The sequence below is a fragment of the Cyphomyrmex costatus genome, unplaced genomic scaffold (genome assembly GCF_001594065.2).
Source record: "Cyphomyrmex costatus isolate MS0001 unplaced genomic scaffold, Ccosl1.0 scaffold306, whole genome shotgun sequence".
NCBI classification, from domain to species: domain Eukaryota; kingdom Metazoa; phylum Arthropoda; class Insecta; order Hymenoptera; family Formicidae; genus Cyphomyrmex; species Cyphomyrmex costatus.
The window spans coordinates 1-72089 of record NW_017277190.1 but is presented as its reverse complement, the minus strand read 5'-3'; the positions used below and the strand labels follow the sequence as shown (position 1 = coordinate 72089).

General features: G+C 32.7%; 5 protein-coding genes and 1 non-coding gene across 18 annotated transcripts in view; 4 read left to right on the top strand and 2 right to left on the bottom strand.

Moving 5' to 3' along the window:
• The window catches only part of wupA (troponin wings up A), a 31562-nt gene extending 18171 nt beyond the window's left edge, over positions 1–13391 (bottom strand). For 2 of the 13 annotated variants that reach the window (XM_018542144.1, XM_018542145.1), the window contains exons 1-6: positions 13266–13391; positions 9266–9309; positions 5540–5557; positions 4807–4935; positions 3331–3454; positions 2553–2653 (exon numbers count right to left, since the gene is read on the bottom strand). In XM_018542144.1, the coding sequence (XP_018397646.1) occupies positions 2553–2653; positions 3331–3454; positions 4807–4935; positions 5540–5557; positions 9266–9280 (387 nt within the window). In that variant the 5' untranslated portion in view covers positions 9281–9309; positions 13266–13391. Of the gene's footprint in view, positions 1–777; positions 879–2552; positions 2654–3330; positions 3455–4806; positions 4936–5539; positions 5558–9265; positions 9310–13265 lie in introns of all 13 variants that reach the window. The other 11 variants (XM_018542146.1, XM_018542147.1, XM_018542154.1 and 8 more) reach the window with 11 other exon arrangements.
• Positions 13392–48981: 35590 nt separating this feature from the next.
• LOC108775693 (tetratricopeptide repeat protein 17) lies at positions 48982–55684 on the bottom strand. Its single transcript, XM_018542125.1, has 16 exons — positions 55417–55684; positions 54967–55223; positions 54274–54385; positions 53982–54208; positions 53596–53883; positions 53188–53525; positions 52904–53117; positions 52596–52839; positions 52283–52507; positions 51962–52142; positions 50941–51102; positions 50341–50507; positions 50039–50196; positions 49607–49832; positions 49254–49517; positions 48982–49175 (listed from the first exon to the last, which is right to left on the bottom strand). Exons 1-16 carry the CDS (start codon positions 55552–55554, stop codon positions 49020–49022), a joined length of 3357 nt encoding a protein of 1118 aa, XP_018397627.1. The 5' UTR covers positions 55555–55684; the 3' UTR covers positions 48982–49019.
• A 2072-nt stretch (positions 55685–57756) lies between these two features.
• On the top strand, positions 57757–61807 carry Fer3HCH (Ferritin 3 heavy chain homolog). The gene is made up of 3 exons (XM_018542124.1): positions 57757–57855; positions 59501–59725; positions 60765–61807. Exons 1-3 carry the CDS (start codon positions 57757–57759, stop codon positions 60948–60950), a joined length of 510 nt encoding a protein of 169 aa, XP_018397626.1. The 3' UTR covers positions 60951–61807.
• Positions 60154–60225, top strand: TRNAA-CGC (transfer RNA alanine (anticodon CGC)). The gene has a single exon. It is a non-coding gene; the product is annotated as a tRNA-Ala (tRNA).
• A 947-nt stretch (positions 61808–62754) lies between the features above and the next one.
• On the top strand, positions 62755–65177 carry EMC10 (ER membrane protein complex subunit 10). The gene is made up of 4 exons (XM_018542134.1): positions 62755–62989; positions 63075–63338; positions 64562–64828; positions 64907–65177. The coding sequence occupies exons 1-4, from the start codon at positions 62930–62932 to the stop codon at positions 64991–64993; spliced, it is 678 nt and encodes a 225-aa protein (XP_018397636.1). The 5' UTR covers positions 62755–62929; the 3' UTR covers positions 64994–65177.
• Positions 65178–65722: 545 nt separating this feature from the next.
• On the top strand, positions 65723–70126 carry LOC108775698 (Bardet-Biedl syndrome 2 protein homolog). Its single transcript, XM_018542131.1, has 11 exons — positions 65723–66112; positions 66256–66375; positions 66443–66631; positions 66902–67084; positions 67733–67955; positions 68040–68251; positions 68456–68626; positions 69017–69121; positions 69212–69524; positions 69621–69875; positions 69943–70126. Exons 1-11 carry the CDS (start codon positions 65888–65890, stop codon positions 70035–70037), a joined length of 2091 nt encoding a protein of 696 aa, XP_018397633.1. The 5' UTR covers positions 65723–65887; the 3' UTR covers positions 70038–70126.
• The last annotated feature ends 1963 nt before the right edge of the window (positions 70127–72089 follow it).

The window sequence follows — 72089 nt, the reverse complement described above, 5'->3', positions numbered from 1 at the left end:
ATGCGGGAATTAAAATAACAACTACGGCACTACATAAAGATATAAAATTATAACGGCTGTTATTCAATTCATTGATATCAATAAATTTCTCCGTCGTTAAAATTTTTTTTTTAAAACTTTCTGATGTTAAAAAATGTGATGAAAAATAATGCATGTGACGACCCGCGGTTTTCTCTGCGATGATTTATATTTATTATACTACAGAGAGGATTATTATTATGAAAAGGAATGTAATTATCATGGGGAGAATAGAAAAGAAGATGAGTCTTTCGCGTTGGAAGCGAGAAGCACGAAGCTGACAATTGCGTGATCATTAACCTATCACGGAATGCAAGTGTGGGAGATGAGAGAAATTCGACGAAAGGAAATCAGCGGGGGTGAGAAATACAGGAATTGTGGAAAGAAGGGCGTGAGTCTAGTAGTGCGGAGACTCGCAAGTATAAAGTGAAGAAAGTTCTTTTTCTAGTAGAAAGTTTCTACTCATTGCGAGAAATCAACGTTACTGAGACAGATCTACGTTGAGCGATTCTACGAGTCGCGAGGGGTGCTACGTTAGGAGCTGCTGCTAAGAGAAAATACCATTCGATGTCTACGCTTAATAATATTATTACGGACAGCTTATGAGTATGCAAATCGGAACAATCGCTATAGAAATAGTGAGATGTGCTTCGCGCGTGGAAAAAAGTAAGAAGAAGAAAGAATTTTAAAAGAGGATAAAAAGAGTATTGGCATTAATCGCAGCTCATCTTGTTTGTAAAAAAAAAAAACTTTTTCGACCTCCAAATCCTTCCTGGCGACTTCGTACTCAAGGTCGTACTTCTCCCCCTCGAGAACGTTGATCCTCTTATGATACTGGGTCAGAATGGACTTCACAGTAGCTGTTAAAATTTAAGTCACTTCTTGAAAACAATGCTCGCGACTTAACCGTTTACGTCGTAGATATCGATTGTAAATATCGCTACTTATATATCAGAAATGTATTAGAAGTTATATTTCGTGTGTATGACTCGAATGAACGACGGTGAAGGTGGGAAGCGTGATTTTGAGGGAGGGAGTGAGACACCGATAGTGTGAAAGCTAAGTCGAAATGTTATAAACTGTCGCTGTTTCGCAGTGGTGTGAAGACTGTCTCAAGTTTCCAGCGAACGAAATGAAGCGAGCTCTTAAACCGTCTTCCAAAAACGACTTTCGAGTGCAGACATCACTACGAAATTTGAAACAATCTTGTCGTCAAGGAGCGATGATACAGATGCACATAGATATTCGCGCATAGATCGAAAATAACGGTAACATGGAAACGGTGAATATACAATACTTCGCAAAATGAGTAAAGCATCAGTTTTTTTTTTGTAAATAATTAATTTTTTTGTAAATAATCAATCAGTAGAAAATATTATGGTGCGTGTTGTATGAAAATAAAGTAAGTGAGACAAGCCGTATTAATACAATAATCAAGATGCGGATAATCCGTAATGTGTACTTAAATTGCCATTAAATTTGCCAGAGATTCATGAACAAAGGATTAAACGAAGAGAGCAGAGAGAGAAAGAGAGAGAGACAGAAGACAATATGAGAAATCGCGCGCATATTAATGCGAAGAAAAAAACAGATGCGGACAGAATCAAAAGAAATCGACGACAGTTTTGTGTTACGTAACTTAAGAAATAGAACAAAAAGAAAAGAAAAGTGTGAATGGAAAAACGGTGCGACGAAAGAATGCGAAGCTCGTGTCTCTTGCCCGGTTGCAGAACGAAAGTTACGACGAAAGATTCAAGTTTCAGTAAAGAGCCGTTAATCATTCACGAAGTTGCTCGATAACGATTATTCATTGCTGATGAAAGTAACCGCGACGCATAAACCGAAGCGACAAATCCCATTAAAATGAATACGAAAGCTTTTCAATGCGTTTTGTAATAATAGTAAATATTTAAATAAATATAGTAGCAATATCGTACAATCTTGAACAAAAGTATTAAGCAACATACATACATTTCTTCATTCATCTAGAATTTCTTACTCTAGATATTCTATATATTGTTTCCTATTGATTAGCAGCGTTATACATAATAAAGTTTAAAGAGTCTCGAAATGAGAAGAATAATTTTTACAACAAATACTATAAATCAATTTAAAAAAATGCTTAATACTTTTGGTCGGGACTGTAGCCAAAATAATATTTCGATTTTATTATTTCTATTTTAAAAGTCTCTGAATTGCTTCATTTTTTTTTCTTCTTAAGAATCTATAATAAATTGCTCTATTTTTTTTTTATCGTTCGTCGTCATTTACTTCGGTATGTGTTATTTTTAGCGCGTGTGGCTAAATGTAGTCGATGTTGCATAAAATTGTGCAATCGGTAATCTCATGGCGGTGGTCTCTTTGCCAAAACTCTAATTACATTTTGTCGTCGCTTTTCGTAAATGTGCAACGGGGCGGAGATCGGTGCGTTACACAAGTGCAACAACATTGAACATCGTTATTACTGTATCGTGAGTGCCGCGTTATCATATATCGCGTGAACGTTCTCGCAACTGTTGCTCTCTCAAAAGTACCTCAAAGTCCTTCTTCTTAACAACATATTCGATGTCAAATTTTTTATCCTCCAATGCCGAGATCCTATTGTGGTAGTCGCGCAGCACGCGCTTTATGGTCTCTGTGTAGTTTATCAGAAACAAAATAATGTAAAACAAAATAAAGACGCGCATGTAAAACATCGCGCAAATCGCGTATTCGTCTGAAATGTGTCTCGGTTATTGTACTTTTTCACACTTCTTTTTCTATTAAAATTGAACAATTGTTTTTTAAGAAATTTTTAGTGATGTGATAATTAAATCTGGAAAATCTTATACCAATTACTATACTTTCAATCGCATGCGCTATATTTTCGAAAAGAAATTTACTAACAAATTGTAAAAATGATTGATGATTGAAGCACGATGGGAAATGTGATAAGATAAAATTTTGACCTGTGAAACTGAAGATAAACACTGCATATCATTAATTATTGTGACTTGATCAAAAATTTCATATTTTTTATATATAATTTTGCCAGAATAAAGACTATTGCAGAGATCGTATCTAAGAAATAATATTTATTGTTAAAAATAAAATTCGTAAAAATTATTTCTGTAGTTCACGCAAGTGTCGGTATTGTATTTCAAATTCTTGTTCTGTGCAATGATTCTTCCTGCTAATTGAATAATTAAGATAAACGTATAGTTTTATTCAGGGCAACGCGAACTTTGTATTCGAATACAGAAAATATCTCTGCTAAATATGAATGCATTATAAATATAGTATTTCGTAGGATTACGTAACAAAGCAAAGTACCTTCGTTGGCTTCGTCGACGATCTTCGGCTTTCCGCAGCGTTCCTCGATTATGCGTCTCCTTTCGGCCGCTTTTCTCTCCTGCTCTTTCTTCAATTCCTCGGCGGCTTTCTTACGTAACAGCAACTGTAAATATATGAAAAATTCGTCAAGTTCGGCTCAATAGGAGGAAAAAATATTTCGTAAGTAAATGAGAGGGAAGTTTTTTCAGAAAAATGTACTCTGAAATATTTACAGGATTCACCAACGAATCGATTTTTAGTTGCATGAAATTGACATGATTTAAATGGAAATTAAATTTGCATATTCAGTAATAGACTATATAAATCGTATGAACGATTTCAGCTATATGCAATGAAGTGGATTATTATTACATTTATTTAATGAATATGCCCTATATATATATACACTTCAATTATCGGTTAATTATATATTAAAATGATTATTAAGACGAATAGATTTAAGTGCAACGAGATATAATTATAATCTTTGCGTCTATATAGTGCCGAGGCACTACCGTGTCTCCGGATATGCGTTGTACAATAACAAAGGTGAAACGGAAGTAAATTCATACGTGCTAAGCTCACAATGCTCGAGAGAAACATTACTATTCGTGGTTTACTTACGAAATAATTTAAGCTCGCAGCTAATGCCTTTCTCTCCTTTGGTCAACGAGATAACGTTGGTTGGAATTCGGCGGGGTAGCAAATATTGACGCAGCGAAAGTAAGGAAGGAAGGAAGGAGGATTTACGAGAAAATAACATGCCGGCGGGGCTAGCAGACGCAAAAAGATTTTCCAAGAGGTAATCTACATACACACGCGGAAACTTTACGTACTGCGACTACGAATGTTTGCGACGGTGCATGAAAAGAAACGTGGAGGGAGAGATACATGGATGTTCTGTAGGATGTAGCACGACGATGGATATAGAATGGCGAACGTAAGGCGGGACCATAAAGTAAAGGTAAAGAGGCGAGATAAAACTTGAGGAAGTTTCGAACGTTTCCGCGCGCTGTTGGGAAACAGAACATTGAAATATGAAAAGTGAGGGAAGCGCGGGAAGAATAAGAGAAAGTAACAGAGAAATGGATGTGTTACGAAAAATATAATATTTACAAAGAGAGTGCAGGGATGATTACCTATCGCGATGCAGGAGAAGATTGTGGCGTGCGATGAGGCAATCGGGTTAAATCGAGAACGCGAGGAAAGGTTAGTTGCGAGGGGGTAACCACATTATCTGAAATACTGTCCCACGGAGAGATTACATGATTTCATTTAATTTTATATAATTTTCTTTGATGACAAATAGAGTTTTCCTCACTATATATATGCGATCATTTAATAAAATGAACGATAAAAAAATGACGAAAAATTCAAAGTGACTTACCGCGAGTTTTTAAAGAGGATATAACCTGGGAGAACGCACTTGGTCGTACGAACGAGATTCAAAAGAGAAGAAACAAAAAACGAACTTACCCTAAGCTTCTTCTTCCTGTCGGGGGTCATAAAACCCTTCTTCGCCTTCTTGGCTTTGGAAGCCTCTTCGAGGCGGGCGCGGACCTCCGCCCTCTTCCTCTCGGTCTCCGCCTGTTTCCTCTTCTTTTCCTGCATTTTTCGTGCGAAACTCCCTTAAAACATCTCATCTGAGAAAGCCCCGAAGCGTCTCGTGGAACGCGAATTCGAAAAGTATTGCGCAATACGAACTCTAACATTTTTCGCACCCCTATCTCTCTGCCTTTCGAGGTTGACTTTCTCAAGTCTTAAATGAAAGAGCTAGTTACAAAATTTATAATTACTGCAGTACAAATTTTCGGAAATAAGTTATATTAGAAAATTATTATTAATATATAATTTATACCTCTTAGTAAAAAATATATATTAGAAGAAAAATAATAACTTTTCTAAACACTAGAATTCTGTCATTATTACATCTAGGGCTATCGATTAAACTCTATCAGTGAACATTAAAGTTTTTTGTTGTATAAAAGACATAAACATATATTTCAAATTTATTTCAAGGAACGTTTTACGCCATGGTTTCTAATTATTTTCACAAAATTAATTTGAAATATTTGCAATGAGTTTTATTTTTATAATAAAACGAGCGTAAGCCCTGTTTCGATGAAAGAATTTCTTTCATCCGCTTGGTAAGTGGTCGTCCTTTAAGAGGCGACCCTACGTTTCATAGCTAGTTTCTTCTCTTACGTACATCCTCGATGCGCTTTCTCTGCAAAAAAAGAGAAAAAAGAACATTCCTCGTTAGTATATTTTCTGTGTCATGGGTCGCACGTACGGCGATATCTGAAACACTTTTTGCAGAGCGCGATCCTTTCGACTGTGAAAAAGGAGATTTTTCAAGGAGACGTTGAAAGAGCGACAGAACGCGAGAGAATTAGAGAGGAAGTAAAGATTACTGCGTTCGCAGTGTTCCAGATTTCGCCATCAACGAATACCTTACAAAGCATTAGCGTAGCGACCGTGTTTTCGCGTGTTTCATGGCGATGCAGAGCTAATGGAGTCTGTCCTAAGTGATATAACTTTGTCGTTGTTAAGCGCTACAACACGGCGTACCCAGCGAGCATCTTGTAATATCGTTTTGCGCAAACTGCCGCGTTTTCGCTTATGACATTACGCGCGGCACTTTCGGCCGACCATTAGCTCTACCTTCTACAAGCTGTGCGCGGATCTTACCACCAACTGACGCAGTGTGTCATTGGATCAAAAGTAAATCGTACAAGAAAAGAATAGTGTTTTGCTCAAGTATTTAAAAAATTAGCTAAAGACTAATTTGAAACTAACTCTGATCCATTAAAATAATTATGTAAGACACTCAAGATGATTATTAGAGTATCAATTTTTTGCAGCATCATTCATTACATTTAAAGTTATCAAGTAAACGTTTATGTAGAAAAAAGGTGACTAGCTAAGCATCCTACATAATTATTTTCAGCTTTGTATTCAGGTAAATTTTTCAATTCTTCAACAAAATATTTTGTAGTTGCATATAACAGAGAAGCGATAACATGCAAATTTTGTAACACGACTGTACACGACTTAACATTTCGAAAAGACGTTATAATAACACCGCGACGTGTACTACTCTTAAAAATAATTGACGATTATATGATGCGAATAAAAATGTAACGATTTTTCTTTTCTTCCTTTATGCATTTTTATTCAAATTTCTTCAATATAAAGTGCCGATTTAAATTTTATATAGGTACTGTTATATACGGTGCGTGCTGCGCATAAACTCCGTGGTGATATTAGATGTATCACATACTTATACATTTATAATGAAAGAAAAATGAAGCATTAGAGAGACGTATAGCACTATAAAGAAGAGCCTGAAGACAACAATCACTCCACATGCGATTTATACACATTACATATCTACTTTACCCCAGATTTGTTTGATCATTTTATGTTTGGATGGTGCGCGTTCTCGAAAGTTTTATATTTTACTTTTATTATATAACAGCTTCCCAATTAATTTCAATCGAAGAAAAAGCAAAGACACTGTTTATGAAAAAGATACTGTGAATTTGCTCACAATGGCACAGCAAAGAACAAGAATCATTTATAACGCATAGTTTTAATTATTATATAGGAATTTGTAACATTCTGTACACCGTTAAACAACGGTGAAACTGAAATAACTTTAATTGTACATTTGATGTAGTGTCTGTACGATACAAGCTTCGTAATTATCAATAGAAAGTTTGTGTAAGACAGACGTTTCCTGCATTGACTTGTTAAATTATCGCTCGTGACTCTAAATAAATGAACCGTCTACAAAACTGCGTTTATATAACAGTTTTAATCAGTAAATGGAAGTTCTACCGATCTCTTCGGTAGACGTTTTGTTATTCATTGAGTACATTGAATTTGCTTCGTGATATATGTATTGGTACTGACAAATATCAAATATTTTCTCATTTTGAAGACAAAATTTCGTCTTCTTCGTGTCATCGTGAGCGGAAGGAATGAAAACGTGACAAGTGGATGAATCGTTTTATAAGTATAATCTAAGAAAGAAACAGAGGACAGAAACGGTAAATCGATTTGGAAAGGTATATATATATATATATATAGAGGGTGATAAAAGTAGAATAAAATACGATTATTACAATACACGAAGATCAATGAATCAAGATCACAGATCTTCTTGGACTGAAATTCACAATTGAAAATCTGGAAAGACTGTTTCCGTAAGGATAACGCGAATGACAAATAGCTTGCTCGGGTAGCAGAAAGAAGAGATATAAAGTAAGACAAAGAGATTCGGAACGTAGTCCAAATCCGCGTTAAATAATGTCGAAATAAGGGCGAGAGTGTAACGATAAATCAGAAAAAAAAGTCGGGGCATAGAGCATATAACGGAGACAACGGACATGTCGGTCGTAATAGTCGACTAGTCCCATTTCCCATTTCCTACAGAGCGGAAATTTTACGGTGAAATTTACGGAATATATGTTCCCTACTCCGCACTGGTCCAAAAACCTTCATTAACTTTTACATTTGCGCCGCGCAAATTGGCTTCATTATACGAAAGAAAACCACTATCCCACTGCACAAACGAAGAATTGTCGTCCACGAGGTGGTCATTACGTAGGAATGATGTCACTATCATCAAGGTAAAGAGCGTGGGGAATGAATTGCTTATTATTTATAAGAATGCAGAAAAGTCACCAAACTGGTGGAAAATTTCCGTTCAAGAATCTTCCAAGATCTCTTTCTTCGAGATAGAAAAATGAAATATTAAGAATGAAAAGAATACCAAACTAGAAATAAATGAAAAATAAAGGTACAACAGGGGATGAAACGACCGAGGAATATTGGGGGATCGTAGAAAGTTTCTTGCAAAGGGAAAAAGAAGAGCGAAGGATATAATCACGACGAGAAGCGAGCTTCCGTGATCGCCTCGTCATTCTACGTAGCATATATACATATAAATCTTTTTCAGGGCGCACAAACTATGTGGTTCATCTTTGACCACCATCTATATCCTCTACTAAAAGCTGTTTCAAAATTCAAAAACTGTAGGATAAAAAAACGAGGTTCGGTCTGCTTGAAGTCCTCGGAGCTTTACATATAAAAGCTTGATATTATAGAAGTACAGTATATTGAGGGAAAATTATTTATTCATAGAAATGTGTATTTGAATTTTTTATTTTTTTGGAATAGTATGTCCTTTGTTATAAATGTGAATACACAATTGGCATTATTATCTAGAAATAAAAATTGTAAAATTAAGTATAAATATAAATTAATCTTTAGAGCATTAGGTAACAAAAAATTTATGGAGTTTTTCTAGATAATAAATTATATAAATTGAAATCATGAGAAATTACATTAATTTTTTTCTATTTATTACCGAACATCCTATAAATATATTAAATCATATAAATTAATTTTAAATTTAATTTGCTTAATGATAATAATTTCTAAAAAGTAGTGTGCTTAATTTTTCCATCAATACTGAAATTAAAGTCCATCAAATACACTTTTCCACAAGGCGAATCGAAAGATTCGCAATAGTAACATTTAATAGAACCACTGTTCTATTTTTATTGACAAGGTCTATACTATCTTTAGGTAAAACTACATTTTATACTAGCGGTTTCTCACAGAATTACAGAAAGCACAAACAATGCATACCTTTTAACAGTAATGATAATTTCACTGCACGAGTCCAACACGTATTATGTGCGTGATATTCAACGTTTTCGTTGTCCAAGTTGTGGCCAAAATCAACAATGGCGAAGATCCATCGAAGGTGTAATATGAAAAAAAGAACGTAACGTTAAGATATGTTCAGGTTTTTACGAAACCTGCATGCCGTGGTCTTTCCTCGATCGTCGAGCTTTTAAATGACGAGTAAAAATTTTTTAAACATAACGAAGAAGACTCCAGATCCGAATACACACCTAACCTCGTCGTCCGCCATGGTGATGCCTTGGTGTTACGCGCGTCTACCTAAAAAAAAATAATATAAAATGATATAAACTTTAGTGTCATGTATGTACAGTAGCTAAAAACCTTGGTATACCAGCATGCTATTAATAGTCGCTAATAATTCATTTTAACGACTAGAGGGGGGAGGGGGGTTAAATCTTTCTGGTCGTTAAAATAAATAACTCAAATATAAAGTATTATATTTATACATCAAAATAACATCAAAATTTTCAATATAATTATTACAATAAAAATTTGTATTTTGACGCCATTTTGATGTTATCATGACATTTTGTTCTGCTTGGCAGACATCTTCCGAGCAGAAACTGGTCACAACAATGTCATTTTGATATTAAAATAAAAATTGATTGATCGAAGAGAAAAATATAAATATTATTTTATTTTTTATTTTGATTATTAAAAGTCACTTTTCGATCAATCAAGATTCATTTTAACGTCAAAATGAGATTATCGTGATCTGTTCTACTTGAAAAGCGCTTGCCGAAATGGAACGAAATGTCATAACATTAAAATGGTGTTAAAATAATTTTATCTTATTATCAATATAATACAATATTAAAAGTGACTTTTCGATCAGGGATGATTTATTTTAATGTCATTTTGACGTTACTGCGCCCTTTATTATTGCTCTGCTTGAATGCAATTGCAATTCCTTGGCATCACTTGGGATTTGATCGAACATCGTTTTGTGAAGTATTTGCGCATGCATACTTCAGAGATCTTTAAACGTTTTCACGCTTTTTCGCGATGCGCGTTAATAAAACGCGCAAATAACGCGAACAAAAAAAAAATCTGTTTTCTATGGCTGAACTATTGTTGAACACTTTTGAAACTTAAAGTGAGATAGACATTATTTATTTATTCCAATGCAAAAACAAAAAACAGACCATTGGAATGATGTCAACGGTAAATGATGATATTATAATAATAAAAGTTCGTCAGCGCGCTCATGTTCAGCGCACGGAAATACCAATCAGATAACTAAAAATTTGATCGCCAACGAGTCTTCGACAAGCATGATCGATTTGTCTGCCCCGTGTCGATAAATTACGCGCGTAGATTTCGCTGCTTAATGCGCAACAGGACGAAAAGGCGAGCACAAATCGTCTTTCTCATCTCTCTCGCACGCGACGATGGTATAGAATATCCGGCGCGCGAAAATAGACGCCGGCCGTCCCCACTTTCTGCGACGTGCCGTCGTCAGTAACGTCGGGTAACGTCGACGATCCAAATTTGGATGCAAGGACCACGGTAGATATCCTATCGTCGACGGCTTCAACTGGATTCGATGTCGAAACGGCGAGCAGATAAACAAAGTCATGAAATTCTTTCTACAAGAGAGGATTAGAAAGAGAAAGATGGATGTTGATAGATAGGTAGTGCGTTTCTTAGTGCCCTAAGGCAAACCTTCAAATTGTAAGAACAAACATAAAGTTATATATAAATGAGCTAAGAATAACAGAATACATAAATTATAGTGATAAAAATAAAAATATATAAAGAATATATAATCAAAATAATATGAAATAACAATAAGGAGAAGAGCAATTTGCAAAATAATAATATCGGAAAAACGAAAAAAAAACATAAATAAAATACTCATGAAATAAATATAAAAGAGAGAGAGAGAGAGAGAGAGAGGAGGGGAGGAGAAGAAAAAAGGAGGAAGCTCGCCGATGAATATCGTACGTCAGCATGTCGCGCCATTTGCGAATGACATTTCATTCGAAAGAGCTTTAACGAGGGAAAATATCGCACGTATATCGATGAGACACGATCTCTCTGATCAGCCAAGATCTCCCGTCGTGGGATCGTGCCGATGCGATGCAAAGTATCGGCACGCCAAAGAACATTCTGCCGCGAGGCAAGGCGCGCGGGACTCAACGAAGTTTCAAAACAGGTAACTTATATAGGTAAACTTCTGTGCGCACATCCGAAATTGTGCAATTCGGTTAGAGGGAGATAACAATTGCGCATTTAGCGGAGCTCACTATACGACACGCTGCTTGTCGCAGCTCCAAAACATTCAAGAAGATAGATCGTACCATGTCTACGGCGACACTCGGCATTCCGAAAATACTTAGGAACGTACAAGCGAAACGTGACGCAACGTTGCGACGAACACTTGGCAACGGCGAAACAAGATGTCATTAGCAACTTGCAGAATAATATGTCATTTCTTCGTGAATAATTTCGTTATTTCGTCATCTTTGTTTATTAATTAAGAAAAATACTTAACCAGACTACTTTCAAGACATAAAATCGTTATAACATCAAAATGGTTTCAAAATGACCAATAAAAGTTCATCAATCACGATTCATTTAATTGTTTCTTCTCTTAACTTCAAAATGACTTTATCGTTCATTTCAGAGAGAGAGAGAGAGAAATAAGCTTCTTTAAAAATATCTCTTTCGCAAATGTTATATATATAATACTTTTTTTATATATATTTTAAATTTACACAAAGCGTTCCACGATTAATGTAAAATTCGAACGAGTGTTGCATAATCAGAATATAATTTTATTGCATTATGTCATACATAACGTTAGCGAATGTGTCAATATACGAACATGTCGTAGAGATATTAAAATTTTATGAAAATCATGGGATAATCAAGTTTTCTTCTTGGTTCCTTAATTGTTCGCATTTGCTGCAGCGCCTTCTTTTATAGACGATCGCCTTTTGCTAAGTATAGATTTCCTCGCACTCGAACCATTCCGAGACACGTTCTATCCTATCGAGACGCGTACCATCTCCGATATCAAAGAAGCAAGTATCATAAAAATAGACTCGCTAAATCTCTGTCTCTCTCTCTCATTAAATTATATGATACGTTTTAAAGTAAAAAAGGAGCAAAAAACCCATTCAAGAGAAGTTCTACATTATTGAACCTCTCTCTATAGTTGAGTTAAAGAAGATAAATATTTTCTTTATCTTAAAAAGAATTGCAAATTTAAAAGGAATTAATTGATGACAAAATAATAATTAAGATCATGATGATGATAATGATTGAATCCATCCATTGACAGAACTAAAAATTCTATGACTTCTCTTGGTTAAGAATCAAATGTAAAAGAAGTAAAATTGAAACAAGCTTTTTTAGCGTTAATAGATGCGTTCAGGGAGACGCTATTAACGCTATTTGTGTAATTGTATGCTTGTTTTACGTCTAATAAACGATGAAGATAAAATGGCGCAAATAGCTAGCATCTCTCCGAACGCACTCAAGAATTATAAATCTTAAGAAAGATTGTAAAGTATAATAATTATAATAATGATAATGATCTAGTTAAAAATTCTACGACTTCCTTGATTAAGATTAAAGTATGAAAGAAAGAAGATCGATAGATGTTTTCTTTACACTGAAGAATTACAAGTTTCAAGAAAATTAATTGTAAACTAATGGTTACAATAATAATCTAATACTATTCACTGATGAAACTAAAATTTTACAAGAGATACTTTTAATTAAGATTAAAATGAGAGGAAGAAGATTGAAGAAAGATTGCACGCGTATTTTGCCGAAGTATCCTAAACACCGGTCAATAGTTGAGTCGAGCCTATAAACTGAATAATTTCTCGCGTCTATCACTTTCAACTTCGCGTCACTTTCAAGACGAGCGATTGCTCGTTGATGCTCGCCGATCAGTCACTATCTCGGAAGATCTTGAGCAAATCAATCGTCATAACCTTGAAAAGTATCTTTCATACAGCCACTCGTTTCACTGACACACGATAACTTCCCAACGATTATCCTCGAACATCGAAATAGTATTTCAAGAGCAACAACTCGTTCCTGGAAGAAGAAATTGATCTTTCCATTTTTTTTTTCCCCCTATCCAAAGATTCTCCGGACTTCCTCCTGAGGAACAGAGATGGTCGATGCCTTTCGAGACACTCCTGTGCTGCGATAATGGCAAGAACAATCAGGAGGATTACAGGAAGTAGGCTTACCTTATGGAGAAATCTCGCTGGCTGCGACTGGCCAACTGGACCTTAGGCAGCTGACTGTACCATCGTGGATACTTAATCGACTTTGTGAACCTCCAACATAGGCTGTTCACGTGGTACAAGTACGACCAATGACGGTGTGCCATTGGTCGTAAGCATTTTTAGACGAGAGCTCTGCCCGCTCTGCTTGTTGCCAAAAATAATTCAGAAACTGAAAACGGAGCCGAGCTCGCTTGGTCGCTAAGCCGTTCGTTCGCCGCGTCGCCTTCTGATTTCGTTTATCTTATTACCGCGACTGTAATGTGGCAAGAATGGAGCTCTCTTGAACTCGATCGCCCTCAAACACTGGATATTAATTGAAATGTGGTTATCAAAACGATATTACTAACTTTAGTAGAATTTCTAATCAAAGAAACAGTATTTAGTAAATACATATATTTTACACGTATTTGTATAAAGTCATCTAAATAATGTCGTGCCATTTTAATTTTTAAATTTTAACCCTTTTATTTATTAGTTGACCTAAATTTCTTTCTTTAAGAATGTTCCAACATAAAGGATACATTATTCAAGTCGAATACACGTTGTTCAGCGAGATGCAACAAATATAAGAAGCTTAAGTATGTCTCAAATCTTGTAAAAATTATTAATGTCTCGTCTAAAGAGCTCGGTGAGAAAAAAATATTATCGACACTTTCTAAATTTCTCGTACTTGTAGCTGCTGGCATTAAACGCGGTAATGATGACGGAAACGTCGACGCGTCCCCAACGTAACACAATCATATCGACGTAATGTCATCAATGAATTTCAATGAAACTCTTGGCTCGAGAGTGTAGAAGTTCCACGTGTTATGAAGGACTTGTTAAACATCTCTTATCTATTATACAAAAACTGTCAAATGTCTTCTACAGAGTTACTCGTATAGAATGTTAGTATTAATAATAATTTACATTTGTAAATATTAGTGTATGACTTCATTGTTTTATCGATATGCATATAATACTCATATCTCGTATACAAGGATTGTAATATTATATTACGGTAGATATTGTGTATATTTTATTGCAGTTTATATTACAATTATATATATTGCACCTTATCATATTATGCGTGATGCATCATTATAAGAGAGAGAATTATTAAAATTATACTTATATTATATATCATTTTTAAACTTCTAAAAGTAACAACTAAAATTTGGCTCTCATCGCATTGTCTAACAACGTACTATTGTTAGATAGAAATATAATAATTCAAACATCCAATATTTCAGATGGATTTATTGACAAAAAATTAAAAAAGTTCACTATGTATAATAACTGCAATACAATTTACAATGTTTTAATTTTTTTAATTTCTTGTCAATAAATTCATCTGCAATATTAGATGTTTGAATTATTATATTTCTAATTCTATTATCAAATTAATAGCAACAAACAAGAAATGATAATTATTGTATTAGGATAATTAGAGAATAAAAACAAAAAGGATTGAAAAAAATTAAATGGTCCTTCAAATTTATTTCTTAACAAGAAAATTACATAAATTAGAAAAATTGTAATTTAAGAAAAAAATAAAATAAATTACAATAATTAATTTATCTCAAAAACAGAGAAAGATTAAATAGGACAATCCCGCCAAGTCAGGCATGTGGCACGTGTCGATGTTACGTCGCACGTTTATCACAGATAACTTATCTACGGTAAACTTCATTATCGGTAACGTTTCTTCATTGTGAATATTATTGATATTTTACATATTACAATATTTCTTATTGTAAAAACATCCTGTTTGCGTGCCTTTCACTCGCATCGCGATTCAATCGAACTCCGAAGAATCAAAACTTTACTGAAGGAAAAAATGCATAAGTGGAAAGCGCGCGCGTGGATAAGTACGTGGTATGTGCATATCGAGACTTGGTCGGACAGTTTAGTTGGAACGGATAATACAGGTCTCTGTGAAGTTGTAGCAGTAGAATATATAAAACGTAGATCCTGCGTAGTCGAGAAGATGGCGAGAACTTACGAAGTAATTCAAAATTTGTTCACTGCTGCGAAATGCTCAATTCATATGCGTATACATTGCAACTGACCGTGTCGCGGTGACGTCTGATGAAGCTTGCAATATTGTAGGTTTTTATCAATAAGCTCTAAGTGTCGCTGTTATTGCTAATAACAGGTTTTTGTTAATTAAAATAAAGCAAAGAAGAGTTGATTTTACGACGCATGCGGTGATCTTGTAAAATGTAATTTTTTTTTCTCCCCTAATTACCAAGATCAATATTTTAACATTTTCTTCGACAAGACGCTTCCAAAATAATATCCGCGGTATAAATGAAGAGGTGTTAATGAATTTTTCGAGTCACTTCGTAACCAATAATTTAAACTTAAATAATTAACCTTATTGAAGTTTATGGTGTTCACATTGACCGTAAAATCTAGTCGCTTAATATCAAGATCAGAATTATACACTTGGCATATTGTCCGTGCATTGCTTAATCGGCCCTATATACAATCACCTTGCCTGACGTTCACCTCTGATATTAGAGCCTAAATTCTGTACAATGAAAATGCAACGCGAGCAAAGAGGACGGACCTATACGTGTATATGCAAAAGGTGACGGAAGGAAAAAGAAGGGCACGAGCTGGAGGGTAAAAGACAGGTTTCCTGATGCGTGTACAATCGATGTCGTAACCTTTAACCTATTCCCTCTTTGGTGGGAGTTACAGGTAGAGCCCCTGGGGGTGGGACGATAAGGTTGAATGTGGTGCGCTCGGACGAATCACGCAGAGTAAAAGGGGAACAAGGAGAGTTGAACTGGAGAGGTGATCGACCCAGCGTCCCTGTTGCCACGACGACGATCCCGTGACGTCACGGGACAAGCCGGGGTTTATGGGTGACCCACATTCCAAAAATAGCCGTCACCGACCTGCCCTCCCGTTTCTCATATCGGCCGTTCTCACCCTTCGCCTTCTCCACCATTACACAAATACATATACACGAGCGCGCGCACACGCTTGTCGATGCCACCATTCTTTCGCATATCTCAGCATGATTCTCTCTTCTCTCCTTACAAAGTATTTCTCTCCCTCTCCGTTTCTTCTACAGTCGTCCTCGCGGCTGAAATGGAAGACTATTGCCGTGCGTCAAATCATGTTCGAGACTAGACCGGACTCCATAAGGGGGTGAGAAGATCGAGGGATATGTAGTGTCATTCGAATGCTTCTGTTTTTGTTCGATTGACAAGTGATGAGGAATATATACCTATAATGTGCTCGTATAAATGCACACTAAGCTAATAAATGCTGTTGATCTCGCGATTCTGCGAACTATCGCAAGATAAATCAGATTATTAGAATGGAAAAAATTAAAAAAAGGACGCAAACGAAGTTTAATGTTTGCCTTGGATAAGATAGAATAATTTTTATCTATCAGTAAAACTGTAGATCCTATATGTTTGTGACAATTGAATAAGCAGCGTGCACATCACAAACGTATGGGAGAGGTATAACACAGGCCAGAGGCCTAACATAAGAATTTTTATCCATGCAATTTTCGTTCGACATATAATACATTGGCGTAAAAATAGTTTTAAACAGTTTACTGTACAACGAAATTGTAATTAATCTCTTACATACACAATATCAAAAATAGATGTTAAGCTTTGGTCGTTTTTTGATCAAAATGACATAGTCCTGAGATGTACAAATTATATGTACATCATATTGGGAGGATCCCGTTTGCCTACAATCCTGATTGCACACACCTCTCACATTAGCCGGTGCCTAGTAACTTTTCATTGCTTTACTAATGAGATTATATTATTTTTAAGTTAGCCAATCAGCGAGCAATGTGTGCAATCGTGCATGTAGGTATATAATTGGAACCTTCTCCATCATATTACGAAATTACTTAAGCGAAGTTATTATTTTGAGGGAAACATGAAAGATAAAACTTAATTATTATTATTATATCAGGGTATAATTCACTTTCTCGCGAATTCTGCTAAATGAATGAATCATTTAATGTGATGATAAAGTATGTTATGTGAATGTAAAATAGGTGAACATTAATGTTTTTGTTTTTCTTGTTACAAGGATCAAATCTCAATTAGATAGGTGATAAATGGACAGACATACGGACAGAGAACGTCCCACTTCGACAGATAGTAACCATTTTAATCACGCTCCTTTTTTTCAATGAATCGGGCGACCGAGCAAGCGGACAAGTATCCACGGGAAGTCGATAGGGTACTTCGACCCCACGACCTAGTTTGCGTCCCCGTGACGTCATACCGACGTCATTGCCCGGGGAAAACTAGGTCGGGCAGACCCAGGCGGACCACCGGAAGAGAGGTCGGAGGGTTTATTGAGAAATTCCCTCAACTGATTTTTGTCCTATCAGGGACAAATTTTCAATCGCCAGGAAGATAAGCTTTACTTTTTTCATATATTGTATTCGACATTAATAATAGTCACGTGTTTAAAACATTTGTAGAATCGAAGCATCTTGTTTAATGCTTTTCATAATTAAAGAGAGAGAGAGAGAGAGAGAGAGAGAGGGAGACAAAGAAATTAGTACTTAAATATTAATTTTAATATTAAAGCATGATCACGGTTTATCTATCGTTAATAATTGTTAATTAATGGTATAAAAAATGTAACACTATTAAATAATATTTAATGTTTTTTTAATTTGAGGACTTCTCAATTTTAGATTTACAATAGGAAATTTTATAGAAATTATATTAGAAATTATAAAATATAAATTTAAAGAGCTTTATATCGTTTATACATATGTTACATTAATAAATGAAGATAATCCATTGTGATACATAAGTCGTATTATTTTCGATTTTAAATATTTAGTTAAATCTAATAAAATTTTATTAAAATCTTATTAATCCTTACTTGAATTTAATTATTGATACAAAATTTAATACTAAATTTAATTTTGAACGAAATTACATTGCGTTTTAATCAATTAATGAAATTGCGACGTATGTCGCAATAAAAAACTTGTAGCAAATATTCAACGAACTATAAACTTAAGCGTAATATGAATTTTATATTTTGGAAAAGTCCATAGATCGATATCGAGTTGTTCAATTTCTAACTCATTGTCAGATCGTTATCCAGAATATATCGAAGCAGTTCTGAAAATGATTTGTTCTTATCTATGTAGAAGGGAGTGTAAAGAAAAGATAAATGACATAGAAAACCTATTCAATCCTATATTCAGTTATTTTCTCAATTTAAAGAAAGGGGGAAAAGATATGTTTACGAGTTTAGGGGGTTGCAAAGATAACTAGCGGTTTTTCTCATGATAGGCCAATAGGGAAGAATTATGGGAAAAGTCATGGGATTTGCCGAAAGCTCGAAAACCGAACGGTTCGCAAATCTCATGAATGGCCGCGTAATGTGAATGAAGCTCCAGTGACCCAGTTCTGCTTGGCGCCCCTGCATCCCCTCGGCCTTTCCGTTTCTCGCTCTTGGCCGTAGAGAGAGAGAAAGAGGCCGTATCCCCCTCCAACTGCGCGTGGGTGTTACGTCAGGGACAGGTTATCGACTGCACCAACGGCCGCACCGAGAATATTAATTCGTAGCATCGATTGGAAATTCGCGTGATAACACGCCAATCGCCACGTCGGATGTAACGAACGAACGGGCGAGATTCTCTGATGAGATTACAACTATTTTCCACAGAAGGCATGTTCTATTGCTTTCGACAATTGATTGCATCGAATGCTGTTACGCGCTAAATATAATATCTATAAGATTGACAGCAGTCGCATTTTCTTCGGGCATTTTTATTGGTAACAATCGACATTAAGATATTAAAATAAAGTTAAGTAGTTATGCATAAACGTTTAAAAAATTTATTTAAAATTTATTTTATAAATATATAAATGTAAACGTTTCACCCCTAGGTTGACTAGGTTGACCTCTAAGGTTGAGATATTCTATAATTTGTTCTTATTTCACGATCGTTTTAAGTATTTAAGTAATGTGTTAGATGTTAATACGATTCTCTGATTGGTTAAATATAAGAATCGACTATGAATATCGGCCTTAAGGAACAATTCCATCGATGCGAGCGAGAAGAGATTGCAATCCAGTTTTCGAAGGACGAAAATTTGATCTGATCGACTCCCGTTGTTGCATATAGATGTCGGCGGTGTGCGGAGGGATAACCCGGGATTGCGAGGTAGGGTAGAATGACGTCAGAGGATGACGCGGGGCGTCGAACTCTCGCTGGCAAGCGAGCATAGGGGTGCATCGACCTGAAACCCCCGGTTGCCTGACTAGGACTCTCCTTGTCTCTCTCGCTCATACAAATATCAGTTTGCTGCATCCCTTCGTCGAATTGACGAGAATGAGGGAAAGGGGGAAATTTTGAAAGATGATTGAGCGCGCGCGGTGACAAAAAATGGCCTTGCATTTATCGAGAATTCTAGAATGAGTATCACTGCTTCTTCGACTAAAAACGGCAATTTATGAGAGAAAATGTAAAAATATTGTGGCAACTTTCTTCTCTTCTTATACGTATAAATCTTTATCGTGTGTCATAAATTTTTTATAATAATTTCGTAGAGATTTAACATTAGGACTAATGTTTTTTATTTACTAAAAAATTCATACAAATAAATTGCTGTAGGAATAAAAAAGTGATTAAAAATCAAATATTTCATCAGTATAAAGAACATAATTTTTTTAAAATCACAACATTTTCTATTTCTTATTTCTTTTTTACATAATAAATATCAATCTTAAAAAAGGAAATAGTCAATAATGACATGAATGGTTCGATATTCAATTACAATCAGAATTCTGATTGATAAAATTAAAATGCACTTTGATCGTATCTTTTCGTTAATAAATCAGAATATTTTTTAAGGCAAAAGATCAAAAACGTCACGTGTCAGGCTGTAATTAATACATAGAAGAAGGATGGCTTTTGTTACAACAAATGAGTTGATTTCCCGGCCAATAATTAGTTGGCATCTATTCCCTTTCCATTCACTTTCGAGAATAACCAGTGAGATAGGCAGATGTACCATCTCTTCCTGGGATCGGAGTATGACTGTTGTGAGGCACGAAATCTCGCTGCACATAGAAATGACAGTACAGAACCTGAAGGGAGTTGGAAGGGGAGGGGGAAAAAACAGGTGGATGGTGGAAACTGGGTGAATGAGGTTGCTGGAGAAGAGCAACCGGCTGTGGTGGCTAGTGGTGGTGGTGGTTGCGTCGTTGCTGCTTCTCTGAGTATTTTTAGAACCGTTGAATTAGGCATCCAGGACAGACGTCACTCTCCTGGGATGCCTGGGCACGATCCCGGAGTACGTAGCCTCTGGTAAGCTGACGAAGGACAAGGGGGATGAGACGCGGCAATGTTGTCGCTACGGGACGGATTTGATTGTGATCCGATCGATGAATGATTATTAAAAAATATTAACTAATATTATTTATAAGTTTTGTTTCTAACGTTCCTTCAATCGTCAGATGTCATTTATCGAAATCGCTTTTCAATTAGAAGAATACTATTTTTATTATCAGTAAAATAGCAGAAGGTGACAGATTGGTAGAAAAATCTTTCTTTTTTTTCTGCATATCCTGCAAGTAGTTTTTACCCAGGCCAGTGGAGCGACAGGCTAGAGGATGGAACGGGTGCCAGAGAAAGGGATATAGGAAGAGAGGAAGAGGACGATCTTTGGAGAGCCACGTGGTGCGGCATGCGCGGGACAATCAATGTAATGACGTCATCGTTACCGTCAGCCAATCCCGACCAATCGTGGACCTGCTCCATTCAAAACCCGCCAGTCTCGGGGTCCAAGTGGAAACTCGGTGAGTTCCATCGGACTTTGGCCCGACTGCAGTTCGGCCTCGATCACTGAAGAGACGTGAATTCAAGCGGTTAGACGCTCTCCGCTCGACGGCCCGTTCACATCGTTCTCGTCGATTCAAACGGGCGATTCTTCACAGACAATTATGAAATTCGTTTCACGATGATACTTCTTTGGATCATCAGTGCTGTTACGACGATACGGCCCGCGAACAAAGTTTAAACAACGCAATCAGAACTACGATGACTGATTATCAGAAGAAAGAAGATTCAACTTCAGAAAATGCCACGGAGCATCCTGTGCGAGCCGATTTGGACCAAAGATAGTGAAGAAGGAACATTTTGCGCAAAAGAAGAGTAGATGTTGGCAGCAGATCTGATTTATCGCTCACCGTGGCGAGCTAAAGGAAGGTAAGTGGTATGTAACTGTGCCAAAAAGTGTTTGTTAATTTTTGTTTTCATAGCAAAAACGTATTTTGAGTGGAAATAGTACATTGACTTCCGTATTTTATATATTAAAGATATTAGTCTATCTTTTTATCAATCAAAAAATTTAATGTTTTTAAATAAGAAGATTACTATACGAGAGTACATTTTTAGCTTGCTAGAGATAACACTTCCTTAATTCTTTTTGACAATTAAGTAACTAATTTCTTATTGTAGGCGATCTTTGAATTACAGTTAGTTTCATTAAATGTAGTCACAACATGCGTTGAATGCGTTGCATTTTTAACATTTGACGTAAATATACACATATTATATATATGTATAATACAGGATTTGTTAGTTATATAATTAAATTCCAAAATATACACAACAATTCCTAAAGTATCAAGTTTTTAAAGTCAAGGGCACATTTTTTCTAATTAAAAAAAGCTACGTCACACAATTACTTGAAATATAAAAAATAAAACGCATCGCAGTATTATACTGCGAGGAAAGCAGCACGTGGTTCGAGATAGACCCAAACAAACGCCTACGCGGAATTCTCAACAGACGAGACGCCCACGTTTCGGAAAACTACCATATATAGCTGTTGCTTCCTTGCGAGAGTGAGAGTGCAGCAACCTCACTCTCGTTTGCCCGAGAGATCAAAATTTTACTAAATAAAAAGCTCAATTTTCTTATTTTCTCCACTCAGAAAAGCAATTTTACATTTCCTATAATATCCTGGCGATAATTGTCAAAATTGAAATCAATGTAAAAGTTCTGATTGTTTTCGTAATTTTATGTTACACATGCTGGTTCGGCAAAACGTAAATTCAAACTACTGTAATTGAGAGGAATCTGTACCAAAATCGTCAATTTTATCCTTTTTCCTTTAAAGCACATTTGCTTTAAAGCATTTCTTTAAAGCACTTTTCTTTTCTGACAGTTGGTTTGCGTGTGTGATAGATAAATTTTTTCACAGTATGTGATGCCAAATACAAAATTACAGATATACGTTTTTCATAATTATTATTTTTTATATTGATCAGTATTTCGTTAGTTGCACTAAATCTCATTGCGATATGACGCATCTCTAACCATCGCTATCATTGCCCTACTTTTCACTCGGTGAACTCGATCGAGCGGTCTAGACGCTTTCATGTCCCGTAGTGTAAATTCAATGAGATTCTTAAAAGAAGTCGCAAAGTATAAAATTAGCGACACTTACTTTTATTTAGAACGTTTCTTATCGTTTAATCCAGGAATAGGAAGTAACGTTATTTGTTACGTTGTTATTCCTCTAACAATTATTAATGATGTTACAATTTTTTCACTTGTTATTTCGTTGAAAAATATAATTTAACACTTTAATCGTTTACACGCAAATAACGCATTAGTAAAGTATTACTTTTACTTGTTATGTAACTTTTTTCAATAAATAACGAATAATAGTACTAAGTTTTACCTTTTAAGAGTGACTTTTTTAATTCTGGCATTACTGTTATAAAAGTTATAATATCATCAAAAAATCATTACCATAAAAAGATACTATATAAAGGTTACTATATAATAAAAACATACTACTATAAAACGATATTTTATAGATAATTAATTATTTCCATTCCTGATTTCATTCTATTAAGTACAATCGTACTAAAAAAGAAATTTGCCATATCTTGTAAATGTAAAAATATTACAGACACAGACGTTAATTTCCAACAGACGTTAATAATATTATACATAAAACAGAATCATTCAAAAGCTCTTTTTATCATTTTAGAATAATTGGAAAAATTTATTTAACTGAAAGAATAATTTTGTTTAAGAATGTATACATTTAATTTCATATACAGATCTAACTTTGATGGTGATATAAAATCGTCTATGTCTGAAATATAATTTGACCAGAGATTAGACTCTGAGGACATATTATCGCGAGGCGTCCAAAGGAACGAGCAAATTTTCACAGCGGTCGTTTAGTCCAGTTAATTGGGTCAAAATATGGCGTATCCCCTCATCCTTGTCATCTTGTACCTTCCGTTGCCGCCACCGCCGTTGCCGTCTCACCCCCCCCTTGTGTCACGACAACCCTGTTACCGAACCCATGCAGCCCCCCCCCCCTTCCCTTTCTCTTTGGAATACACGTCACAACGGGGGAGGTGATGACGTCGGTGGAATGCAGACAGGCGGTTGGCCGAAAGCTCTCTGACGTCACGGGGGTGAGCTCTATATGTACCTGTATGCAATCCCCCCTTGGAGTCCCTGCTATCTCCGATCGCGGATCCTGTTTTCACCCACTCCATGTCACGCGCGGAGGGGCGCAATAGGCATCGAGAAATGGTGCACGCCAGTTCAAAGCCACAGTTTTCCAAGGCTGTCCGACCTAAGAGGTTGCCGTGCTCCTCCCTCACCTTCGCCGTTCACCAATTCTTCAGATTCTCCGAGTTACCCCTCTATCGTGATAAAGATTATTCATCGTATTTTCTTTACGTTGTCACATAAATCCGGGGTAATTTCTTCATTTCATCTCGTTTCATGGGATTTTGAATTCCTGGATTAGGTCACCTCTTTTGCCGTCATCCATATTATAAATTACACATAAATTAAATAATTTCAAATTATATTCTTATCTTCCAAAAAATATAAGGAGTTATTACGTCATGAAAAATTTGCTTCAGTTGTAATTATATTTTTCATATTGGTTGCTTCTTATTGTACAAATAAAACATCCAAAATTGTATGCTATTCCAAAATATTGTAGAATCACTAATATATATTAATATAAAAGTAAATTGATTTCCGAAAATTAAATCATTCAATTTGATCTTAATATTTGTTATTTTTCCTCTTCGGAATTATTTTGGAATTATGTTTAACGTTGCAGAGAGAGAGTTTACTAATCTGATTATTATTAGTCATCCGATTTAACTATACATACGTGGGGGGCTCACATTCGGAAATTTGATTAAAGTAATTTGAATAAAAGAGTAAAATTTGACTTTTTGAAAGCTCCGAGTTACTTTTGATAACATAGATAGTCGAGTTGCTTTAGCCTGACCGAGTTTCCGTGACCTTCGTGTAGCGGGCAGATCGATAAATCGTTGACATTGTCAAATGCGGTAATTTCTTCTGTACCTCGATATAGCTGCGCACCAACCATTATTGATCGACGAATATTCACATTTTGCTAGTTTAAATTTGGTTGGGACGTCAAAAACTCTGTGTATTAATAACTTTCTGATATAAATATAAAACTTCTTATACCTACAAGTTGACCTATGTTTGTACAAATTCTTTTTCTAAAAATTCACTTTTATCTTCGAATAGACAGACATACATTTTTTTATCGGGTACAAACATGCATACATATAGTATCTATACACAATCACTGATTTATACGTTTATTGCAATATGTATATTTTAAATTTATTATTAGAAAGATTGAAAAAGGAATGATGCGCGGGATACTATAATAGTCTATGAAAAATAATTATTTATTGGCTATATGATATCAAGTTGAAATCTCATTGAGACTGTTCTTTGAAACATCCGGACGAGATCATTCATGATCGGCGCGTTAATCGCGTACCGCGATCCCTGTCTGCACATCGGTAGATAGGTAGATCCTTGGCCGGGTGACGAGTTTCATAAATAAAGCCCCATTGAAGAGAAGTTCATCAGGGGATGGGGTAGAGCATGACCTGCTGACCTAGATTTCCCATGACTTGCGTCATTCACAATCTCTCCCCACCAGCTGAGCCTTGGTAACTACACGCATTTAAAATAGTGGTGGATACAAAGGGAAATGGTGAGGGGGATGAACGGGATGGTGGTCGCGAGGCCGCAAGACAGACAATCGCGAATTGAACGGCGCCCCGATCAGTGGCAGCGACTTTCGGTCTTCTTTCAAGGACGTGCGATCAGCGGTGTCAAACGCGTTCGTGATCGTTATGGACATTGAGATCGTACGATTCGACTTTTTTTCTCAAGAAATTGTCGAGTATTCTTAAAACAGTGTCACCATACGCAGTACAAACTAATATTTTTGTTGCGATAATCGGAATTAATAATAGATTAGAGTATCATAATAATAATAATTATTATTATTATATTTTAATAACACAATCTTGCATCGGTATGTCTAGATTGCGAATAGTCAGAACGATAACTCACGTCAATTCCGGCACGTGCTGAACGTCAAGTGGCCATATCACGCGATCGTTATTGTGTGGGTGAATCAAAAGCGAAGTATATCCATGGCTCATGGTGCGGCTGTTGCTTGGCAACTATCCATCCTAGGTCAATGGGATACATAGGAGAATCTGGGTCAACCTGCAGGATCTTCGAGAAGGATGGAAGGTGCTTAAATCTTTCCAAAGACGCGTGCGGTCGGCTCTACCGTTTCTGATGATCGCGAGTGCTGTAAAAACGTTTGCGTCAAATTTACGCGAGGCTGAAATACTGTCGTAAAGTGTATCGTAAAACGTAAGGAAGTATATTTACGAGATATTCCCGTTCGTGTGAATAGAACAAGTTGCTTTGTGTTATTAAATTGAGAATAGATGATCTTTTCAGGTAAGATAAAAGATGCAAAAATATACACTCCCTATTTTTTTTACTACGTGACATTTATCCTAAAATAAATTCGCGCAAAATTTTAAACAGCAAATTTTCCATTTACGACTTGATTTTATCTCTACTACTTATATTTGAAGAAACTCTGTTTATTTCTTTATATAATAATATAATAGAATATACTTTTTCTTCAAATTTTGTTTTCTTTAATTTAATTAAAACGTTTCACCGTAATACTATTTTCTATGAGATAAAAACTCTCATAAAGAAACAACGGTTCAGTCTTTAACAATTTGTAGAAAATCTTAAGTTCGCCCTTGGCTCGTCTTCGCAGTCTCTCCTACTGACCCGAATACCTACGTACAGGGTGACGTACTATTTATAGAACCACCCCCGATGAACGACCCCAACAAGCGCAACGTAACGAAGGTCTGTATCAAACGCGGGCAAGAAGACGTGACAAACACGAATGCATTTCTCTGGGTAATTTTATCAATGTACGCAATCAGACAAAGCGGCTAGTAGACTAAAAACTTTATAAAACTGAAAGCGCGGAATATTTAATTAGAAAATTTAATTAGAGAAGAATTAAAATTATTTTTACTAGAAACCAAACTTTGTCAATATGATTGTAATGTATTTGTTTATATTATATATTTTTTAAATTTGTATGTATATTTGCGCGTATGCGTTCTCTTTTCTCTCTTTCTCTCTCCCCCTCTCCCCCCACGTACATAGATATCACGAATTTAATTTAAAAGACGGGAACGTTGACCTTTATTATATATATATAGGATATTTACGGGTACATTTTATTTATACATATATAAGGTCGATAATTTGGTATTGGGAGGGCTATTAAGAAAGTACGTTGGGATATATTCTCTCAATCTTAGGTGTAACTTTATTTGCGATTTTTCAGATTACGGTAATTTCTTCGAACATTTTCCACTTTTAACGCGCTCGTTAAACAAAACTTAGACCGTGAGACCTTTCAAGAGCATTTAAATGTTAAAGTGCGATCTGTTTCGACCGTTAAATTTCTACTTCTTAACTACGTTGCGACGTGCACTTGACGATATGTATACCGTCGTCGTTATTCTTAAGCTATCTTCTACCCCTTTTGTCCTGATTTCGTATCTTGCCTCTCTTTCTATCAACGGTGACCTCGCACCCTCTCTGGCGCAATGAGTTCATTACCCTCCAGTGCGAGTGGTGTTTCCCTCTGACGTCATCGACGACCCGCGCGTCATCGAACGTCGCTGGCTGACACTGTCGTTGCACATACGAAATGTCGGTATAAAAAAATTCTTGAAATAATGACGTCAAATGACACGCCTCGACGCACTGCTTCAAAGTGAAAAGCGTCGTTGACGTGTCCGAGGGATCTATTAACATGGTCTTCAACCGTTTATAAATATACCGGGACAAGGGCGCGGGTGTTTTCTAGTCGTCGGCAGTGGATAACGTTGTGAACGTATAGCGTTGCGTTTTCCACAGGAAATGCGGTACGCTCTCGGTGAAATATATAATTCTGTCGCGGAAAAGACTGCAGTACCGATGTACAGCCGATAGAGTACTGTGCATTGATAATCTAGATGGAAGGGTGCGGAACACCGTTCTCCTTTATCGTACTATCGTAGTCTAGGGCGAAGTTTGATCGACGCGTTTTCTTTTACGGTAAAACGGCTGCGTTATTCGACGAGCATATTCGAGAACGTTGCGATCGCAGCGACGTCTGAATAGATGCGCGATTTTTCTACTGATAAAAGCAGACTCGGAGAAAAGATCGATGATGGAATCTTTCTCCGTACGTAATATAAATATGTTCATTAACCTCAGTTGAGCTAACATACCTACATGTATTCTCTACGAAAGTTTAGTAATTTAGTGCTGTAGATCTGATTTCGTAAATACTTGTTTCTAATTTGTAATTTAAAGTTTTCTTATATACGCCTTATTTATATGAATTTTATATATGTATATTTCATGTATAACTGCAATTATTTAAACACATATAAACAATATTTAACAAATAGAATATTAAACATCACACATCAGTATAGATAATATTATTTAACAAAAAATGACTCTTTCGAATACCGGAATAGGACTATACTTATTTTTTATAGTTTTGTAGTCGCTAAATACCAAATATAAACTTGGAGAGAGAAAAGGGCACTAGAGGAGTCTGGTGCGGATAACTTTACGCAAATATCAATATATAACAAACGAAACTTCTGTATTATAATAAATATGCTTACATGTTTCGGCTCATTTTCGAGCCTTCTTCAGAGACAAAGCAATAACAAAATAAATCAATCAAGAGATGTTTAAACACAGTGAGCTTCCCCATAATCAAGGAATCAAATGTGAAATTAATTCCATCTGTAACAATACATGTCACATAAAAGGAAAGAAAAGATAAAAAAAAAAGAAAAAGGAGAAAAGAAATAAATAATGTGCCGAAATTAAGAAAAACTAAGTTAATGTCGAAATTAGATATTTTTTAAAAAGGCAAATATTCCACCGGGAGTGAGGAAGCTCACTAAAGCTAAATACCAATCTGTGATTTTCAAATGTTCCATCATGTCATAAATTTGAGAAGTTTGTAATTTAAATTGCAAAAAGTACTATTTGTATTTTGTCATATTATAATTAGGATATATATATGATGTGTCAGAAAAGTTTCATTACAATCAAAATTAAAACACATATGTCGTTAAGACTTCCAGCTTGCAAATAAATTTTTTTGCACAACTAATCCATTTAAACTCGAAAAGAATTTACTTTTTTAAATTCTTTATGTATTTATATATAATATGTTCGAAATAAATTTAAAAGAAATTTAAGAATGTATATAATTATATTTATATATGCATATTTGTGTATACATATATATATATATTACCTTTAATAAAATAACATTTAATTTGTATAAAAATGACTTATTCCTTTACAAAATTAAGAAATAGAAAGAGAAAAAGAATATCTTCTGAATCTCAAAGAATTACAATTGGTTACATAAAAGTGAACTTTTTTGGAACTTTTAAAAATCATTTTGAATGTTCCAAAAATACTTTTTACAGAAATAAAATGAAAAAGGAACTTATCTCGTAAGTTAGGAATTAAAAAAAAATTTCTCTTTGGATTCTATGTGCTGTAAGACATAAATATGGATCTATTGAATAAAAAGTTGTGAATTGTCATTGATGATTTATCAAATAGCTTTCAGTTCATATTTAATTAAACTTAGATTCCTCTAAATTATAAGGTTCTTTTAGGCAGTTGAATACGAATCAAAATTGACAAATTCAAAATGATATATTCAATATAACATATGTGAAAACTTGAATTTCCGGATTGTTGCAAAAATTTATGCATAGGGGTCTTTCATAATTTTAAATTTGTCAAATTTTGATAAATTTCAACTTTTTAAACACGTTATGTGTATATTATAGTTAGAACAGAATAAAATTTTTGAAAATGGACCTTTTTTGTAAAATAATACAATTCCTCAAAGGCGAATGAGAGTGCAGCGTTGATATTGACTTTTTTGTAACTTTGACTGCAAATTTTTCAAAATTGTGACGTGATAGAACAATTTTTAAACCGCGCGAATTCGCACTTAGCGTGCGTTCAAAGAATTACAGAAAACAACTCACATCTCATTCTGATGTTTTTTTTTTTAACAATGTAGCATATAACTTGTGAATAGAACTTAAGAGAAGCGATAATATCAAGTAATTTTTTATTATTTTGCTTAAAAGAAATTGATATTAGACATTTAAGTACAAAACTATGTTGTGTCGTTTATTTGATACTTAAAAAATCTGTCAAAGTTATGAACTCAAAAATATCAATTTTATGTATTGACATACATTTCTCTATGAAACGACTTATGTTAGTAAAATATTAACATAGAGGATCGATATTTTTCTACTGTCTACCAGCACGAATATTAATCGACCTAGTTGGATTATGTACGTGCCATACAAGACACATCTTATGATCTTATTGTTAGTGAATGAATTTACTTTAACAGCACAGTTTAATTAATTGTCAATTGATTTAAAATTGTATGCATATAGATATTAGATAATAATAAATCACAGATACAGTTTAATAAGTTCACGTTTTACTATAAAATCATTGCCTTAAGATAAAAATCTATATTATTTGGATCTGAAATAACATTGAAATTAAATCAAGAGTAATCTATACCTACTAAAGACGCACAATTTATATACTCTTGAGTTCTTATTTTATATACTACCATCGACAAGAGTAGCGTTCTAATAGAAAACTATCGTTGTCAAGGAGCTTATTGAAAATTGGAAACGAAACTTCCTAACTACCTTCAACTCACATTTTTGGGAACATTAAAAAAAACTCTGCGGTAAAAAAAACTCAACGCATAGTATCGTAAAAGTAGAAAATACGAACGTTTGGACATAGGCCGTGTTCAATCCCGCGGAATCCAATTATATGCGAGAAATCGCGAGACCTGTGATGTTAGATAATGAGGGGAATCTCGGCATGATCTTGGGAATATTGCAAATATTTTCTATTTCGAACAATATAAAAGCCACTAGTGCTGCATCTGCGTACCAGATGGCAGGGCAAACTCCGAGAAACTGGCAAATTGATCTGCCACGAGCTCCTATACAGGCAGTCGCTTCGCGAGCATCCGCTATGTCAATTATTCTGGAAAAAGCGCGGATCCGCGGGAGATCATTAGCGGATCTCCTTTCCTCTGTCCTATTTCTATTGCGATTAGGCCGCGCGATCATCGACGTATGATTGCGCCGAAAATCGTTATCGCTGCGTACCCGTCGGACGGAGTTGCCTGCCCGTCGCTCGGGATCGACTTCGAATGCGGCTTTGGTTGTTTCGTGTCCACATAGAAAATTAGTGATTTCTTCGCCGTTAGGTACGTATTAAACTTTCCTTGAGCACGCGATTTAATCCCGTATGTCTTGGTGATTATCTCATCGCAATTGGCAAACGTGGACCGCGTAGAATCTCAAAAATCTTCGACCCGGCGGCGTCTGATCCTTCGCAATCTTTTGCTACTTGATCAAAAGTTGTTTCTCCATTTGTGGATCGATGTAAAAAAATTTTTTAAGTAAAATTATTAACCGCGATTTGTATTGGTATTTATATTACTATTTTATGAAAACTATTTAATTACGCACGATTCTCAAATACGTTTAATAGTTGTCTTATTAAGACAACTATTGTTAAGTTTATGCAACGAATGTAAAAAATCTATAATTTTAAGTATTAAGATTTCTACATTTACATATTACTGTTTTTGATAATCACCATTAATAATTTCTAGTTTGTTCAGTATAGCATGGTATATTATTGTTAAAAAAATTAATTTTTACTTTGAAAGCATGTAAATAGAATAAAATCTAGTAATGTTTGTTGACTATTTCAGTTGTATATTAATTATCTCATATTATAACACATTTTTTAGCGTATGAAAGTTGTCTTTTCATACTTAATATTTGATATTAAGAATGTATCAGTAATATTAAAATATTAAAATGTATTTTTTATGTATGGCTATATTTATATTAAGTCGTAAACAAAAATAAAACAGTTGTTATATGCATAGAATAGAATTTATTAGATATAATCAATGGCAAATTAAAATTGAAAAATCTATATGTAATTGTCATTACTAAAATTTCAATTTTAAGATTAAAATATTTAAAGATTAAGTGCAATTAATTTTCTCTAAATTTCCAAAAAAATTACACTATATGTTACTTATACATTTTCACGTAAATTAATGTTCAATTAAGGCTAAAAGAGGTATTATATAATTCAAGTTAAATCTAAAAATGTACCCATATTTTTAAACTTATTTACTTATTTTCAAACAAACTCTATAACTTTTTTATAATTAACAGTTATATTTGATACCTACTCAAAACGAAAATTAGATAATAAGATTCTACAAAATTTCACAAAGAGATTGATATAATATTTTTTTTTTAATTTACAATATTTACCGAAATACGAGATGTTTTGTTAAGATATATCATCGCGCACGTAGGCCTAAAATTTACAAAGCGGTTTGTAACGCAAAGCTAACAAATCTACGATATTGTTTAATCATTTTGCCAATAATATGGAATACAAACATTAATTTTTCACTATAATATAGATTTTAGGAATAATTACGTATTCTAAGAAATATAATGCTAATTTTGATTTCTTGTAATATTTTCCTTTAAAAATTTATTTTGGAATATTTTGTAGTTGAAAATAAATACCAAATAAGTTTGTATTTTCATTATTACATTTACATTGCTTAAATATTAAATCTTATTTTACATTTTACATTACATTATTCGAAATGTAGCAAAAATATTCTTTCTTCAAGAAATGTAATTACATACGATTATTTTCTTATTGTTAAGTATTCAAAAAATATTATTTAAGTTAAATTAAAAAGAAATATTCTGTTAAAAGAAATCTGTAGTACTTGTAGAATTTGTTGTATATAATTAAATGAAGATTAAAATTGAAAAGATCTATACGTAATTATGATTATTGTATAAAAACGACGTGCAAATATATATTCTGCAAAGTTCGGTAAAATATAAAAATATATATTATTTCTTGTATAATTTAATGTAAAAGTTCGTATTATATTGCAAACTTGTTTAATTATTACTTAAAAAATATATAATTTATGTTAAATTTAAAAAAATGTTTTGAGGTATTTGAGTAATTACTATTTCTATGTCTATACAAAATAAGAATTAGAAAATTTGATTTTGTAAAGTTTTACAAGAAAACTGATATAAATGTTTGCTTTTTCTGAATCTTATAAACTTGTAATTTTCGTAAAATTATCGTTGGACAGACAACGAAAGTGCAGATATCTATTTTGGAAAGTTTCGCTAAAATATATATATAAATACGGTAAAAAATATATAAAATATATTCTTTAATATATAATTCAATGTAATTGAATTATATAAAACAACTTTTTTTCATTACAAAGGTCAAAATCGAAGACAATATGGTATAAATTTAGATTGATGATAACTTTTTTATATTTAATAAAATTTGAGAAATAAAATTATGTAAGACTGTGAAAACCATGTTATAAACAATTTGCAATGTAGTCAAAGAAAATGTTCAGATCCATTAGACCCGTGAATATTGATTAGAGTTAAATTTGATCAATTAGCAAATTTCTGATCGGAACAGAGTTATTGATAGTTATAGTTTCAAAGTTAATAAATAGATATAATCCTTTGAAATTTGCTACTATCATTATAGTTGCTATTTTAAGTAACATGAAAAAATTTATATTGAAATACAATATTCCAAAAAATAATTTTAAATGGTAATATCTCTCTCTCTCTCTCGCTCTCTCTTTTGTTATATTATTTTATAAAGAACATTTATATCCAAATTGTTTCATTGCTGTTATTATAATAAGATTTTTTGGTTAGAATATACCATATTCACATAGATAATCTATTTTTTTGATAAGAAAAGATATCAGAGTCATTTACTGCAATTTTTTAATTTTGTATGTTATATTTTTGTGTAGGCTTTAAATTGAAATATAATTAAAACAAATTTCATTTTAATAATTAAAAAATGCAATTTTGACATCTATTTAATTAGCTGAAGTTGAAGTTCACAAAAGAGAGACGAGAGAGAGAGAGAAAGAGAGATTCATTTTTCTTTTTCAATCATTTACGATTTAATAGTTTTCGACATTAAAAAAATGAGAAGTTTATTTTAAAAAAATAATATAGTTGGTGATTAATTTGTTTTCACAATATTATTAGTACTATCTAGTTGTGACATTACTGTTATTAATTTTCTATCTGAGGAAACATTAATCAGAAATAGCAATGATATAACAAATATCTGTTTCAATCAATAGATAAAAAAAACGTCAAAAATAATCGATTTTTGTATCTTTGATGCCATTTTTCTTAGAAATGCGAACTAATAACCAAATTTAAGTAAGAGATTCATGTTCAGCAAACGAAAATACATTGGAAGCGACTATTCACATTCGCAAATATGAAATATACAAACAAGGTATTAAAAAAGCACCAAAAAAAATACAGAAAAGGTCAATGTTCAGTGTTATGTAAATGTTAAAGTGAATGAAAGTATACTGTTAACAGATTTGGTACGCAATCATAAATTATAATATGTTAAAAGTATTCGACAGTTAAATAGAGATAAAAGGTGATTGAAGAGCCTGATTGTTAGACTGTCATAAGATACTGCTTGAAAGGGACATACACTTATTTCGGTGACTATGTGTATATAAACGCATATAAAGACCGTTACATGCATGCGTAGATGCAAAGAGTGTTGCACAAGAAACCTTAAATCTGCACGAAGTAAACGGGATTAATCCCTTCTTCCCTGTATGAGAAGCCTTGTCAATCTCATTGGCGTAGAAATCGTCTTCTATTACAAAGTTAACATATTTTTTTACGCTAATAGCATTCGTTTTTCTTGTTCGACCTTGATGCTGAAATATGCTATTGTCAAGAATCGCGACGCACCTTGAGACATTATGATCATTTAATCACAGTACTCCACTATTTTTTGCATAATGTCTATAAATTCTATGTTAAAATGATACAGAGTGTCTTCGGAACTATGTTACATTCGAGGCCTATTGTTAAATAACCCTTTTTAAGGTACTCAGAAAGAAATGGCAAAAGCTGCGTTAGAACTTGTCCAATTGTCTCAATACGGAATTATTGTTTTTTTTGCACGATGTCTATAAATTTTATATTAAAATGATACAGAGAATCTTTTGAAGTGTACTGTATTTAAGACCTATTGTTAAATATAATACTGTTTTAAAGTCAATTAATAAAAAATCGCGGAAGTTGCGCCCGTATTTATACATATTGTTTAACATTGACCATTTTACGACGAAACAATTGTTTTTTGCATAATGCTTGCAAATTTCATGTTAAAATGATACACAGAATATTATGAAATGTATTGTATTTGGGGCCTAATGTTAAATAACTTTTTCTTTAGATAATTGATAAAGAAATGATAAAATTTGTACTCGTATATCTATACAAAGATCATTCTAGATACATACATACATACACACTCACACACACAGAAGGAATATAAAAAAATCCTTTAATAAATTTGGAGACAGTTTTATTGTTTCAAAAATGTCAAAATATCGAAAACCTTTGAGTCCTAAATGATTGAAAAGGAAAAGTGGATCTTTTGAGCTTCAGATAATCAAATAGATATAAAAATTATATTTTTTTAATTAATTTCAAAATGACAATTGCTTGATTTACATTTAAATTTAAAACTTACACAAAAATATTAAGTAATTGAAACATTGCAATAAATGTCTTCGACATTTTCTTTACAAATAGATCTACTGTATCACAACCAAACACTTTTATTACAAAGATATAGTAATAATTTTGAAACAATCTGAGCATATACTTGTTTTTTAAAAAATAATATGCGAAATGTATGTGTGTGTCATAAATCGTTACGCAAGATTGCATATATTGTACAAGAGAGCTTTACTTACATCCTACGTCTTCGACATATTAGATAACACGTTGCATATAGATAATGTAAATGTCCCCAACCTGATATTGTTAACTCTCTTGCGATAATTTATAATAGGTCATCTAAGCTACATAACTGATGACTTTTATAGTCGATGAACTTATAACATATTTTCAAACTGTTTATAGAATGCGCTTTAAATTTTTTTATGCAATTTCTTCAATATTATGTGTTTCGCCTTTAACAAAGTAACACTATTAATAAGTTTGTTGACACAAGGATAAAATATCAAAAAATTTATCCAAATAATACAAAAGTGTATGTTCGGACAACCTTGATATGAATGTTACGGTACTACTTAGAGAAGAGGTATTATATTCTTAATCATATTCATATGTAAATAAAAACGCTTTGTAAAGTATCATATGGGCGTAGGGCATACGTGATTAACAGATGAATAAACTGTTTAAATTTAAATTTTTATTAATTTTAACCTTTTGGTTACACAATATGCAGAAAATTTTGCTAAAAAATTACTGACAAAGACAGAAACACAACAGATTTTTTTATAATATAATATATCGTACTGATTTATAAATTCTATATTAATTTACATCAAATAATATAATAATATTATAAATCAATGGAAGTTCTAAACAATTATTCATTTAAAATTTGATTTATTTTTACTATTGTTTAAATTTAGATTTTTATTAATTTTAACCTTTTGGTTACAATATGCAGAAAATTTTGCTAAAAAAATTACTGACAAAGACAGAAACATAACAGATTTTTTTATAATATAATATATCGCACTGATTTATAAATTCTATATTAATTTACATCAAATAATATAATAATATTAGAAATCAATGGAAGTTCTAAACAATTATTCATTTAAAATTTGATTTATTTTTACTGTAAGCGTCTCAAAAAATATGTGTATAACGCATGTAGTCAAAAGGTTAAACTTCCTATTGCGGATATAGCGATGTCACACACATTTATTATTATTATAAGTTAAGAAAAGTTACGACATGTGAAGATTCGAAGAGGAACCAAAGAGACAAGAACTGACCAAAGAGGAAAGTATATCATAAGCAAACCGTCTTATGTTTCTGTCTTATTTCATTATAAATGTTTAAGATGAAATATGACATAAACTTAAGGTGGGTGCTTATATAATCAACAAATTCAACTACGAAGAATTAACTCCAAAAACTAATAAATAGAACGAATTATTAATAATGTTATACCTAAATATATGTTAAGTATCTTATATTTGTTTTAAGTATCATAATGCAACTATTTATAATTATTTATCATTACTATATAAGTATTATTTAAATATGATTGAATCGTTTCCTATGCTAAAGAAATAAAGTTTAAGCTACTTACAAGTAAACCTACCCAAGTGTTACACTCCGATTTTGATGAGTTTTTAGTATGTTGTTCCTCAGATAAAAATAAACGACACGTATTGTTTTACACGGGCCCATACGCACTTTTAAGGGGTGAAACACCCCTTAAACGTACTTAAAACTCATCAAAATCGGAGTGTAATACTTGGGTAGGTTTACTTATTAACCATTTGACGATTTTATGTTTCTCACTACGTAAAAGTTTAACAAATGAACATTTACAATGTCCTATAAATTGTGATTTTAATTTTTTTATAAAGTTTTTCAAAATTCTGTCTCGATCTTCTAAATTGTGACCTTAAATTTAGTGACAAATTTTTACAGAATATATGAGAAGATTTTACTAATGTAAGAGTAAATTATATTAAATGTAATATATATTCAGTCACGGTACAATCAGTGAGATGATTTCTCGTGAAAAAGATAGTTATTCGATAATTTTATCTTTTTCACCAAAAATGAAATAAAATTTTAATGAACAAATATATTCACAATGTCCTATACAAATCATAATTTTAATTTTAACGATAAATGATGAATTCTCCAAAATTCTACCTTGAAATCTGTGTAATTTTAATTTTAGTGATAACTTTCTGCAGGAAATATAAAAAGATTGTATCATTTATTGCAAGTTACGCCATTAAATGCAACGTTCAAAAAATCATTAGATACAAACATGTTTCTTTCCAAAAAGGCAAGAATGAGTTTTGAGAAAGATAAATCTGAAAGTAATACATCTACTTGGCTACTTATTATAATACTATTTAAATTTAAAGAAATACAATTTTGCAAGACTATAAGAAACGAGTAATACAGATCGCAATTTGAACGTTGATTATAACAAATTTGTACGATAAGTAATGACACAAACTTTTTAATAAATAGTCAATTATACTTATTTCGAATTTAACACTTAGAGAATTAGATTAATCAGAATGACTCGATCATGTACACATTCCTGATGCAATTGATAAAACTTTGTTAAAATTTAAGTTTGTGTCTTTGATTTAACGTGTTCTCCATTTAAATCTTTATTTCAATAATCTTAAGACCTGTTTTTGTTTCTGGATTAAATTACACTAAAATTGCTTTTCTCGCTTTAGCAAAAAAAATATCGAACATACATCTATTTCACTTTAAGTTCGACAAGTGTATACAAGTTCAGCTATAGAAAACAGACCTTTAATTACAGTAAGTTTAATACAGGATTTTATAATTTTATTTGAGAAAGGCGCTTAAGCAATCTATTGGTAGCACAGCGGATTATTATCGTTGAGTCGCGAAGCGACGGCAGTTGAACGGAACGAAATCACTATACGATTTAGAGTAATGCGAGCGGTAAATAAGATGTAAGTTAAGAAGTTTCTTGCGTAGAACGAGTCTGAGTAGTGTATGTCCGTGGCGGACAGTCAGACCCAGGCAGACGGAAGCCGGAGGAGCCAGGGGTGATAAGCCGTGAATCCTAAAAAGTGTCCGAAGCTTACTCGGCTAGTGTTACCCGCGCGACGCTCCTTTCTCACCTCGTTGTACCCCCTTTGCATGGAGGATACAAGGGCGTAAAGTCGGCGTCCTAGTCCTTCATTTTCCATCATGCGTATTTTATATATCCTCTTTGCATTTAGTTCGACTGTTCGCTTATCCTGATAAAATCTTTCTCACAAGCAAGCGCGCCTTCCTCAAGCAGACCAGAAAAGTTATCACGCAGAAGTCAAAATAGCACCAAAATGACTACTAAAAGTCATTTTTCAATCGGTAACGGTTCATTTTAACGTTTTTTTTTATGTTATCGTAACTTTGTTGTTCTGCCTGGGTTTGTACCGCCAGAATCGAGATTGAGTTGAAACTTCAAGGATATAAAATAATAATTTTGTCAAAATATATATATATAGAAAAACGTTTAAGACCATGGTGCCCCAAATTATGACTGGCCTACATTTTCTAGGATGTGAAAATTACAATTGTAGCGTGCGACAAATAGTTCTCACATTGCATATTAAATTAAATTAGCTCTACAAAAGCCGTAATGGATTAAACGAGATAAGCTATCAATCCTTGAAGAATATTCATTGAATATTTAATGAGCTATGAATTAATGCTTATGAATATCTCTGTTTTTAAAAATAATTTTTCGAAAAAAACCTTATCAAATAAGAAAATTAATATATTTCCTAATTCTGTTTAGCTTTCGGTCTAATTTCTCACAAAAATTATCAAACTTTTCATCATCTACGCTTTATAATCAAAAACTGCGCAGTATTGCACGCCAAATGTAGCCAAAGCGGCTGAACCTTGCTATCTGTGCCTTGCATCGATGTTCCGCACCATGGGGATTCTATATTTCTGTGCAGATTTGTGAAAATTTTTGCTTATTATGTAATACTGATTTGTATACGGAAAAAAATTGATTGAATTAACCTGAAATTTGGCTATAATAACTTGATTATTTGGTGAAAAATAAATGATCTAAAATTTTCATTAATACAACCAAACAAATTTGGTTACTTACATTCTGTTTGATATAACCAGACAAATTTGGTGGCACGCATTCTAGTTACGGCAATCAGATAACATATGGTACGTCCTGGTTAAAACAACCAAATTATTAGTTGTAGTATGATAGGGGAAAGTGGTCTAAATCGGACCTGTTTGCAGTTTTTGTTCTCTATAAGGCGTAAATAAAATCCGATCATAAAACCAACGGTTCCATTCGAAAGATCATTTAATTTGCTTTATTTTTGCTTCAGACCATTTTGACGTATCTTTTACTTGTGTCGAACTATAATGGAAAATGTAAAAATGCATTTTCCGGTTCGATTTTTATGGACTTTTAGGTAGAATTTTAAAATATTTTAATTAATTTTTGTTAGTATTGAGTAAAAACGAGCAATTTAAGACTCAAAGATAAAAATACAGTTTATATTATTAGAATTAAAATCAATAAAAAATTCTAACAATCTGAGTCTGATAACACATTACATTTTATTGATTTAGTATCCCTTAGATCAGATTTAACCAATTTTTTTTGCTTGCAAGATCTACACTATGTTGGTGTTGCATCTAAATATTATGGTACGAATACCAGATTCTTTAATTATGGTAACTAGAACTTTTGTTTAATTCTATCAATACTTTTTTCACCATACATATGTCACGACAAACCAACCATTGCTTTTTATCCCTCGTAGTCACAACAACTATAAGATATTTATATTTGGATATTATTACTACATACGCACTAACTAAATTCTAACTATTATCATATCTAAATGGTTTGGTTGCGTAACCAAATATTTGATTACAATAACCAGAAATTCTCTTTACTTCTATCAAAATTTGCTTAATCAAATATATCACGTTAATTCAATCATGGTTAACTTGGAAAGAAAAAGGGCACTAGGAGTCAGGCGCAGATAACTTCACGCAATCGCTGATATTTATCAAGCAAAACTTATTTATTGCAAAAATTATTCTTACATGTTTCGGCTCAATTTTGAGCCTTCTTCAGAGACAATAAAAAATTTTCTTTCCAAGTTAATTTTGAATTGTACGGGAGTTTTTGTTATTAAAGAATTATTATATGAGAATCAATCATGGTTGTTTTTTCCGTGTACTAACTTTAAGATTTATATAGTTCTGATACAATAAATACATAATACACGCAGTCATATGTAGATTTTCACGAACTGCTCAAACCGGTAGTTTCAACGACAAAAAAGATCACATAGTTAAAATTGACGAATATTAAGCGTCAATTTGGATCCTTTTCGTCGCTGAAACGGCCAGTTTGAGCAGCTCGTGAAATTGTACCTTTAATTGTATATAATCTCGCATAGAAAGCAACGATTTTTTAGTCTTTATCAACATTTACTTAATATCATGCAAAAAAAAAACATTTTGTCCTTGTGTTAAAATTGGTTCTTGTTAAATTCGTTTGTGTTGAATTTTTAACATATTTGAGTATCTTTAAGACAATGTAATTATGTTATTTTATGTTAAATTAATATTTTTTTAAAATTAAAATCACAATTTATGAGTAAATGAACATAATATGAAAATTAATCCTTCGAACGGATATAATTAAGTAGTGCAACGAAAAGCCTGCAACTATTGGAAGAACTTTGTTAAAATTGATCTTGACCTTTGACCCCTTATATGGTCAATTGATTTGCTTAGGTGGAACACATGTTGTCGAAAACAGAATTTGAAAAAGTTAAGCCGTTTCTTGCTGACGAACAGACGGACGGACAGAAAAAGGTCAGCTCAACACTGTGAAATTATAAAGTAGTTTATTACGTTTCACTATTTAATAATGTAATTTTAAAATATAAATTCTAAGATAAATGAATAAAAGATTAATATACATATAGTGTTGCTAATTTAATATAAATAAATATTAATTTTATTGAAAAATTTTGTTTCCATAATCGCTTTAAATTATATCAAAGTGACATAATTTTTTATATTAATTTTTATACATAATGTTTATGCTACTTTCTGCACTTTCTGATATATTTCTTGTTAAATTAACATAATATATAATTTTACTGAACCGTTTCGAATACGTGTAATGTGTTAAATATATACATACGTTTTCCAACTATGTATTACATAATTGTATCGCGCAAGTAATGACATGTTCGAGTTTCATTCAGCTCAGTAATTTGATAATAATGCAGGTATTAATGTACATTTCTTTCGCAAAATCAGCAAATTTCCTATCTGCCATAATTGTGTATAGCACAATAACAATTTAAAATATTAAATGGCATATTGTGATGTAAAGATAAAAAAGATGTATAGATAAAAAAAGGTTTGTATATAATTTTAAATTACTATAAACGCGGCAATGCTTTTAATTCTTTCCTACATTATATTTGTGTTGATAAGCGAACGCACATTTATGTAGGAATTAGGAAATAGGAAATTTATTTTAGGCTAATATGTATAAATTGCTGATACGTATCATGTCAGTAAAGTAACAACGGGAAAATTGATAATCAATGATAATTAAATGATCATTTACTGTTTTTGCACGTTGTTTGTATAATGCATGTAATAAGAGTGTTACGTTGTATTAATTTTTTAACGTGTAAGCATATGGAAAATGTATTTACATGCGTAAATATACAGTGGAATTGCAAAATAAAAACTGATTTGATCCTGAAGAAACAGTGTGCACGGAAATCATCGGTGCTATGTGTGACCGTCATGACGATCGTCACGATCGTTACAAACGCGATGAAAGATGCACAAATTAGGTCGACCTAATGCCGGATCCCACTACTTACCGAACGGAATACTTGCTTCACGTCGGTATGTATGTGGGGTACGTTTTAGGGATTCACCTCTTCACAATATCATTAAACACCACCACTACGAGCATCACCAGCTAACCATCGGCTGTGACAAACGACAACGCGGTCATGTCAGAGTCTAAACTCTTATATAAGTTCGCAGGAAGGCTTTGCACAATCGGCGAAAATACAACGTCGCAATTGCCCTTAAAATGAAAAGAACCAAATCGCAACGGGGACGGTACTCTGCTCTGAAGATGAACCTTTTGGTACAAGAATCGAATTATGTTTAGGTTCTTTGAAGATCAAATAAATTAAAATGTCTTCACGTGAAATGTATATAAAATCCGAGGAGATCGCAATGACCTATGCACAGTTATAACTGCTACAACGTATCCGGCAGTTTTTGAGCAAGTGTCTTATTGTAACAATGTAGTTGTAGACGAAAATAATTTTATTACTTTAAATGCCTCCAAAAATAATACGATAGAGATATACGATTTATCAAGATTGATGATACAGCAACGATCAGAGTTTTGCGCTTAGATTATTAAAAATTATCTAGATACAGAAAATAATTTTTGTGTCATTTATTTTAATAAATAACACAAAAATAAAATAAAGATGATCAATTTTACATTAATCTAGATAAAAGATGAAATTAAACAAATTGTTATCTTAATAATTTTTAAGATGATTTTGTTTTTAAGTAACTATTAGGTAGTAAAACGATTTAGGATACAAAAAATATATTCATATTTTTATAAATATTTTATAAATATTGTATTAATTATGAGAAAAAGGTATCATATTTTATAAATCTTTATTTTTAAAAAATAAAAGTTTTTCAAATATATCATCTGATAAACGGTTTCTACGTGGAATTAATATTTGTTGTCCGCAATTAAAAAGACGTTCTACTGGCGCTGATGATGGCAATGACGTGTTATATTAAAAAAAAATTTGTTTAATGTGTGGATATAAATTCAAAATATCTAATCCTTTTGATTTACTATATTTTCTAAATATGAAAGTACTTCAATGTTGCTTTGAATGATTGGTGTCGAACTAATCCTAATTTTTTTGTCTATATCGTGAAAAAAATCCTCATCACTACTACATACTACTGGAGGTTGATTGTTTATAGAAATTTCTTACAATACTCTTCTACAATCTTAGATAAATTGAAGAAGATAACATTTTTTTTAATTTAAGGTAAGATAGTCTTGATAATCTAGGTATAAAGATAAAGCCATTTCTTCATGTATAATGATTATCTATAGATAATTTTATCTAGATAACGGAAAACACTGGCAACGACGATTAGATGTGCAGACAGACCGCTACCATTCGATCGGCCAACTTCAGCAAGGCAAATACGATTTAGCTCGTAATTCCTGTGCCCTTATTTCCGAAGAACACGTGTCTTGCTGCCTTAAAGCAGAACGTCCATTGGCCCCTCTTGTCTAAAGCCACCATTCCATTGGTCGATGGATTAGATGACCACGTGGTATCGCGCTATATAACCAAGGGTGAACTAGGAAGGTATTGGCAGTAGTGCTCGACCGGTGGTGGACGGAAGAAATGCGAGCGTTTTCCGATTGACTTTCGCGCGAACTTCCTCCTCGCGGACTCGTATCATCACGATTGACTACCTCAAGAGGAATCCTTCGGCAGTGCAATTCGTAAAGTTCCACGATTTCTTGTTCTTTCGTCGACCCAGCGATTTGAAGAACATATTTCAACTTTAACATCGACGTGTCGCCAAGAATTGCTTCGGAAAATATTATCTACCACACCTTTCAACGTGGAGGATATATCACAAAGTGAATAAAAGAACAATAATGAGTAGAACAATACGTCAGCTGGTGCCATAGATCTATATTATAATTCTACGAACCTTCTGGCCATCATTCTAGATTCTACAGATTCTATTTCGATCTACGACCGCAATAAGGGATACTATTGGAACACTTAACATTCGAATTTATTTTAATTTAAGAAACTCCAATATGTGCCACCTTTAGGATATGTGAGTAATTTTTATTTCCGTGTGGTGAACAATGTAACTTTGCAAAATCGCAGACAACTTGGCGATTCTATCTCGATCGTCATTCTTAAAAGGCCGACCTTGCTATTCGATATTAATAGCGGGAAATTACTTTTAGCATCGTAATGTCGATAATTTTTGCCGACATCGCCGAATTACTATAGTAGATCGACTTTCTTAACGGGATGGCATTAAACGATAGACAATGGGTTTTAGCGTAACGCTTCGCAAACGGCAGTAGGTTTGTCGTACAGACATACACGGTTAAGAAGATCGAATATGATGAATTTTGTATTTGAGCTGAATTGTCCTATCGGCCTATAGAATCGCCAGATGGCCAGTCCCCACAGCTTACTTTATCGCGACACCGCGTACTCTTCATTGATATTCTTTGTACCGTGTTACTTACTTTTAAAACTGGTCGAAAGCACATTCTTTCAATTCTAAAAACTAGAGATACAACGGCAGGAACGATCAAACAAATAAAAAACAAAACCGAATATGTTTACATTACCTAATCGTATTTGCACAGCGACTTTATATATTAATATAATAACATAAGATAGTTAAAAAATTTGTTTTACTTAGATGAATAATAAATAAACGTTTTAAGTCGATCTGATTAATAGAGATATGTGAACTATTCGAATATGAATCAAATCGAATTTGTATTTGAAAATTTTGAATCTAAAAGATTCGAATACGATTTACCTATATTAAAAATATTATAAAATTATACTTCCTGCTAATAAGAGTTAAAAATAGATAAAAATCTTTCTTATTATCTATATATTAAAATTTAACCTAATGAAGAGCAAATAATTATATTGTTGATTAAAATTTATGTTTTAACGATAATTCATTTTAATTTAATTTGATTCAATTCGAGTAAAATTTTATCAATTCCGTTCAATTTGAAGATTCGAACAAAGAAATAAAATTCTATTTTATTCTAAATTAACAAATTTTGATTTGCATATCTTTACTTATTATTGTTGGTTATCGAAGTTATGTATGAATGTGAAAGAAAAAGAAAGATATTCTAACGGTTACTACATAGAAGCAGCTGCACTTTCATATATTTCATTTATTCATCTGTAACGCTTATACATCCTTGACTACTACTCAATCTTTCTAACGATTTTATGTGATGACAATCGATGAAAACGATGATAAAGATGCATTAAATCGACATTGAATAAAATCAAAAGGTGTAGTAAAATTAAACGTGTTAAATGCCAAATTGGAAATGGCTAATTACGATGACGTCATATTGTGTATTATAATAAGATGTCTATTCAGATATTGAGTGGCCTACATGCAGAAGCGGACTGGCCCACCAAGTAACCGAGCAAATGTCAAGTGGCCCCTCAAAGGAGAGGCCCAAGAAAATAATTGAAAATGCTTTTCTTCGAGCCCATATGCATATGAGTGATTCTGTTAAAAGGAGCTTTTTTAATGCCCTGGTTAATTTTGTCGACATTATTTAATTTCAATTGTTGAAGATGTGCCGTTATATTTGAATACTTCTTTAGATAATTGTTATTTATATTACTATTTAAGTAAAACGAAAATAAATAAAAAATATAAAAACATCTCGTGTGAGTCTAGGCACGTGAATCAAATCAAGTCCAATTGAACGGAACTGACTAGAATACCTTAAGATGCAATATGGGGCAATATATTGGACCCCAATACAGCTGCTGGCCACTGCACAAGATTAGAAATAACACTCTTGTGCGTGTGACAGCGACTATCGTGGGGCTTCCATGATACATCATGCTTCAACGCTGGAAACCATCACAAAAGGAGTGAATGTCTCAAATTCAAAGACATGTAAGAGTATTACAACTATTAATGATTAATTATTACAATATAATTTAATGGATATATTAAAATTATTTATAGCAATAATTATTTCTAGTTGAAAATATATTACAATATTTGTCATTCTTTGGAATTGTAACGTGTAATGAATGTAATTAAGTAAAACAATTAATATTTATACAATTAAATTGTAATACCGTAATGCTATAAAAGTATGTTAAGTAAATATTCCATGAAAATAAAATATTTTTATGAAATATATTCTTATTATTTTCATGGAATTATTATGTATGTGACTGATTGTGAGTGTAATATTTTACAAAGTATGATTTTTATTGAAATTATAAACTAACAAATAATATTTGTTAACTTAAAGATTTCTAAAAATTTGAAATTTACAAATAAAATAGATGTGATCCTAATCACATATAGCAATAAACAATTTTACAAGATGAAAACGCTTAATCAAAAAAAATCTGGCTTTCTATATTTCTGTAAATTATTAAGAAATTATAATTATTATATCAATATTTTTATGTCTACATTATAAGAGATTAAAAAAATTTTTTTTTAATACTTTCCACGAAATTATAGGAGTTTTATTATTCGATAACCAAATATAAGCAGGAAATGGAAGAGTTATTTATATATTTTAATATGTCTTTCAACATTATTAAGATCTAAAAGATGTCCAAAGAGCACCAAAAATTGTTAAATTGTTAGTCAATTTAACTCGTGATATTACTGCGATAATTTAGTAGAGCTTGCGTTTCAAGTCGGCGCTCAATTAAAAATTTACATACGTATATAAATTCACAGACAATTTTTTTTATTGTATATAATAAAAACACCCAAGATCCAGCTTGACCGTTACGGTACGTTGTCATCACGGTTTTTGTTGAAAGAGTTATTATACTGTGCCACAAGATTGAAAAAGTTATCTTACAAATATAAATTACTTTTTATTATAGAAATAGAGTATATGTACAATTAGTTCGGGTATTTTATTTTTTATATCTTATCATTTGCTTTAATTTTGTATTACTTTTTGTACTCAATTTCTATAACAAACATATAAGGAAACTAAAAAAAATAACTTGTGAGTAACTTAAAAAGTAACTTTCCCAACCTTGCGCTATGCCGTTATTTTTATAATAACGATTTGTTAATAATATTTCAATTAATTCAATTTTCTACATAATCAATCACCGAAATATTCACCGTGTAGATGATAGCTGTGACGTGTCTATGCGATTTTACGGAGATGACCAGCTGACCGAATCATCACACACGTACTTTATCGACGCGAGGTATCATGTCCGACACGGTGCTACGATTGCACGGACTCAACTCGATGGAACTGTCACACTACCGACACGATACGATGCAGTATTCGGTTAAATAAGACTAATATATATAAGACTTCAGTTAAATAAGACCAAAGATTGTCACACACATAGTGATAATTATTAATACGCTTATAGTATATTATATATATATATATATATATATATATATATGCATGTATTATACATATATGTATACGCGTTTAATGTGAAGCATATATAACTACTAAAATATGAAAAAATTTGAATCGAACGTTATATGTCCCGAAAGGCGTCATCGCCACGAGTAATTTGAGCTGAAAAAAATTTTAAATCGGTCAAGCGCCGTTCTGGAGACACAAACGGTCAAAGAGTGATGATTTTAATAAAAAATTAAAAAAAGTCTCCTACTTCTCTGTCCGCATTCAAGGCCGTATTAAAACTTTCTAACATCCCCTCACACACCTTCACCATCATTGACCCATCAACCCCCACCCTTCTCTTTCACTATTTTTATATATTGTGATATATTTGTACTCTAAAAGGTAAGTGATATCCGAAAAAAATCATATCATAAAAGTGAAAAGTTGAAGCCATGTTCAAAAAAGGATACTCAAACATTTAGACCTTATCTGATATATTATCATGAAAAGTAGCTGATATATTAATTAAAGGTGCCAGTACAAAGTAAACATGCCATACATAAAGTGTTTGCAACTTTCGGCCGATTTTCGAATAGCTTCCGCCTTCCGCTGTCCCCCTCACCTCACCGCGCGTGGTTCAAATGCCGCACGTGCGGAAGGCGGAGGCGATTCGAAACTATTCTGATTGATTGATCTATTTTGTACTCGCGATGCTTCATGAATTAAAAATATATTTGAATATAACAGTGATATTTTTCTTTGCTGTTACATAAAAGATTTGAATTGTATACAATTCCTGTATAAATAAACATAAATTTCAACATAAAGATCATTGCAAAATTTATTTTTATTCAATTTTTACATTTCAATAATGTATTGCTTTATGATCACTAATGTAACAAGAAGTTATCACATTCATGAGAATAAATAATATCTATAACAAATAATTAATAATACATCTAAACAATGTGCTCATTTTTCTTATCGATACAAATATTTCGAAAAGCCGATACTAAACTTAGAAGTTCAATGTGAAAATATATCTTACTTATTCGATTATAAAATTCTGTAATACTTTAACAAGTATTTATATCACCACACATTCAACTTTTTTTTCCGTTTTAAAATTATACAATTGCGATACATATAATAATATATCCTACGATAAACATTGTTTATTTCATATTTAATACTGTAATGTATATTTTATCTCATTTTTCATATTAACAATGTAAAAAGGCACTTTCGTCAAATTATTTCGCATTAATGATTTGCAAAAGGTAGTGTTACAAAATATTCCGCAATATCTCACTCATTGCGAATTTTTTATCATCAAATAACAAGAAACATAGTATCACTCGCAACCTCGTAATAGCCGGTTCAAAATTTGGATCGAGATCAAGTGAAGATCTGTAATAACTTGCAGCAGTTTCGAAATCACCCTGTAAAAATAATGTGCGTTAGTTAAATATCTGCTTTATTATATAACTTGTAATTGTAAAATATTGTATTCAATTTACCAAAGCAGCATGAAGATTAGCAACAACATAATGATTGATTATGAAGTCTGGACCAATTGAGAGTGCTATCTGAGCGATTTCGAGGGCTTCATGGAAATAATTCTGCGAACTAAGTAAGGACGCCAGGTTTATGAGAAGTATATCTTGCATATCCTTCGGAGTATTCTCTAGGCTTTGCCACATACAATCCAGCGCTTTGCGACTGTCCCCTGCCACTCGCCAATAAAATGATGCAGCTATCGCCAAGGTCCAAGAAGCATAATGCTAATTCGAGACAATATGTATGATTAATATGTTATATACATATTAAATATATAACATTGAATATATAATTATAGAATTTAATAAATCACTTTCTGCAAAGCAAATGCGATTTTGGTCCCGAGTCCTTGCAAAGTGTCGTTCTGCGTTCCAGTTATCATCATCAGCCATTCAGCCATATCAAGTTCAGCTTTGTATTGTAGTAACTGCGAGAATTGCACTACCTCAGTTACACGACTTATTTCAGAGTTACTCTTATTACATATTGGCTGTAAATTCGGAATATCATCATCCAATGCTTCAATCTCATCTTCGATGCTGAAATTAAAAAATCAATGTATAAACAATTTGTATATGATATACATGTATAGAAATGTAACACAGATCATTCCAGCAATGTTGTAACCATATTGCAATGTTTCAGTAATATTATAGTAACATTATAGCGTTGCAGTAAACTTGCTGCAAACTTCTGTGCTGTATGAATATATTTTGCATAATTTACGTAATAACTGATTACATACGTCACGTTTCGTCGTATAAATTTATGAAATACGAATAAAGAAGCAGCCCAGTCTTCATATTTGAGTTCATCGCATTCATCTTTACTTGGATAATATGACTCTTTTTGATTGTCAGGAATTTTATCAAATGATGAATCAGTATATGTATGTAACATGTCCTTCGATATAAAAATTATTTATGTATAAACCATCTCAGAGATTTGTGTGAATTAAATTAATATCAAATATAAAAATAATTTTATCTTTATACATAATATGATCAGTAATTTTTTTGTGGAAGATTATGGAGATTATTTGCTTACATTATCTGAAATTCTGGTCATATGTACATGTGGATCATGTAATTTAGTTGCACTATTAGGAAGTAATAATGAATGTATAAGACCTTGACGTATATATACATGTTCTTTTTTACTGTAGTATGACACGTCCAATAATCCAATTTTGTGATTACTCCAACAATTCATGTCTACAATAACAGTTTCCTACTATTAACTCAAATACAATAACAGATTTGTGTTTGGAGAAAAAATACTACCAAAGAAAGCATTAAATCTAATTAAATCTTACAGCACATCATATAAAATCAAATTACATAACATCTAAAGCAGGTAAAATAATAAAAAGACATAAATAAGTAACAAAAATTTTTATTATACTATTACATAAGGAAAAACAACAAATAAAAAGATAAGACTATATTAACATAAAAGACACATAATTATGAACTAAAATTATATACATATAAACTAAAATATATAATTATAAACTAAAATATATACATATATGCTTACTTCAAGCAAAAATAAAATAAATGTAAATTCAAAATTATATGAAATAAAAAGTACATAGCACAGTCTAAAAAAATCTACTTTTAAGATATGTGTGCGAAAAATACGCACCTGTTTCTTCTGTTTTTGTTGAAACGTACTTAATATGTTTACAATTCCTGACTTGTTGTTTACGCAAAAATGTATCACTTGCTTGTAAATTATACTTAGTAAGTAATACAGAAGGTAGGTTTGTAGAATGTTTATGTAAATTAGTTCTTTGTTCTTCACAGCCTGTGATTATGACAATATTTGTCATTATTCATCACAATAATCTGCGTTTTTTTTTTTAAGACACAGTACCATCAATAATGAACAAAATTAATCAACTGAAAAAACACAATAAATGCTATGCAAATTTAATTACAAATAATAAAACATAATAATCGCAAAAAATCAAAAATTAGAAAATGTTATAAAATGAAAAAAAAAAACAAAAAAAGTTAAAAAATTAAAAGAAACAAATTGCCAATATGAGCCAACACAAGTTCTTAGTGTGTACTTTTTATACAATTTATTCGAAATGAATAATAAAACGTATATATATGTTTCGACCTACGGTAAGGTCCTCTTCAGTACATATTTTTTAAATAAAAATTAACAATTAAAAAATAAAATACATCCATGATGGTAGCGCATACAAACTATAAATACTAAGGTGGTAATGTCAAAATTAAGTCAGATTTTGTTCATCAAATTATTAAGTTTAATGATTGTTAAGATTACGACGATTTTTGTATAGTTGTTGTGCAGATTCCATTAAACTGCTCAGTTTAATGAAATTTAAATAAAAATTATTAGATACGACATGACTGTTTGGCAGACCGATGTAAAATGAAAGTTAAAAAAAATAAGAAAATATATTAATCTATATTTTTTCCTTTCCTTCTATTACTTTTCCTATTATTTTTAACTTATTATCATTAACTCTGTAATTCTCATCGCATAATAAAAACAAATTATACACTTTTCATAGAAATATGCATAAACAAACTAGATAATAAAAACCAAACGAAAAATAACGTGAAAATATAAAAATATAAAAAATTGAATCAAACAGTAACCACAATATCAATAACACACATCTACATACCTGGACAATTACCTGTGATAACATTAAATTTTTCACGACAGGCTAATGTTTTTAATAACATTAATGCCCTACCATCATATAAATGTGAGTCCACTCTTAATGCTTGTTTCAAGTAATGTGTAGCTCCTGTGTAATTTCCTTTTATATTCAATAATATACCAAATAAAAAATTAGTCATTGGCTGAAATATAAATTAATGCAAAATATAGGATTCCTTTATTTAGATAATGCAAAAAGTAATTTTTTGAATATTGTAAAAATATTTTTTATTAAAATGCAGCTTTTTTTATAATAAATATTAAATTACATTTTTTTGCATACCTCCACAGCATTAATTTGTAAAGCTTTGTCCGTAATTCTTAAAGCATCGTCAATTAAACCTACTTTATGGTATATCGAAGCTATACTAACTAAAGGTACATCTTTAAATTCTTTAGGAACATTTTCCAATGCTAATTGGAGGCAATCCAAAGCTAAACGAGGTTTTCCTACTATTCTCCAATGTAAATTCGCAAGCATAGACAAGACCCATGGAGCTGCTACTTTCTGTTTTAAAATAGTTAATTTTTTGTCAGAACATTATATAATAATTATTTCATGGATAATAATTTCAAAATAATAATAAATTATATACCGCTTTAGTTGCCGTCAAAATTCTTTGACCAATTTCTGCCAAATCCGCAGTGTGAACTAAATTATGTAGAAATGGTTTCAAAGAAATGTCTGGAGAATGCTGCTGCACAGTTGCATCTAGCAACATATGCGTAAAATATTTTTCATTAAATAATTTAGGTGACTGGCATATCGGTGGATGCCATGGTAATGGATGCTTTTTCCATGGTTCTATATCAATCAATTCATTCACAAACAAATGTGTTCTAATATTCAGAAAAAATATATTAGAATTATGATATGATGTAGTACAACATTTGAAGTACTTACGCGTAACCTTTGTTTTCAGGCGATAAATAAATAGGTAAGTATTGCTTTCCATCTCCAAACATTAGCATAGAACTATCACAGTCAGATATCTTTGGCCAATAGTCAGCTTCAAAATCTTCATTTCCTTTCTTAATTTCCACATTGTGATATTTTGGACTCCTTGTTGGCAATGCAAATAAATTATTGTACTCCACATTTAATTCCGTAATTATGTCTGAAATAATATTAAGTAGATATTTGGCTATATACCTGATTTATTCAATCTACACCTGTTGCAAAAGTACCTTTTGTAATATGATTGCTGCGCTCCTTTACTTGTTTTTGTAGATTTTTCAATAGGTGAAGACTAACATGAACATTCTGCAACATGTTCTCAGCTATTTTCTTCCTGTCTCCCAAATTCATATAAGATAATATAATATTATTATCGATATGATTAATTGACCTTTCAACCGGATTTATCGCAAGTAAATGTAAATTCTGCTCTCGTGCAAAAGCGAGCTTAATTTCTCTAGTAGTAGATTTAATATTTTGCTCCCATAGCATATGCTCGTAAAGTTTAAACCACTCTTCCTTCCAGTCGTGGTACATATGAATTTCTGATAACACATTCTGCAAGCGTCTGTAATAATTATAATCATAAACATTTCATCAGTACTGTTCTTAAAATGGAAATAACAATATCAACTTACTGATCAAATAATAACAAAGACGTTTCCAAAAAACGATGACATAATATGGCATATTTCATTTGTTTGGCTTCTAGTGTGTCAGGTGCCAATCTCAAACAATTATCATAACACGCTGCAGATCGATCAAAATCACTGAGGGACGTGTAAATATGGCCCAGCGCCAAATGATGATAACTTTCTGTTGGATTATAATCTATCGCTGCATGTAAAATAATCGCGGCTTCGCCAGAATATCTTGCAGCGTGTAAAATGCCGGCAGTAGTCAGAAGAGGAATATCACGATATTGCCTTAATCACGTACAATGCTTTCGTTACGAGATCAGTCTTTCGGCGATACTTTTCTCTAGTATCTACATATAAACGAATTTCTTATTATATTGCATTACCTTGGAGCGCATACGATCGCTCTACGACTGCATTCTAAAGCATTGTAAGCATCTCCCATAATCCGCCAATAAATCGACGCTAGATTCAAGTATATCCATGAGGTATTATTGCGAGTTAAGCTGTAGGCGAGTTGTTGACCAAATTGATTAAGATCAATATTCAACGGTAGATACTTCATTAAGCTGAGTTCTTCATGTTGCGTAAGATTTTTTCGGTTTTGCATTGCCTAATAAACAAAAATGATATCACAGACATGTTGTGGCTTCTGTGTATAAAGAATATTCTACCTACTTTAAGATGTTCGAATGTGTATATACTGAAATCTAATGGAAATGTTCTCTGACAATCTGGAATTGTTGGTTTACTATTAGCCACCACATTATATAACATATAATCAGCTTGGCTGTAACAGAGAGTATTATGTCATCATTCAGTGTTCAAAAAAGAGGTATATAGGCTTGATTACATTCAGAAAACACAATGAGTGAATGAAATCTTAATACTACTGGTCTTTTTACATTTACTCACAGTTACTGAGCAACAATTACTGAGCTCTATTTCAACTGTTGAGTTTTTCAAACATACCCAAAAAATATACTAAATTTTAAAATAAAGCATTTGTTTGAATAGTAAGTATTTGTTAAACAACTAAGTATTTATTAAATATAGTTATATTTATTTGGTAGATTGAACCATTAAATTGATTTAACTATTTTTTATTAAGTAAATATTGAATTACTGTAAGTGAATGTTTAGTTGGTACTATTCAAATAAATATTTGTTAAGTACATTTTTCTCAGTGTAGTAATTCAGAAAATACAATCAATAATTGAATAAGTATACTAAGTAATTATTATCTGTGATTGTATATATAGAACTTCAGATCCATAATGAATTTATCAGAAAGCAGCGAGAGCTTAATCAACTGTTGCGTTTACTGAACACAGTCATCTTGATAGTCATATGAGACTTATAATAACTTACTCTATGCTATCTTTAAGTCTATAATCGATTATTATACTAGCGTGCACGTCAACATCAGCCAATGATTTGTCCCACGAGAAACAGTCCGAATTTGAATTTTCTGCATCAGCCATGCCTAGACCAATAAACTGATTGTCAATGGACACTTCCTTCCTTGATATTTTTTTGTATATTGCATCGGCTGTATCCCTGCGTTTTTCTTGCTCCAAAAATCCCAAAAGATCATACGGTCGACGCATATCAAAGACACTGTCATGCTGGAAATGTGAAAAAAAAAATATAGTTTCAATACCAAATAATCATGTTTATCGAAAGAATTGCTAGATCATCAAAAGATAACGTGATGTTTACATTTGCATATGACGATTTCACTGAAAGAATTGGAACCAGGTATTCCGCGTATTCCACGAATCGTGTCTCAATGAATCGTTCAGAAAAGAAAAATCTCACCTGCGGCTGAATTCTGCCATTTTCCGTGACATACCAATGCTTGGTGGCTGAGATTTCGAGTATTATCGCAAGTATCGTGACAATCCTGCAGGACACGTTGCTCCGGATCATTTTCCGCGGTATAACCCCATATGACATGCCACAGGCCTCACCGAGTCTGCGAGAGAAACTTAACAGCGTGGACCATTGCTGCGAAAACGTGCACGTTTTTGCACACAAATTTCGCAAGAAACGAACGAAAATGGTTACTGCGTCGCGAAATTTTCTACCGGAATGATACAGGTCGATTCGAAATGATTCGAACACGATTACGATACGACGCGGATCAGTGGCTGTCAACGACGGCGGTCGTCACTTCAAGTACAGTGATATCGAATCGAGTTGTTAGTCACTGATGATACGAAAGAGACTAGAGACCTCTAGAGCGCTACTTACCTGTTACCATCGAAATCGTCCATACGTTATCGTCAGTAGATACAATTTTCAGTTACGCTACATCAATTTCCTGTCGATAAATTAATTATAACGCATATAGAATTACGGACGATGACGATCACCATGGATGATGGACGGTCTTTCTTTGCGGTTTCTCTCAGTAGCATTGAGAGTAATTTTGGCCACGTTTACCTCGTTGCGGAGGATCAGGGCCAACAATCTACTACGAAGAAGAAGTATTGAGAGTATTTGAAAGAATTGAAAGAAGCAAGTGGACCCGCAATAGAAACACCCGAGATCTAGCTTAACCGTTACGGCATGTCTCATCGGTATTTATAAGTTTAAATTTTCACGGTCTGATATAAGATTTGATATTGTATTTTTTCAATTTGTTAATATTTGTTATAAATAACAACTATCGTTTCGTAAATTTCGGTAAACCTACCTAGAAGCTTTCAACTTTTTTTTATCATTAATTTATAACTTTATTATAAGACCAATCAAAGGTCAAATGATTTTCTTTGATGATTGATTGAGACATCTAGAAAATTTAACGAATTATCATTGACTTCTAAAGTAAATTATAGAGGATGGAAAGAATTAAAAGCGTTAAGAATAATCTATCTTAGATATTGAAACAAATATTTATACATGTGTCACGAGCAATATTATAAGAACCTGTCACTTTTAAACTATCAAAGAGTTTTAAAATATTTTATACAAATGTTTAATGTCATTTTATTAACATTATTATAAATTATTATATTATCATGAGTATATTATTATGAATATCTATATGTTACTCGTGCAAAACTTGTAAGCTACAATTTAATTTTATTTATTCCGTTATTTATTCTGAAAATAACACAGTCGAACAGTTTGTTTCAGTGTTTGTTTCTAAGTCCGAGCATACCTGAGTCCGAGCATACCTTATTTACATATCTACTATACACTATATACTGAATAAATCCCCACTTTGTCCGCTACGCCACCTCCGATGCGCAGACCGAGGTCATTTTCTCGATGAATAGAGTATAGAGTTATAGTTGGATATAAAAAAAATTATACAAGAATTGATATGAATTCTTTTTGAAAATTGACTTATTACGTGTTCAAACTCCTTATATTTTACAGTTCTGTTATCAGAAGTTTGCATATTTTCCCAAATTTCAAATTCAATCAAAATGAAATTGATAATTTTATTTTCGTATAAATAAAAGAAATTCTCAGCTTCAAATTAAATTAAATATCTTTATTAGTTATATAAGCAAACAATATGTTTCTTTTTACATATAACTTTTGTACAATTATGTTATTGTAACGATCACAATAAACTCGCCTATTATCGCAGTCGCACAAAATTTGTAACAGCACTTGCAATCGTTATTATTGCGATCGTCACAAAGTATGGTAATTTCAGTCTTATCTTTCTATAACGTATGACAAATATATGCGCGTATTTGTGTCGCATTAACTTGGATCATTCGACAAAGTTTATGTATTTGCACCATTTTCTCTTTCACTTACAAACAGTCGCGACATTTTGCATAAAATAGTCGCGAATCTCCAACAAAATCTTCAATCGCGTCTTTCCTTGGCCTTGACGGCCTTGGCAGGGATCAGTCTCTTTAATTTTCTTCGTCGAGGTACGCCGAGGTGGCCCGCGCCTGCGTGCGTCTGCAGCCCGCACTCTCGGCTCCGACTGTTCCGCCAATTGCGGAATGTTATGAAAGTCCTCGAGAGACTCCGCGGCACCGTCCCTGTTCATAGTCTTGGTAGCGTGAACGGAACGCGGATCGGGATCCGAGTAGTCAAGTGGATAGTCAGGGCCGAGATCGCGATCGCGCATATAGTGCGAGTTCTCTTCACAGCGGCGGTGCAGAACCACCTCTTCGTCTCGCAGCCATGAGCCTGGTGCGGCAGAGCTTCCACGAGGAGTGCGAGGACGCGCTCAACAAGCAAATCAATCTGGAGCTATACGCCAGTTATGTCTATCTGTCCATGGTCAGTTGGCCGTATTGATCAGGCTATCTCGATATTCCCAGTTTTCAGTCACCCCTTCGCCTTCAAGCCGCTCGATCGAAACTGCACCCCCGCGCGCGCGCGCGCGTACTCCAATATATATCGTGCACGTTCGCCTCTTTCAACGCTACCAGCTTAAATCTTTCATGTTACCCTGGACATTACGTTTAAATAAAAGTTATACCTATTCAGACTTAGAGACGTTGCGAGGGAGATATCCTCCCCGTTTGTATTATCTTTCTTATTGAATACATCAATCATTACGTCGTATTAAAGTTCCATTATGCCTTTCGCTAACTCTTGCTATCTACCTTTCTAATCTAATATTACATATTGACGATTAAATAAATTCTTAATACAACTACGTGCAGTTTTCATACGATCCATCAAAGTTCGCGTGACGAAAGTTACAGCTATAAATAAACGCGCTTATATATGTATCTAACTAACTTTTTGCACTTCCGAATTAAAAATAAATCGACGAATGTTGATCGTAAGACCTGAACTGCAATAGGTATAATAAACTTTTCAGCATCTTTTGAAGATTTTGCATGCTATTTGTATATATAAATAAAGAGAGAATTGAAATAATACAATAATGAAATCACTTTAAAACACTTGTAAAAATGGACCGAAATTATCCGTATTCTCCCTGACAATCAATAAATAATCATATAAATATGAAATAGAAAATAAGCCCATAATACTCGTATTATACGTGGTTTCATTTTATACGTGGCTTTTTTAATTATTTACTGATCGTTAGAGGAGGTAATAAAGATAACTCCGGTTTATTTTTACAAAAGTTTTAAAGCGATTTTATTATTTTGCCTTATCAAAATTTTTTTCTATTTACAAACGGCGTGCAAGAAACTTCAACGTGTCTCGCGTATTGTTGGTACGATTACCATAATGCTACAAATGCTTTGAAGCGCGTATTCCTTGATTGATAAATTCGTAAAGTTCTTCTCATTGGTCAATCAAATACTTCCAAACATTTGTAGTAGCTTTGGTTACGCTATAACGTTACGATTTTATACAACTCTAAAGTTCAGGTCATTACAACTGTAAAGAGTTCAGAGGAAAATGTAAAATAAAGATTTTTCTGATGAAAATTTCTCTTAGAATTCTTCATATAATTTTTCAATTTTTTATATATAACTTAGAATACTTTTCAGAAATTTTGGAAAGATCCACATCTCTTTAATACGTGAATTTTGAAATATTCTAAGATTCTTTATTCTATAATTTCTAAAGAGAGAGAGAACATTTTTTAATTCTAAAAAAATTTAATATTTTTTTAGAAATCTTTATAAATTAAAAATGTAACAAATTTTTTAAAATATTATGAGATATAATATTTTTTCACCAACAAAAAATTACTCTGCGTGTCTTTGCAGATCAGTGATATATTTTTTTCAACTGAACTTCTTGCACAGTTTACATTTATCTTTTTATTCTCTCTAACATGAAAAAAAAAGAAGAGATAAATATACAAGAAATTCAGATAAAAAGGACGGATATCTAATCTAAACCTACTGATTGTAGGCGATTCCTAGCTCGTTGGAACTTATCCTAAGGTCCCGCATCTTGCACGATGCATCCTTCTGCATGCGTTTCGTTGCAGGCGTACTACTTTGACAGAAGTGATGTCGCGTTGCCGGGTCTGTATAAGTATTTCAAGAAGGCGTCAGACGAGGAACGCGAACATGCCATGAAATTTCTGACATATCAGAACAAACGAGGTGGCGACGTCGTGCTGACGGACATCCAGGCGCCGTCCAGGAGGAACTGGAACAGCGCGAAAGATGCTATGATGGAGGCTCTACAGCTAGAGAAGAGAGTAAATCAGGTGTGTATGTACAGAGAGAGAGAGAGAGAGAGAGAGAGATGTGTGCGTGTGTGTGTGTATGTGTATTGCCTGAGCGCATGCGTACGTATTAATTGATTCCGCTGTGAATAACGTACCAAGGTAAAAAAAGAATACTTTAAGTTGTTACTTAGCATTGTTAAATTTCTAGTTAATTGAAACGAGAAATGTATCTTTTCTTTTCTCCCCGCCCCTATCACCTACAAACATACCAGTTTGACTATGTACAATTTGATATTTCGCTTGTGAGTTGAACTATAGCAATAAAGTTCAATTTGGCGAGTCCCGTTAATTGAGTTTCAAGGTTTCTCATGCCATTTGTTAATTTAATTATTACAGGTAGTATAATTCTTTTGCTAAACACGTACGTACGTGGAAGTAGTGCGATTTTAAACTACAATGTAGCAATTGGGGGTGTAACTCAGTGGTAGAGTGTCCGCTTCGCATGCGGAAAGTCCTGGGTTCAAATCCCAGCTCCTCCATAGATAATTTTTTTTCTGCTTCAGGATATACGCGTGTTCGATTTCGTTATAATTTGGCATAAAAAAAATTAATAGAGTTGGGCATTTATATATTTAAATAATTTTTATTTAACGTGTGTGTGTGTAGTTTTTATTTAAACAAAATTTTATTCATTATTTGCATAATTCATTATTCGTGTTATCTATATTGATATTATTCATTACTCGCATTACTTTGTTTTTATCATTTATTATTCGCATTTCTATTATTAGTTAATCTACTATTCAAATAGATAATTCACACAGAACACATACACGCGCGCGCGTAAGTACGTACACACATGTTTGCTATACGCGGTCATTGAATGTTTATTTCTCTTATTTTTATTTCTATGTGAAAATGAATTTTCAGTGCAAACCCAGACAGCACAAAACATCCATTGGACATCTAGACTTGGTTTCAATCTGGTCTAAACGTCCATGGACTTAGTACGAATGTTTTAAAAACGTATATGATCGTAAATTAATTTAGTGATTAATTGTTCTCTTGATTTCTGCAGAAGTTGCTCGAGCTTCACGGGATCGCTTCGACACACAACGATGCGAATTTTATGGATTTTCTAGAGACTGAATACCTGCAGGAGCAGGTGGACGCGATAAAGGAGATCGCCGATCACGTGACGAATCTGGAGAGAGTCGGGGAAGGCCTCGGTGTTTTCATCTATGATAAAGAGTTAAAAGATTAAGACAACAAATAATATCATATCTAAAATATTTGCCAAAATAATTAAATGAATAAAATAACGAACATTTAAGTGTAGGGGATTTTAGATATCCCTACAAAATGTTAACAGAGAATGTCAGCAGATTTGATCAGAAAATCTCAGCAGACATCACCTGCAATTGCATTTTCCTTCCGTTTTGTCGAACAGAATTAATTACCTGCACAGAACATCTATTGGAGACATCCAGACTTGATTTCAATCTGATGAAAATTCTGTTTGATTTCTGCCACCAGTTTGCTCGCATAAAATAACAACAGGTCTTATCAAATTTTCATAACAGCAATTTGTAGACATTATTAGATATTACAGATTTTATAAAATTTATTATTGCCTTTCTGGTACCAGAATGTATAACGAACTCTGCTCAAAATTTATCTGTTCAGATTTGGCTGACATGAGTAAATTATATCGCGAGAATGCAACGTTGATTCGCATATATAATAAATTCGATATTAATAAAAATATTTATATTGAGAGAGAAAAACATCTAGATATGCTGTATATGAATAGATAGGCGAGGAAATGTTTCATGCGTATATTATTGTTCGTATTTGCAGTTTTGCACTCCGATTGCAGAGGAAGAGATATATAGAGTTGATATTAAGGAGTTTTCCAACAAGGAATACAAGTGACATAAAGTGGCACAGTGTTCAATATAATGCTATTCAATAATAATACAATACGGTACAAATATATATACATAACTAAAAAGCTGGAATTGTTTATCATGCATGGTAAATGTGCATGGCTATTAACTATTTAGAACAAATAAAAAATTTCAATGTGCTGTAAAAAAATTTGACAGCCTTTAAACAACAAACAACTTCAAACAATGCTCCTATATCTGACACTGTGATTATGTCTTCTAGTCGGAAAGTTTCTCTAAGTATGTATTATAAAAGATTTAAGGAGTAATTCCTCACATAAATTCAAGATGAAAACTTTATATGACCATATGATATCTAGGGAAAAAATTGTTATCTAATTTAATAAAAATTTACGAATTTCTAAAAAATAAATCTCATTCTACATTCCACTACGATCATACTTTATGCTAAAACAAACAATTTTTTCTTTTAGCAAAATTACGTCCGACAAATAGTTTTTACAAGAGAGCTTGTTATAAATGATCGTATAATATAAAGGCTTTGCTTAATTTATGTGAGGAATCACTCCTTAAAATCTTTTAGAATTATACTTAGTATTCATCCCTGTATATATAATTAGTGTGATCTTATGCGGCCACTCGTCGCAGAAATAATCAATTATAACTTAATCGTGCAATTATCTAGCAGTTAACTTTTTGAGATCTATCATATTTTTAGGCTCTACAAATTGTAATAGCACACACGATATTGTACCGTTTTAAATCAAACAGTAATTACAATAAATAATAATCATTGAGAAGATCCTTCTATGATTGGACTGATTCCTTAAGGCACCTTGTCATGCTGACATTCGACCGTTCATTTTCAATTATAATATAATTTTTAATGTTTTTATATATTCTCTCTCTACGTGTCAAATTCCTTCCCTCTTTCTGCACTTTCCGAGTAAAATGTGAATATATTTTAACATTTCAGAATGCAAAAGATTCGCAAAAGTGCCACTAACAATGAAAATAATATGAGTTTTTTTTATCAGGCTTATCGACATGCATGACTCTACCACGTGTGAGTGTATAACCTTCGCGCCTCTGTGTGTGTGTGTGTGCGTGTATGTGTGTGCGCGCGTGCAATCTGGTGCTGGTGTATCAATCCATCGTGATCGTCTCCTACTGTCAGTCAGCAAGATTTCACGACTATGGAGTTCATGATTTAATATGGTGTAACAATTGTCATACTCCTAGAAGTCTGTGTACATAAACGTTATGTGGCCCTGAATTGATGGCTTCGTAATTAGCCTTGTTAGTGCGTTCATCAGCGCTGAGCCGCGCAAAGATGCATTCATTGTATATCGTCGTCGGGGGGTTGCTTAGCATATCTTCGCTCATCTGCGGGGTAAGTGGACCGTTAACACCGGCAGTCTGTTGAAGATCTTTGTGGATTTTTATGCGCGCACTTGTAACGCAAGGGAATCTTTCAGAGCGAGCTCGAGTACGATGGCTGGCTGCAGTTGAGGTTATGGCATGCGTTTAACGACGATCCGGTACCCGTGTTCACAGAACGAGGAAACGTTACTGTATCCAGCGTACGTAGCGGTGCGTCCGTCGTTGGGCAGAATGGTCTGCTACCGGCGCAAATAAACGCTCTGAAAAATCTCGCCGAGCACGATGGCAAATATAGACTGAAGGCGCTAGCTCGTATCTCTTCCGGCAGCGAAATCGTATTCCTCACCTCGGTGCCAGCGGTAAATATCTTGCGAACAAATCTCTAGAAATTGTCCATGTCCTACTGATAGATTTTTTTGATAAAGATTGAATCTACATACTTGAGGACACTCGTCTGAATAATTTAGATTATTTAGAACGAATTTGATCACTTGCATTATACACGTTATATAGAAGTACATATAAAAGTTGTTATGCATGAAATTGGTATAGTTAAATGTATTTATGTACTAATTAAATGCATTTATATATTACAACTTAAGTGCACCTTAATAAGTTTAACTAAATTCATTACAAGAGTTGTCCATGTATGGTGAAACATTCTCTTATTAAATTTTTCACTCGCATTGCATTGAATTAGTATTAAAGACTGCTTGAATATGAAATGTTTAAACAAATATTTTTAATGATTATATATAAATACTCATTATAATAATATATTATTTAACAGAATATTACATATGTTATTTTATTGTCAAAGTTTATATATTTTACTATTTAGATATTTAATATAAAGTAGATATTTAATATAAAGTTCTTATTTTTCATAGATTTAAATTCATTTATACTTTAATATTATAATTTAATAATTTAATATGTCTTTCAACATATTATTAAGATCCAATTTTAGATGCTATAAGCATCAAAAATTGTGATATTACTACGGTAGTTGATTAGATTTGCGTTTAAAGTTCGACAAAAAGTTCGACGCGCAATAATGGGGGGAACTACTTACGTAGTATATAATATTCACATTTTAACATATCTTATATGATCGCACTAACAACAGCTGAAGGGACTCTCATTTGCCGGTATTATTCTTGTTATTTGAAACTTTCGAGAGTCATCTTTAATTGATTTGTTAATATAAAGTAGCCTTTAATGTGTATTAATTCAGTATAGTGCAATGACGCAAGTGACTGAATTTACCATTAGAATATTTTGATGGTGAAATGCCTCGACGTTGGCTTGAACAAATCTAAAAAAAATTCACTGGTGTACTAGGTGGTAATAAATAAATTAACATAAAGAATGTGTTTATAAGTCTTATAAAAATCTGTAACATATCTGTAAATTACTCTCACTAGGTCTGTGAAACTTTATATTTATAATATATAGTGATTAAAAGACAGTAATTAATTTTGAGTAATTAGTTTATTTTATTTGACAATATATTGTATCTTATTACAAATACATTATATTTTATTTTGAGTGTTCTGATTGTATTGTTTTCAATTTATAGTGCTACCTGCTTGGTTCAGATCTAGAAGATGTCATAACGATATGGTTGGATGCTACAGCAGAGCCGATAGCTGTGAGCATTTCATCTTCAGGTCCCTGTACATTAGATAATCCCTTCACAAATATGTGGACCACAAATGTTGTGGTCAAATATCCAGATGGCGGTCCAATTCCCGATACCGCTACGTACATTCAGAAGCTTGAACGAGAACGGGAAGCAAGAGAGAGAGGAGAAACTAAGGATAATCGTTCGTTTCTTGCAAAATATGTAAGACTATTTTTGTAGAAATTTATACATATATATAGAAATTTTATTCAACGTAAAACTCATTCCTTTTTGTTGCAGTGGATGTATATCGTTCCTTTCTTGATCTTTTTGCTGTTGTCATCCGCGCCGAATCCAGAAGCTGGCGGAAGTGCACAAAGACAATAATCTTCTGATATTAGGTCATTAAGTATGAAACGTTCGATTTTCGTATTACTATTAATAGCAGCAGTAACTTCGATTAAAATGCGCGAAATTTAAATTTAAAAATAGAGTTTTAAAGCTTAAAATCTCTATTTTCAAAAGGCCGCTGTGTTTTTGAGTTTAATAGTTTTTTTATGTAGAAAACTGAGCAGGATAAAATAAAATTTTTTTGTGAGCTTGTTATGTGCTTACAAAAAATTTAGGAAAATTTTCGACTTTCAAACATAAAAGCTCAAAATTTTCTCTACAAAATTATTTTTTTAAATTGTTTCTAAGATCTTTTGTTACTGAGTTATCGCGAATAAAAAAAAAAGAAGCATTTTGACTTTAACTGTTTACAATTTCGTTAAAAAATCATTGTAACGCAATTAAAAAAAAAACAGATTCTCAAAGTTGATATTTTACTTTATCGAATAGTATATAATTGTCAAATTTTTTTTATACATGTAAATATTTCGTATTATTTATAATACGAAAAACAGATATTTTGTACATAATGATCTAATGAAAATAATTTGTGCCTGCGTGTGCATTATATCCTCAAAGAGCGATTTTGTGAAAACTGTCGAAATTTATAGTATAATTTCATAATGTGATAGAAATAATATTAAATTATGAATATTATTACACGATATATATAATTACATTTCTGCTAAAATAAATATGTATAATTACTAAATTGGATATATTGCTTATATTATTTTAAATACAATAAAAAAAATAATAACGTATTGAATGATACAGCTGTGACATCTGTAAACAGCAGAGTCAGTTGTAAAATCAATATTCTATCACCGTGCCAATAGCAAGGGCATAACATTGGCAAAGCATACCGCGACAATGTTACGCTAGTTCAGAATGGCAGAATTCTCCTTAAATATTCAGAAACACATAAAAGCAAATCTTGTCGTAAGTGGAAAATTTGATGGCTCGCACGCATGTCTTGCGGCTGCTACACCTGGCGGAACCATTTTGGTGCACAGTCCGCATAGGCAACCACAAGTCGATTATTCTGATCACAAACAGTCGAATAAAAGATTGTCATGGAGCGGGGAGCTTGCGGAGCTTCAAATTGGTACCGAGGTTCGCATATATTGAAATTAAAGTGTTATATATAATTCGTTTCATATATAAATAAAATTTTGCACCATTCGGCGATTTTATTTCATGCCTTCCTTATGTACCAAATATTATCTGGGTGATACCAAATATTATCTAATATCTAGGTGAAGTCATTATGTACTGGTCGTCTTGGAGAAGATGAAAGGGATATTCTTTTGGTTGGTACTATTTCTCACGTACTTGCTTATCATGTCGAAGACAATGCTGATGTTTTCTACAAGGAGGTATTTTGATTATAATTTTAAAAGTTATAAGTAAGTTGGATGTAGCTTATGATACTAATTACTTCAGATGTCGGATAGTGCAAATTGCATACTTGTCGCAAAAATTGGGTGGTTGCCAAATCATGTTGTAATAGTAGGTGGCAACTGTTCAGTGACAATCTTAGATGCACATGGGATGGAAATATTTTGGACTGTAATGGGGGGTATAGTCACTTCATTAGCAGCGTTTGATTTTGATGGAGATGGAGAAAATGAAGTAAGCGTATAAAGATTCCTAAATTATTTAACGTAAATTTTTCATATCTTTTTCTTATTAAAAAATCTGGAACTTTGAAGAAGATAATGTCTGTTTCTACTAATGTAGATTAATTTACTTTTTTATCTTTTTATATATAATTCTAAAAATTAAACAAAGAAATTAAACCGAGATTCAAATTAATCTATATTGGTAGAAATAGACAAGAGACTCTCATTTTGCATGTTTTTTGTTATGCGTCTTAATTAACAAATTATCTTATTTTTTTAGTTACTGACAGGTACAACAGATTTTGAAATTAGAGTGCAGAAGAAAGAAGCTATACTTTGGGAAACTAAGGAAACAGCAGCGATTGTTGTTTTTACTGATCTTCCGAATAGACAGTTTGCTTATGCTCTTGAAAACGGAACAATTGGTGTCTACGAAGCGGGGCAGAGACTCTGGCGAGTTAAAGTAAAACGCTTATATGTAGCTGATGTAGTAAAAATTTTTTTACCTATGCTAAACAATCTGATTGAATAATAAGTAAATTAAACTAGACCACCATAAAAAATGAAATAAATAAAGAAAAGCCTACAAATATGGCTAAGATTAGATCTCTTTACAATTAATGCTTAATAATATTTTATATTTATATGTAAATTTTAAACAACTTTTTTTAACTGCGCGTTGATTTTTGTCGGACTTGAAATCTAATCACGAATTTAAAGAGAAGCTGAAATAATAATATATCACAAATAAAAATTGATTGTTAATTTAATATAATGATGTTAAAAATAATATTATGAATTAAGACATGCAAAGAACTTATTGCACAAAATATTATCTCAGCCTGGATTTCAATATGTAACTTGTAATATATATATTATTATTTTAGCTTCAGTTTGTAATTGCGTTACAAAATCTAACAGTGATTAGCATACATGGCAGTTTATATAACTGAAAGGCATTTAAAAATTCACATATTTATTTATATAAAATAAATTATATATTTGTATATAATATTTATATAAAATATTTTGGGGGCACTAAGATCTAGCTTTGGCCGTATATTTGGCCCTTCTTTATTTAATCTAATTCAATTTATAAAATATATTTCAGTCAAAGCATAAGGTGATATCTGTAAGCACTTTCGACATAAACGGCGACAGTGTATCGGAGCTGATCACTGGTTGGAGTAATGGAAAAGTAGATGCGAGAACGTGTAATACTGGTGAAGTTATATTCAAGATTCAGCTATCATCTGGTGTGGCAGGCATAGTGGAAGCTGATTATCGAAGAACTGGTAAACCCGATCTGGTGGTAGTTTCTACCAATGGCGAAGGTATAAACTTGGAATTCGTTTTCTTTGCTAAATAGCTATGATACTTGCTATAATGTTTTTATTTAGCTCTCACGCTTTTTGTAGTACGCGGATATAGCGCTGGCTCTGCCATGCAAGCTTCGGAACCCGGCGAGATAATTCGTGAACTATTAGCCAAGAAACAGGCACTTCAGATGGAATTGCGACAGAGGGCTGCGACGGGTTCTAGTATGTACTACGGATCGAGGTTGGCCATTAGCCTGCTGACAAAGAAGGGCGCAGCTCGCGTTGCGCTTGCCGCTGGACCCGGGCTTCTGGTAATATGTTACATATGTGCATCACACGTCTCTGAACTCCAATAAACACCAACATTAGTATTATAATATAATTGTACTCAACAATAAATATGATAGAACACATATTGTATATACTAGTTGATTTCATCAGTTTCAAATTTTTCTCAAAAATAGAATATCCGTTAATTAAATTCGCATATTTTATAAATATAAAATAATACTTAGGTATATTGCGCCATAGTCTTTGCCGAAGGCGTTTTTGAGGGCGAGACACTGGTCACGCATCCCAGTCGGCCGCAAGGGGAGTTAGAGATCGCGCTTTATCCTGCCAAAAATGATCCCGTAGATATTCACGTTAAGGTGTACGTAGGACCCCCCAGTACCGATCTATTACAGGTATTCGATAATTATTGTAATTACGTAATGTAACTCTAACGAAAAATTTTTCTCATATTATCTCGTAATGTTTTTAAAAATTCGATATATTTTAAATTTTTGTAGAACACATTTTTGAAAAAATATAATCTTATACTTTTTCTTAGATTTTATAAATCATCTTTAGAAATTATAGAATATCAGAAATATTTTATAAAACTTCGAATATTTTAGAATTCACATACATAAAAAAATTTTTAAGAAAGATGTAGATGCCTTTTTAGTACTTTAAAAAATTTGTTAAAGTTATAAAATTATACAGAGAAATTTTAAAAACTTATATAAAGAAATTTAAAAAAATATCAGGAAATCATGTAAATTTCAAATTGTAATACAATTTAAGTTTAATAGGTCTTTGAAATAACACGACAGTTGCCAAGATTTTGTATGTATGAGCGTATCTTGAAGCCACAACATGTCCCGGAAGAATTATCGAGTAATGGCGTTGTGATGGATGTGAGTAATGTTTAAATATCATTGAGTTTTGATTTTAACTTCTGAAAGCTGACGTTAAAAATGAAACGAATGCATAATCCAATTCCATAGATCGCGGAAAGACCGCAGCGAATCGCTATCTGGCTGAACCAGAGTATCATCATGGGAGACGAACTGGAGGTTGCAGAAAGTGGCCTGAATGCCGGATGCATCGAAGTGTGGCTTCGTGGGATGCGGGACGACAAAGTGCATTGTTTCAAATCGAACGCCGGTGGAAAAGTGATAATCCAGACAGACGATGCGACGTTAGCTGGCGACATTATTCAATCTCTGACTATGTATTTAGGCGTCAGAGAACTAACTTCGGAAGCCACGTTTCCTGCGGAAGAGAAGAGAATGTTAGACGCGTTAGAGCGTGTCAAGGGTACGTTGTAAGAAAAGAAGAGATAGAAAAATACTTTAGAGCACTTTTACTATTGTGAAAAACATTTTCACGAAAATACATCGAGATATTTTTCAGGCTTGAAGGAAGTTGACGCGCGGCTCCAAGCAGAAGCTGCGGGTGGTGCCACTCTTCTGAAGAGTATTGTGATTCGTTTAGAAGATGCTAGAATTCTCGAGAACATCGACGATATGCGAAAGAGACTGATGCAATTAAAAAACATCAACGGCGATTTAATTCGAGAATACGAGATTCGGCTGAACAGTCATCGAGAACTCGCGGCCAGTTTAAAAGAATTGAACATCGGAGTGCAGCGTACAGCGAGACTCAGAGGTAACGTCCTTTATCGCATGACCATTGCTCTTCCTATTTCTTGGCAATTATATATTTATTCTTATAGTTGGAAAAGCTGCTTCCAACGCAATAGCTCGTTGCAGAACGGCGATACAGGATGAAAATCCGAAAGCTCTTGCACTTGCGATAAGACATGGCTAGATCAATCCTTGCAGGAGTTCAATTTATTACTGGTCAATTTAATAGTGACAGGTAGTCTTTCATTACTTATTTTGAATATTAAAAGCACAGCAACAATAATTACAATCTTCAAATATTAAATTTTTGTAAGGAAAATATATCTTCAGGCTAGTTTCTTAATCGGTTACCGATTTCGCAATTACATCACGATTTTTTTTTCTAACAAATATCTTAAGACTGCCGGCATTATCTGTATTATTGATAAAGATGAAAGTGCGAAACATCGCCATGAATTCATGCACGCAAGTGACTTTTCTTATAAATATCGCTTTATTAAACAGTTAAAATGCAATCTTTTTATACAGTGTTCTCTCTCGATGTTTAATAGAATAAAATTTAGTCTTCGGACTAATCTCATGATTACAGTAAATTCCCTCTAGCAGAGATGCTGAACCTTCTTCTCAATGGAGGAGGTGACGGTCGACGGAGAGTATTTATGGTTCCGTCTGTGCAGGCTCTTAGTCTAAAAGATGTCTGATGACTGCTATGTAATTCGGTCAGTAATCTTAATATGTTCATGAATACGGCCGTGACCTGTCAAATGAAAAATTATCGTAAATTGTCATGGCCACCGTTACATAAAAATTCGATATTATCATTTATATAAAAGAAAAATATTCTTTTGGTATCACATAAACATTATCACTCCCACATTTCTATCTTTCTTTTTACTCTCTGTGTGTGTGTATGTGTGCGCGCACTGCGTGTATGCGTGTGCTGCATAAACATATAAAATCAATTACTGTATATCTGTCATCTCTTCGCCATTTTGTTAAAGCATTCTTTTCATCCGCCAGTAAGATTAGAAAATATTCTACCGTTGAATCCTATCTTATTTCTTTGCATACTTACAACATAATTTTTATACTTTAAAGAAACGTGTGTGATCACGTTAATGAAATTATTATTAATCTATTAATAGAAAATCAATACTAATATTATTGATTATTAATATTATTATAAAAGAATTGTGTCTTTTATATATATTTGTTTTTTGCTATATATTCATATTAAAAAATCAGAGAGAACCTATTTAGCTCCATGATATTTCATAATTTATACTTAATGATTTTCATTATTAAATTTCATTTCAATTAAATTTAATTAATCTGTTTAAAACAATATTTTATTCTTAATTGCTCCCAAAAACTTTGTATAAATAATTTTTATCGCTCCAATACTGGATTATCGTGAAGTACTGAAATGCGTCGATCTTTTGCCACGATCGTCGTTACAATGCGTAGATAAAAACATTAAAATGCTGTTGTTCGTATCATGTGCCTTGAGACCAAGCGATATACGTTTGTTTATGGTCCGTGATCACGCGCAAACACCATGACAGGCAGAGTAAACAATCGTTTAGAATAATAATCTTCGTTACGATTAACTGATACGTTAACTGCATCGTATATTTATCGCTTAGCATTCATTTATAGCCTATCGATTTTTTTGGAGGCAAGAATTTAAAAATCAATCCTATTTTTAAACTATTTTAACTAAAAATAAATATATGCTACAATAATCTAAACTAGTCGTTACTTTAATTGAACAATAATCGGTCAGATTAATTACAAAATAATATCACTCTTTCCAATTTAATTAAAATAGAATTGTGTGACTTAAAATTTTATTTTCTTAATACTCTCTTTTGTGAAAAAATATTATAGGATTAGTGAATAAATTTTTAGAACAAGTAATATATAATATTTTAATAATATAAATAATAATAAATAATGTAAAAGTGTGTTTTGGATAGTTTTTAATTATTTTCAATCGTTTTTTTTCGCGAGTTTAATGGTATTTTTCTCAATACTGTTAAATATACCTATATATTATTTTTTTCTTGATATTACTCGTTATTTTGTACGTATGTTTTTAGAGGGCTTGTAATTCTTAGAATGTTAATTAGAGACTCTATTTCTTCTATTTTATATGATATCGAATCGATCAAATATGTTTACACACAGGTCATTACCTGATCAACCGATTCCCTTACGGAAATCTCGTGGAAAG

Coding starts and splice junctions, on each gene's coding strand:
- LOC108775693 (XM_018542125.1), bottom strand. CDS start 55,554: ATGTCATATGGGGTTATACCGCGGAAAATGATCCGGAGCAACGTGTCC. Junction 53,118..53,187: donor CAGCAATCATATTACAAAAG/GTACTTTTGCAA, acceptor ATATTATTTCAG/ACATAATTACGGAATTAAAT. Junction 52,840..52,903: donor CCTGAAAACAAAGGTTACGC/GTAAGTACTTCA, acceptor TCTGAATATTAG/AACACATTTGTTTGTGAATG.
- Fer3HCH (XM_018542124.1), top strand. CDS start 57,757: ATGAGCCTGGTGCGGCAGAGCTTCCACGAGGAGTGCGAGGACGCGCTC. Junction 57,856..59,500: donor GTTATGTCTATCTGTCCATG/GTCAGTTGGCCG, acceptor GTTTCGTTGCAG/GCGTACTACTTTGACAGAAG. Junction 59,726..60,764: donor TAGAGAAGAGAGTAAATCAG/GTGTGTATGTAC, acceptor TGATTTCTGCAG/AAGTTGCTCGAGCTTCACGG.
- EMC10 (XM_018542134.1), top strand. CDS start 62,930: ATGCATTCATTGTATATCGTCGTCGGGGGGTTGCTTAGCATATCTTCG. Junction 63,339..64,561: donor TCCTCACCTCGGTGCCAGCG/GTAAATATCTTG, acceptor TTCAATTTATAG/TGCTACCTGCTTGGTTCAGA. Junction 64,829..64,906: donor GTTCGTTTCTTGCAAAATAT/GTAAGACTATTT, acceptor TTTTTGTTGCAG/TGGATGTATATCGTTCCTTT.
- LOC108775698 (XM_018542131.1), top strand. CDS start 65,888: ATGGCAGAATTCTCCTTAAATATTCAGAAACACATAAAAGCAAATCTT. Junction 66,632..66,901: donor ATGGAGATGGAGAAAATGAA/GTAAGCGTATAA, acceptor TTATTTTTTTAG/TTACTGACAGGTACAACAGA. Junction 68,252..68,455: donor CCGCTGGACCCGGGCTTCTG/GTAATATGTTAC, acceptor AATAATACTTAG/GTATATTGCGCCATAGTCTT.